Source organism: Pygocentrus nattereri, chromosome 23 (assembly GCF_015220715.1).
Source record: "Pygocentrus nattereri isolate fPygNat1 chromosome 23, fPygNat1.pri, whole genome shotgun sequence".
NCBI lineage: Eukaryota > Metazoa > Chordata > Actinopteri > Characiformes > Serrasalmidae > Pygocentrus > Pygocentrus nattereri.
Genome location: NC_051233.1, coordinates 16,152,016 through 16,207,981, shown reverse-complemented (window position 1 = coordinate 16,207,981; position 55,966 = coordinate 16,152,016). Strand labels below are relative to the sequence as shown.

General features: G+C 38.2%; 3 protein-coding genes and 1 long non-coding RNA gene across 4 annotated transcripts; 3 read left to right on the top strand and 1 right to left on the bottom strand.

Moving 5' to 3' along the window:
- Positions 1–758: 758 nt before the first annotated feature.
- On the bottom strand, positions 759–18,720 carry tmem150ab (transmembrane protein 150Ab). The gene is made up of 8 exons (XM_017724734.2): positions 18,391–18,720; positions 17,673–17,856; positions 17,289–17,336; positions 17,103–17,189; positions 16,807–16,874; positions 16,360–16,487; positions 10,652–10,829; positions 759–3,869 (listed from the first exon to the last, which is right to left on the bottom strand). Exons 2-8 carry the CDS (start codon positions 17,735–17,737, stop codon positions 3,559–3,561), a joined length of 885 nt encoding a protein of 294 aa, XP_017580223.1. The 5' UTR covers positions 17,738–17,856; positions 18,391–18,720; the 3' UTR covers positions 759–3,558.
- A 16-nt stretch (positions 18,721–18,736) lies between these two features.
- Positions 18,737–31,090, top strand: slc25a46 (solute carrier family 25 member 46). The gene is made up of 8 exons (XM_017724732.2): positions 18,737–19,157; positions 25,250–25,292; positions 25,377–25,434; positions 25,967–26,044; positions 27,384–27,484; positions 28,078–28,134; positions 29,171–29,228; positions 29,692–31,090. The coding sequence occupies exons 1-8, from the start codon at positions 18,905–18,907 to the stop codon at positions 30,283–30,285; spliced, it is 1,242 nt and encodes a 413-aa protein (XP_017580221.1). The 5' UTR covers positions 18,737–18,904; the 3' UTR covers positions 30,286–31,090.
- Positions 31,091–35,137: 4,047 nt separating this feature from the next.
- Positions 35,138–35,970, top strand: LOC119262211. Its single transcript, XR_005129483.1, has 3 exons — positions 35,138–35,267; positions 35,440–35,580; positions 35,681–35,970. It is a non-coding gene; the product is annotated as an uncharacterized LOC119262211 (long non-coding RNA).
- A 350-nt stretch (positions 35,971–36,320) lies between these two features.
- On the top strand, positions 36,321–54,925 carry wdr36 (WD repeat domain 36). Its single transcript, XM_037533183.1, has 23 exons — positions 36,321–36,586; positions 37,452–37,479; positions 37,933–38,033; positions 38,367–38,484; positions 40,338–40,470; positions 40,684–40,738; positions 40,831–40,963; positions 41,364–41,539; positions 41,800–41,920; positions 42,037–42,102; positions 42,261–42,344; positions 42,508–42,662; positions 42,761–42,875; positions 45,813–45,978; positions 46,944–47,052; positions 49,161–49,240; positions 49,685–49,792; positions 52,720–52,817; positions 52,924–53,066; positions 53,187–53,303; positions 53,421–53,502; positions 53,624–53,811; positions 54,596–54,925. Exons 1-23 carry the CDS (start codon positions 36,410–36,412, stop codon positions 54,743–54,745), a joined length of 2,703 nt encoding a protein of 900 aa, XP_037389080.1. The 5' UTR covers positions 36,321–36,409; the 3' UTR covers positions 54,746–54,925.
- Positions 54,926–55,966: the final 1,041 nt, after the last annotated feature.

The window sequence follows — 55,966 nt, the reverse complement described above, 5'->3', positions numbered from 1 at the left end:
CCTCCCAACAACTAATTAAATATGTGCCATCTGATCGTAGTTTGGGAGATGTACTGATCCCTAACTAGTGTCTGCAATTCATCAGCTGTGATAAATGGAGATTTTTTTATCATGCAAACTATCCTCCTCAATGTGCATAGGGTCTGTGCACTTGCTGGTAGATTCTAACCATCTCCAGTTGCTTTAAAATTCTTTATTATCGCCCTGATGGTGGAAATCTATTGTCAACTTTTTAACTATATTCTTGTAGCCATTTCCTAACTTGTGCAGATCAACAACCATTTGTTACACATCACTGCTATATTCTCTGGTTTTTCTTATAGAGATGGTTGACTATGGGAACACTACCTCGGTGAAACAGGAAGTCGCGGCTGACCATTTAAGTATTCCTAATCACTCAAGCTAACTTTAAAACATAAAAACATGAATGGAAATATACTTCAATTAGACTTAATTAAAAATTCTAGAGGTGGCAATAATTGTGGCATATTTATAACAACTTCCACTATTTGTGAAGGGGCACTATACATATTATACATTGCTAAGTCAGTAAAATACAATATTGGAGTATCTGACACACCCCGTCTCACTGTCAATCTTGTACATACTCTATTTCTTGCCCCAACCTAAAATCTTTTTACCGGTCTCCTCCCTTTCATCAGTATTTATCAGGAGAAATTAATTACAGATCACAGTCAGCTTATTTGTATCCAACACAGAAAGAGCAAACATTCTAAATAACTCCAAAAACTCAATTCTCATTCTTAATTGTCATTTATTCATTCATTTTTTTCTTTTGAATATTTCTAAACAAGTTGATGCATTTATAATACAACAAAGTTATTCTTTGGGCCATAATCAAATGAACTGTAATAAAAAAAATACTACTGCTTTAACAAAATTCAACCAAACAGTTCAAAAACTTCTCACAAAAAATTAGATACCCATTTACCAAAATGTGGACCCATGTGGGATTTTTACAATACTGTTCATTGTGACTACTCGTAGATCACTACACGAAATGTGGTCTTTGAGTATAAAACAAAGTTAAGTGCTTAGTTTAACATTTTATGCATGTGTGTTTATGGAGTGTTTTGGTGGGCTGGTAATTTTACAATTCTAAGTTTATCTTCTATCATAGAAATTCTCAGAGCTATGTGCAAACAGACTGACACAGCTAAAAACTGTGTTGTTTCAGTGTCAAACATGGGAAACAAAAAAGAAATAAACAAATAAACAACTGAACTTGAATACAAAACATATTGGTTGCTATTTTTTATTATACACAGCAACTTATTTGACATTATTTAAATTACATTAAATTATTGACTAACTGCTAAAAAGACTGTATGAAATCACAACTTATCGGAGCTTCACATTAGCAGATCCATTACTTTTGAAACTGTATTCAGGTTTCCAATTGTATTTCAGAATATTATTCTAAGCATGTGATGTGGCCTGTAATGAACTTTTCCTTCTGTCAGGAATACCTGCAATATTGTAAGGTTCACAAGGAAGCACTAGAGTATAAAACTTGAGTTTTATAAATAGTTTTAAACCCTACTCTGACATCTAAAGTATGCTTAGTGAGGTAAAATGGAAAACCTTAAAGCAAGTGCATTTATTTACAAGAAGGTTAGCTGGCAGTTCTAGCAGAGGTATAAGAATATGTAATACTGTTTGTAAGACATATTAAAGCACAAAATAAATTTATAAAATAAGAGAACATGTCTAAAGTTTATGGACTGGTTTTTGAAATATACCGTTTTTGCTAAAACAAACAAATAATTAAACAATACCTAAATTAGCTAAATTAGCAAAGAAAGAGTACACAATAATTCCACAATTGAACACAATAAAATACAATTACCTAATATCTCTTTAAATAAATCTTCTGTTTTAGAAAATTAGCTTCAATTCTCCTTGATGGCATATGGGCAAAAGCAATCTACACATAAAATCTACAAATAAATACCTGCCGAACTCTTAAATTCTCACAATCCATGTAGTTCAGTTACACAAAAGCATGGCAAAACATCTGGCTATATTTTCACAAAGCCATGATAGTTCACACATTCTAGAAATATTACTGTACTTCTGTCAGACAGAGGATACTAGAGCATAAAATAAAATAAAATCAAGCAATTAGTGTTATCACAATTATCACAGTGATTGCATTTGCTTTTGCTTTCTAAAGATGAAAGGTACAACATATAGCTTAATATAACTTTTCGTGAATGCTGGTCAAATGTTATGAAAGGCATCAAGGCAGAGACAATAGAAAACTCTTTCATTTTACAATAGCATGTCTTTTTCTGTCTCATATCCATACATACAGTATATATAATAAGCTGTTGATTTAAAATAAGAATAGCAGTACCTCTTGGTAAACGTACATCACTGAGTATCATATTGCCATGAAACTACTTACTGAAAAATAAACTTAGACAAAAGTAATCACAAATAATAATAAGTATATACACTGAACCTGATCATAAAAGCAATAGTGGAAAATCAGTGCAACCAAAAGAAGTGAGACCAGTGCTGTGCCAATAGCTTGTCCTCGCTTCACTGACCCGTGTTACAAGCATAAGTTATTTAGAAAGTAAGGATGAAAGGAAAGAACAGATTTAGTGAGCTTTACTCTCCCCTTAATTTTCTCAAAGAAAAATTCCAAAAAATCTTCATGATTAAATGGTTAAGATGTACACAAAGTTATTCAGATCTGATGTGAAATGATCCATTCTAAGGAAACTTAACGAGTCAGAATTTTTCACAGCATTGGTGAACCAGACATCTGAAGAGTCGAATGCCTCTAAAACCTACCTTACAAAAAGTTTTAACATGAAGTGGTTACAAATACACTTTGTTTATGAAACAACATTTATAACATTGTTTCACATACATATGACACATTGTTCTGTGGTACACTTGAGATTATAGACAAAAAAAAATATGCAAGGGGCTTGTAGGGCAAAAAAGTCACAAAATAAAACATATTTTTAAGATTTACCACTACTATACCATTCTCAATCTTAGATATAAAAACTCAGAAAACACGTGTAGCTTCACTGGTGTTGAGGCTATAAAATAGCCATAACTGTGTAATAGACATCACACTCCTGGTTTTACCAATGTAAAGAAATCTGTGTCAGAAAGATTCTCTACAATGTAATTCCAAATGACAGTGTTTACATCTTAGCCATTGAGTTCTGCAGTAATTGACAAACTGGAATTCCCCTTCCACTTTTTTTGGTGTTATTGCCAGGTCAATTAGATATTTAGAATCAATACTATACCATTTGTGGTGCGACTTATGAAAACTGTTTTATTACAGATATAAGGATTAAAGACTATCTGTGTGCTGGTTACTGCATTTTAGTTTGTTGAGTCTCAGGCAGAACCTTATATCTACAATTCATGGTAGCAATTCCTCCTCAGCAGTAACCAGTCTACAAAAAAGTACAGTAGATATTGCCATTCTAATGCTGTATTACATCAAAGCTGAGTGAAAAGTGAATCTGGGTTTTATCAGGACTGTAATATACTGGTCATTTGCTATATCATGGCAACACTCTCTGGGGTGCTGTTCAGGTGTGTAGAGGTGCTGCTACCTACAGGAGACTTCAGGCTGCGAGCACTGCAACCCATGGCCACACCCTTGCTGATGCCCCCGACAATGCCTCCAGAGCCTGGACGATTGTGTGGAATGTGTCTGACAAGGGCGGCCATCATGGTGTCGTTGTTGACAGTGCCAAACTCATAGGTGAAGGTGCCATAGTAAACCAGGATCAGGATGGTGAAAACCCACTCACAGATTGCAGCAGCATGTTGCAACACAAAGCTCTCATGAATAAAGAAAATACCACCTTGAAGAAAAAGACAGGTGATGTTAAGGAGCTCAATGTAAAAGCAATAATGAAAGACTAAATCGTTGTTTCATTTACTTTTATTATCATGTCTTCATTAACTTAAAAAGTGTTTTACATAGACTAGCAATTTATATTTAAAAACTAAAAATACGTTTGTTTTTACATTTGTAGTTCAGTTCCTTTTTTCCAGACAAAAGCAGAAACTAATATATTGTTAAATTTTTGTGGGCAGCAATGGCAGCATGTGCACAATGCAAGCCTCCTGCCAGGATTATATGTGACATTACTATTACTATTACTTGTACTTCTGCTTACATGCAAAACTGCATTAAACTGGCTGTTTTTGTACTCTGCACAGCCTCTAGTGTCTTACTGCTTTTATCAAATGTCAAAAACAAGGTGCAGTAATATATGAAAGAGCTTTGAAGCAGCATGCAGTGATTTGCTTGTATATACAATATTTTGCCCATTCCAAAAAAGTTGGGACACTGTGCAAAATGTAAACAGAATGCAATGTGTAAATAATTTTAAACAACATATATAATTTAAAAATGGCATCCACAAATACAAGTTCATTTAAGATGGAATGAGGTGAAGTGAAGAAGTGTCCTGTGGTCTGACAAATTTTAAAATTCTTTTTTGAAATCATGGACTTTGGGCTAAAGTGAAGAGGTAACACCCAGCTTATTATCACTGCACAGTTTAAAGCCAGCATCTGTGATGGTATGGGGGTGCATTAGTGCATTTAGCATGGGTGACTTCCAGATCTGTGAAAGCAAAATTAATGCTGAATGATATACACAGGTTTTGAACCAACATATGCTGCCTTCCAGATGAATTAAATAAGTAATTGTAAATTTAATTAAAGAATTAGAACGACCAAAATAAACATTTCAACACTATTCTTCCCACTTCCCACAACTGCTACATTCATATTAACGTACAGAATTTGTCAAGATCCATCCGCTTTGTTGGTTTCTGCCCCTGCTAAAAAAACCTAAAAAGCTAAAAGTGCTTTTTAGGTTCCAACCATCCATTGGCATAGGACCCTATTGTTTTTGCTTTAATTTTTTTATTATTATTTTTCTTCTGAAAAACTAAATGTGGAGAAGAGCCCGTAAGTCCTAGAGACACCAAAGTTTTTGGGTAGGTGTAGTTTAATTAATCCCTCTGAAAAATTCAAAATTAATTTAAGACTCCATAACTCGAGAATGCTTCAGCCAAAACATTGAAACATCACAGGCTTATTCAAGACAATATTCTGTGGATGTTATTCAGTTTTGGTGGGGGGGCATAATTCTCAAATTCAAGCTGAAACTCAGCAGATCTAGTACACAAAATATAGTATTTTACAAAAGTGAGTACAACCCTCACGTTTCTGCAAATATTTTATTATATCTTTTCATGGGACAACACTATAGAAACTTAGATATAACTGAAAGAAGTCAGTGTACAGTTTGTATAGCAGTATAGATTTACTGTCCTCTGAAAATAACTCAACACACAGCCATTAATGTCTAAATTGCTGGCAACACAAGTGAGTCCACCTCACAGTGAACATGTCCAAACCGTGCTCAAAGTGTCAATATTTTGTGTCTGCCTTAATCCTCTTGGGCATGGAATTCACCAGAGCTGCACAGGTTGATACTGGAATCCTCTTCCACTCCTCCATGATGACATCACAGCCTCGGTAGATGTTAGACACCTTGCACTACTCCTTCTTCCGATTGAGGATGCCCCACAGGTGCTCAATTGGGTTTAGGTCTGGAGAAATACTTGGCCAGTCCATCAATTTTACCTTCAGCAAGGCAGTTGTCATCTTCGAGGTGTGTTAGGGGTCATTATGTTTCGTGGTTGGTTAGTGTAGTGGGTAACACCTCTGCCTTCTACGCTGTAGACTGGGGTTCAATCCTCACCTGGGTACGCACCCTACACTACACCAATAAGAGTCCTTGGGCAAGACTCCTAACACTGCCTTCGCCTACCTCTGTAAAATGATCAAACTGTAAGTCACTCTGGATAAGAGTGTCTGCCAAATGCCATAAATGTAAATGTTATCATGTTGGAATAATGCCATGCGACACAGTTTCAGAAGGGAGATGATCATGCTCTGCTTCAGAATGTCACAGTACATGTTGGAATTCATGTTTCCCTTAATGAACCGCAGCTCCCCAGAGCTGGCAGCACTCATGCAGCTCCAGACCATGATGCTACCACCACCATGCTTGACTGTAGGCAAGAGCCACCACACATTTTGGACACCATCTGAGCCAAACAAGTTTATCTTGGTCTCGTCATACCACAGAACCTGGTTCCAGTAATCCATGTTCTTGGACTGCTTGTCTTCAGCAAACTGTTTGCAGGATTTCTTGTCTGTCAACTTCAGAAGAGGCTTCCTTCTGGGACGACGGCCATGCAGACAGAGTTGATGCATTGTGCAGCGTATGGTCTGAGCACTGACAGGTTGACCTCCCCCTTCATCAACCTCTGCAGCAATGCTGGTAGCACTCATGCGTCTTGTTTTTTAAGCCAACCTCTGGATATAACACTGAACACATGGACTCAACTTCTTTGGTCAACCCTGGCAAGACCTGTTCCGAGTGGAACCTGTCCTGAAAAACTGCTGTATGACCTTGGGCACCGTGCTATAGCTCAGTTTCAGGGTGTTAGCAATCTTCTTCTAGCCTAGGCCATCTTTGTAGAGAGCATGAATTCTATTTCTCACATCCTTAGAGAGTTCTTTGCTGTTATGCTGTTATGTATGCTGTTATAGTTAGATCTGCTGGAGTCACCAGCCACACTCTGGGGGAAATCATATTTATTACAATCATACCCCTGAGCAGAACTTATCTCTTTACTCTTCCTGAGATAATGAATGCCCTCCCATCCTGCTGAAGACTGACCATCAGGGCCTCCTCCTCACCATCACCAACCCGCTCTCCTGTTCATTTGTGCCAGCTGCAACACCATCAATGACATCACTGTGCCATCCAGATGTACCAGCATTGAGACAGAATGGGACTGTTTCAGCTCACTCCCACTTTTCATTAAGACTCAGTCAGAAACTGCCTCTGCCAGTGCGGTTTCTAAAGCTTTACCATCCAGTCTTCAAACAGAGATCCTCTTAGCTTTTATTTGGTATTTAGCTTATTAAATTGTAAGTACTGTTTGACTGGAGGAGGATGGGTCTCCCCTTGTGAGTCTTGGTTCCTCCCAAGGTTTCTTCCTCCAGACTGAGGGAGTTTTCCCTTGCCACCGTCACCTCTGGCTTACTCACTGGGGGATATGTTATAACTGTATGTTTTCAAACTTCTGTAAAGCTGCTTTTGTGACAACATTGTTGTAAAAAGTGCTATACAAATAAACTTGAATCGAATTCTTTGCCATGTGGTGCCATGTTGAATTTCCAGTGGCCAGTATGAGAGAATTGTACCCAGAACACCAAATTTAACATTCCTGCTCCCCATTCACCCCTGGACCCTTGTAACTCTAATGATTCACATGACACCAGGGAGTGACAATGACCCAATTGGGCACAATTTGGACATGTTCACTGTGAGGTGTACTCACTTGTGTTGCCAGCTATTTAGACATTAATGGCTGTGTGTTATTTTCAGAGGACAGTAAATCTATATTGCTATACAAGTTGTACACTGAGTAGGTTATATCCATGTTTCATTTCTATACTGTTGTCCCATGAAAAGACAAAATATTTACAGAAATGTGAGGGGTGTACTCACTTTTGTGAGATACTGTAAGTTATTCTTTAAGAAAAATTTGATACACTGAAATTTATGGCCGCCATCAGCCATCCGAATTCAGCAGGTTTTTCAGTTTTATCACTGACAAATAATCATGAAATGATTTTGACCCAAAATCTATATGAATCAAATGTAGAACAGTGTGACAAATAAATTTGTATTTACAAATGCATTTTAAAAATACATAGTTTTTTGGCAATCATTAACTGTTTGAAAACTATACTTTTCAAACCATTCTTTGGATTTTGATCCAAACTCTTCAAAACTGATCTAAAAATACTATCTGTCATTTCTAGGTAATCATCAAAAATGTTTTGACTTTTTCACCCATCATGATATTGCCCTATGAATTCATTACTGCGGCCATGGCAGTGCTAGCTTGATTTGCTATTTATCATCAGTCTTTCGTCCAATCCTTTCAAAACTTCTGCTATTTATTTAAATTGCAACGTTTGGTCCAGACAGACCTTGCATTAGAGGTGCATTAGCACTCAAAACTACAACGGTTATTACAAAGTCTACAAATAAGTGAGTGGTGCCATTTGATTCAGTTCACTGAACTGAATAGCTTTATTATATGTTATGTCAGAACTTTCACTCACTGTTGGGTATTTTTGCTTAAATTTGTTTGGCACACTGTTCCACCCAGGTTTCCTATTTGGCCTAAATGGGCTCATGCCTGCTTGGACCCACTTATTACTGACTGTGGCTTATATTGCTTGTTTTAGCGCCTCCAATGTCCTGCCCTGTAATCAGTTCTTACCTGTTCCTAGTTCCAGGCCTGCGTTGATAATGATTTGATGTTCTCAGTTGTTTTTGTCATCAGTGTTTGTACATATACCCCTTCATGTAGCCAGCATTGTTTATGTTCATGGCATTTTTTTTTCCTGCTTGTGTGTGCTTTGCATGTGTCTAGCTTGAGAGTTTCATTGTTTTCATAGACTGTTTATGTTTATTTTAGTTCTTACTGTTATCAGGTTTTCATGTTTCAGATTCCTGTACCCTTTCTCTACCTGCCTGTTATTTGGATGTTCCTGGTAAAGACTTTAATAGAACTAATTTGCATTTGTATCCTGTGTCTTTGTCTGCCTTGCCAGCTTCCACATTATGGAATTGTGCTGCATTTTTGAGTTGCTGCTACAATGTTGAAATAAGCTCTGTTAATTATAAGTGATTCTCTGGGTCACAGTAATTAAATTTTTTTATCTGCATTATTTTGGGTTGTGTTTTATAGCTCCTAGCTGCCAGCTGAGAAAGTATGCCAATAGTCACCTTGTTACACCAGCAATGTGATGTAGTTAAAGATGTAGTTAAACCTATATATGCTTGAGACACACTGCAGTCTTCTTGCTTCTCTATTACTTATCAGACTGAGTAATTTGTTAACTCAATGCAGCCCAGTGGCTTTGTATGAGCTTCAAAACTTTCATCCTTCATGGGCTGTTTCTTCATTGACCCTCTGGACTTCAGGAAGCTTAAGAGTGAGCCACCACCATCTCAGTCACTCTATCCGCATCTGAAGATTACTGGCCAGCCTGCTTTTGTGCTGCACTTGAGCTAGGTCAGTGTCCAGTGGCTACATTTCACTGAGAAACATAGGTCCCTCCACAGATTTTGCCATTATACACTCTCAGAAATAAAGGTAGTAAAGTTTCTCTTGTCACTGGGCTACACCTCAGTACCTTTAGTCAGGGAACATAATTGTACCATAATCTACTGAAATTATATTTTCTAAATTGTATTTACTCACACCCAAACTCGTCTCCAAGGCTTTTATTTATATACACATACATACTTTTCACCTGGAAAAACTTCAATGGGACCACCACTGATGTACCTTTGAGGAACATTTACAATGTTTGTACCTTAATAAAAAAAAAAGTACCTGCACAGCACCTTTATTTCTAACAGTGTACTCCCTAGTTGCTGCTCACCTATTCTCTTAAAACAGCACTTGCTTCACTTACTTCAGGTAAGCCACAGCACTGAGTTAAATTGGCTAGCCTGCCCTACTTCATGTTGCACATGGCTCACCGGTCCTCCTCTGCAGTGGTACCTTTAATAATTTAATTAATTTCAGCTAAGCTAAAGGCGCTATTAGCTCCATCGGCCAGCGGGCATACACCAGCCCCCTCGGGCTGCTTGAGCTAAGACAGTGCCCAGCAGCTATGTTTCACACTGCGAGTCCCAGCTCATGTTAAAACTCACCAATCCTCCTTAAAAAGTGCTTTGCTGCTTTAGCCAAGCTACTTATTCTACGGGCTACTTGGAAATGGCGGAGCTTCCACAGAGCTTGCCACTATACTGCGAGCCCTGACTCCCATGACTCACTGGCTCTACTCAAACAGTGTTTGCTTTGCAGTCAGTGCCCAATCTGCATAAAGGGGCTCGCAACTACATGCCACACTGTTTGCCCATCATGCTGGCCTACTCTTAAATGAACTGCGCCATTATACTGCTGACTCAGTATAGGAGAGATTAGCAGGGCTGGAGGCTGAAAATGATGCAATGCTCCGTGCTTCTGCCAAGAGCAAGCATGCAAAACGCTGCTTAGACAACAAGCCAAAGGTGCCGTGGAATAAAGGCAGATCCACAGCTGGGTCAGACATGAAAGAAGGGGTAGTACATCTGTAGTTTAACTGTGGTTATATGAACAATGGGTGATCTCGAGGGTTCTTGGTCACTCGTGACAAGAGTCTGTGAGAAAAGACCAGCCTCTGGAAGAAGACAGTTTGACTCAAGCATATATTGGCATATATACACATTTTTATTTCCATGCCTTGGCTGACTAAGTTATGCACACAAGCCTTGAGTATGAATGACACATTGGTCTCAACCCGTGCTCCTACATAAATTATTATTAAATAAAACTACCTGCCAAACTTAGTATGTCGAACCAGATTGAGTGGGCTGGAACACAGCCAACTGCTAAGTAGAGAAAGTAGAGAAGTTTCTCAACTACTGTTTTACACAAACATCTTGCAGCTTACAATTAACTGAGCGATTGTGTAAGGATACTGAGAATGAGGGACACCAGCGCTCCAGCTGACAGACCCACTCGCATGTGGGCCATCCAGTAGTCCAGTGCTGTCTCAGCAATGCGGTATGTCAGCACACACTGTAGGCACACAAACATCAGGCCTGCAGGAAATGCCACACCAGCCCCCACATAGTGCAGAGTCCTAGCATGGTCAACCTGAGGGACAGAGAGAGAAAGAAAATAAAACACATTGTAAACACTAATAGTCAACTAAAATTAGGGGTGCACGACATATTGGCAGCCAGTATATTATTTGCTGATCAATGGGAAAAACTTACTAATTACTGAAGGAAGGTGTAAGAACGTTCTGCGCATAGCAAAAGGTTTATAACATTCAACATGGCCGAGCAGAAACTGGTCTGCCGAGGAGACGAGGTTTATACACTGAGCTTTAAAAGATGGTGGTGGGACGAACGTCCAGCTTATGTGTCTCAGAGCATGACGTCTTCTTTATACATGTACATGTGAAGGACGTTTTTCTGAGCCTGACATCAGTTTAAAGCAATTAAAAACACAAGCGCGCCAACTGGAAACTCATCTCACGCCGACTGGGCCTCACGGGATGTTCGCTGTCATGCTAGTGTTTACTCTAAGCGCTACTCCACACATGCGCGTCATTTTGCATTGGATTACCTTTAGTGCGAACATAAACGAAGATTTATCAGATTGTTGAATAGAGTGAGCATATAAACACCTCAGTCTGAATCTGTAATCCGATTGTATTCAACCAGATTGGCAAAAATCTTGGCATGTAAACACAGCCACTGACGTGGTGGTGGTGTGTTAGTGGGTGTTGCACTGGTCTGAGTGGGTCATACACAGCAGTGCTTCTGGGGTTTTTAAAACACCTTAGTGTCACTGCTGGACTGAGAATAGTCCACCAACTAAAAATATCCAGCCAGCAGTGTCCTGTGACCACTGATGAAGGACTAGATGAAGATTAGCTCATACTGTACAGCAAGAGATGTCATCTCTCTTTTTACATCTACAGGGTGAACCGACAACGCAAGTGCGTCTAATAGAGTAGATAGTAAGTGGACAATGTTTAAAAATGAGCGTAGAAACAAGGAGGTGCTATGTCTGATTGGTGCATGTACAGATATTCACATTCAGATTCTAACTTCAGCAACACTTTAGCCTCAAAATTCTCATGACGTAAGTAACTATGGCTCTGGATGGGGTGAGAATCAGGCCTGAATAATCTCTCCACTTCTGCAGAAGTGCTGTGGCTCCACAGCAGAAGTAGATTTTTGGAGTTAACGCATAACTGCTAATTCACCTACCTTTAACACTGAAGACTGACGTACAGACTGTTGATCACACAACAACACAGAGCACAAAACAAATTGATAATTTGGAGATGAATGGACTTTACATGACTTTCTATTTATAAAATCACTGGTTTCCTGATGCGTTTAATCTGCAGCAACTCGCTAAAATGAAGTCAGCTTCTCTTTCTCTCGCTCCACCTTAAATGGCGCAACAGTACAATCTGGCGCCTCAGGCGCCATATAAGGTTGAACGGGACAACTTGAACGAGAAGCTAGAGGATGAGAAGCGACTTGAACCTTGTAAAAAGTTGAACATTGAGAGACAATTTACAAGAAAGTCTAAGTTTCCTGAGATGTGAGAAAAGCTGAGCTAAAGGTTAAAGCAGAGCAAAGTAAGTCTGTGTTTGCGTTTATATTTTTAGCCTGTACTACAGCATCAGCACATACAGAGATATTCTTACAGCCAAGACAGTAAAACGGACATAAAATGTGCCTCCCAAGGTGGTTTCATTATTGATGAAAGGATAAAACAGCTCTTATTAACACTTTGGTTGCCCCCCACAGCCCCCCCCCCCCGAGTTAAGCCCACTAGTATGGGGTGATCAGCCCGTGCGGCGAGCTGTGCCCGTTTGCTCTAACTGTCTGCGTCTCAGTCAGGATTGCATAGTCACCACCAGGCCAGTGAATGACCGCACTCTATGGTTCAGGTTTTGCTCAGATAGACTGAAGCCTGTAGTCAAAACGTTCGCTACAGCTACACAGAAAAATGTAGCCGCTACAGCTACTAGCTAGATTTCATAAAACTGTAGCGGCTACAGCTAGTAGCTACAAATATTTGTAGCCAACTACAAAAAGTAGTGCACTACTTTGCTACGCCCCCCCATCCCTGTCTATTTCACCTTGTTTTTAGGTTGTGCATGCAGTTAAGCATTTTCTCACTGGTGATCGTGGTGCAAGGACAGAAAATACATATTTTTTAATTTTCCAAGTGAAACATTAACACTTCCTCTACAGGAAACAAACTTAAATATGTTACTTAAATATAAACATGTTGAATATAGCAAATAAACAATAAGTCCAAATAAGTGATCATTGTGCTATTGCTTGTATACGATCGGGCTGTTCTGTCAAACGTTCACCGTTGATCCTGACAAAGCGCTCATTGAGGAAGCTGGATATGCATTCCTTTCTTCTAGATGTTGCGGCAGTGCCTTGGGAAACAATCAATTCTATGCATTCCTTAGATGATGCCTGGTCTTTTTTTAAGAGTAAATTTAGTCTGTTCATAGATAAACACGCTCCTATGAAAAGATTTAGGACTAAAAATCATTATAGTCCCTGGTTTTCCAATGACCTGGCAAAGTTAATCCATAAAAAGAACATCCTTTGGCAAAAAGCCCGTTCCTCTCAATCTCCTGCTGATTGGCTTGCCTTCAGGCAATGTCGGAATAAAGCAACACAAGCAATCAGGAATGCAAAAATTTCCCATTTTAAGGAGAAATTTTCTACTTGTGGCTCTGACGCAAGGAAGTTCTGGAAAACAGTAAAGTCTATGGAAAACAAACTTGTTTCCCCCCACTTGCCAATGTCCATGGTATTCAATAATGTTGTTGTTAGTGATAAGCCTCATATGGCTTCACTTCTTAACCATTATTTAATTAATTCAACCAAACCTTTTACTCTCCCCGACCCAGTCGCTGCTTTGTCAGTTGCTCAGCCTTCCTGCTCCAGCAATGCTGGTTTCTCTTTCAAACCCATTTCTATATTAGAGGTGCGGGATGAACTCACTAAATTCAACCCAAATAAATCGGCTGCCTTTGACGGACTCGATCCCATGTTTTTAAAAGCATCTGCTCACATCATTGCTGCTCCCATTACAAAAATATTTAACTTGTCTCTACAGCTCTCTGTTTTTCCCTCTGACTGGAAATCAGCCATGATTTTTCCCCTTTTTAAAGGTGGCTCTGTTTCAGACCCCGACTGTTATCGACCTATTTCTATTTTACCATGCTTAGCGAAAATCTTGGAGAGGTTGGTTTATAAACAGCTAACCCATTTTCCTGATTCAAATGATATCCTATCTGACGTTCAATCTGGTTTTCGTGCTGGTCATGGATGCTTGACTGCTATTACAAAGGTCCTTGATGACATTATTACAGCATTGGACAGCAAAAAGGCCTGTATAGCTGCTTTTATTGACCTGGCCAAAGCCTTTGATTCAGTTGATCATAGGATCCTTCTACGTCGACTTTCCAGCATTGGTCTGTCTACTACTTGCTGTGATTGGTTTGCCAGCTATTTATCTGAATGTGTCCAGCAGCTGAAAACAGAAAACAGTGTCAGAAGCATTAACCATCTCCAAAGGTGTGCCTCAGGGCTCCATCTTGGGACCAACTTTGTTTTCCATCTACATTAATGATGTAGCCAAAGTTGCTGGTAACTCTAAAATCCATCTATACGCTGATGACACCATACTTTATTCAGTTGTCCCATCACTTCATTCTGCAGCATCTACACTTCAATTGAGTCTCACCTCAGTAGAGCAGTCCTTTCATAACCTTCATCTCCGCCTTAATACTAATAAGACCAAATGCATTATCTTTAGTCGAAAAAAAGATGCTGCTAACCCCCCCAAGATCAGCTGTGCTAATGGCATTACTTTGGAATTTGTTCAATCTTACAAATATTTAGGCATCTGGTTGGACTTGTCTCTGTCTTTCTCCACAATAACCTCCAGAAGAAAGTCAAAGCTAGACTAGCTTTTCTTTTTCGTAATAAAGCCTCTTTTACTTATGCAGCCAAGCTTACTCTTGTTAAAATGACAATACTTCCAATTTTGGACTATGGTGACATCATCTATAAAATGGCATCATGCACTGTTCTTCGAAAACTAGACACACTTTATCATTCTGCCATCCGCTTTGCCACTAATGCACCTTTCAATACTCATTACTGTGATCTCTATAAACTGGTGGGCTTGCCCTCACTTTATACTCGGCGGCGCCATCATTGGTTTCACTTCATCTACAAGACGATCTTGGCCATAACACCACCATATCTGTCGTCTCTTCTTCACGTAGCCAATAATAAATATCGCACATGGTCAAGTGAATACATCAAGCTCACCATTCCCAAAACTTGCAGTACCTTTGGCTGCAATTCCTTTCGTTTTTCAGCAGCAAATGATTGGAATACTTTACAAACCACCCTTAAACTTGCAATTTTAACACCTCTTACCACTTTCAAGCATACAATTAAACATACAATAGTAAACTGTTGCTCTTGTTAATAATCATGGATAAAAATAATGCACATACTCATACATACTCATTTTTCTCTATCCTTACTCCTGCTTTTTTCATATTTTTTGGTTTGTTTTATGTAAATCTGTATTTTTTTGTTTGTTCTGTTATGTTTTACTTTTGGTATGTATACTTGTTTTTGTATGTATCTGTTTTTATGTGCCGTGGGCCTATTTTATTGGGGCCTTTCGGCCAGGTCATGTTTGTAAATGAGAACTGGTTCTCAAACATTTTACCTGGTAAAATAAAGGTTTAAAATAAACAATAAGTATGCATTACAACAGCACTGTGTAATATTTTTGTTAAAACTAAAAGTAGTAACAGCACTGAATATTGAGAAAAAAAAGAACACACTAAAATATGGTGCGCATGTGCCACCCCTGGAGTTTTTCAGACCACGTCATGTCTTTATGAATTAACGAATTTCCACCAGAGCGGTCTCAAAATCCCCAAATTCTACAATGTAGTGTGATCTATGTAGAGGATATTCACTTATTTTTACATATTTACATATTTCACTTAGAAAATCAACAAAGCACATATTTGACAGGGGCACCTAAACTTTTGCATACAACTGCATGCATGCGGACCTTGTCCGTCTGAGAGGTGTTTACATGGCTGGTTTGTCCAAGTTTTAAAAAAAAAAAAATCTTTTTATTAATGTAAAATAATCAACAAAAATTTTTTTTGTTTGAAATTGTTTGAAATTCAAGGGCATTTTACATACAAATCAAAGTATGGCAAAACATACCAAACATTTGAGCTAATCAGAATACAATAAGTTAAATGATGATGTCGGTTATAAAATTTTTAAATGCTTGTATGCCATTTTATTACATTTATATTGCTATTTTTTATTTTGAAGAAGTTTTACACTTTGTCCCAGTTATTTCTGATCTTGAGGTCTAAATAAGAGTAAGTATAGTGTGTACCCCTAAAGCAATTATTTCTATTAAAGAATGTACAGATTAATCCACTTAATATGTCCATGAACTTTATACTAAATACATTTTTTTTAACTATCATTGGTGCATCCCAAGTTAAAACAAAGTTTAGTCAGGGACAAATTCTCTATTCACAATAAAAAGTTCTTTTCACATTCCATGCACTCACCTGGAAGTTGCCCACCATAACGAGCCCCAGGGCATTTATGCAGCCAGACACCATAGCACTGGTGTTGACCCAGCACTGGTGGCTGTGCTCAATCACCTGAGCATAGCGCAATATACACACCATCACCACTTTAGAGAGAAAGAGAGAAATGATAAATCTGTGGAAAACATAATCTTGTGAAAACATCATCAAAGAAAAAGAAAAGAACATTTAAATTGAATTATACAAATAACTGAGAACAGCCAATACTCTCATCGGACATTATTACTTAGATACCAAGCCAGAGAGGTGTCTTATCAAGATTTGAACGGATTTGCATAAACTTGATTGAACTCAAACACGGGGCAGTATTACATTTTTCTATACAATGCCAAAAGAAAACAGCACAAATTTATTCCAAGTATTGTGATGCCCTTGTTGATTTCATGTTGTTTTATCTGCACTTACCCATAAAGGCCCCAACATTGCCAATGAGACTGAAAAGACAGCTTTCAGGTGGGTAGCAACCACACTTGCTGTAAAAAAACAAGAAATTGAAAAATTAGTGGTGGACTGTTTTGAAAGACACTGGTATTCAGACACTTCCATTATTTATACACAAACAAATTGCAACTTAAAACAATTTAAGAACTAGGCCATCCATAAAGAATCTAAAAAAATCTACTAAATCTGACAAAAATCTGAGACCTGACTAGAGATTTAGTGTTTCAAAGCACATAAACTGGGCTTTAAAAAAAACGAACCTGATGAGAGGAATGTCCTGCGGAGCACAACATGTCTTAGGGAAGGCCCTTTTAGCTGTCTCCTTGCTACATGTTACATTATACGTCCTGCAAAGCATGCATAAATTAGTGGCAGACCTCTGACCTACATTATTAACTTCTGTTCAACTTGAGCTAATTGAAGGCATATGAAAGTTGCTGACTTACCAATTTTCTACTGGACAGACATGGTGGTTCATCACTGCCATGGCATATCTGAATTAAAAGGTTTTATCTTCACATAGTCACATGGCAACATTTATGATTAAAGCTTTGCTGGTTTACACAAGACAAACTTTAACCAGTGACAAAACCTGCATAATTTAAGTAAACAACAACACAGAAAAACCTTTCCCTTACATAGAAAAAGACTATAGGGAAATATAAGACCTGTGAAGTGCCCCACAGAAAACTATTGTAATCTCTCTAATTTATTAGAACAGCCTTATAGGAATCCTGCAGAATTCCTGCAGTTATACCACAGATTGGGCTAGCAACTATGCATCCTGTCAATTTTCAGAGAGTAGATATATAATCTTTTTACGGACTTACACTATCCATATCCCTGTGATCGAGAAGGCAGACAGGCTGACTGGCAAGACGATCCAGGCGGTCATTAGGCAGCTTTTGTGAAGCCTGTGTCCAAATCATGAGGGTGCTGTGGGACCAGGGGTATGGTGATATGATGTTAGGTGGAACCAATTGACGCCATGCAGTGCAGTGGATTTGAGAGGACCTGGGGATAACACAGCTCCTTTAACTACATTTGTAAGCCTTCAGATGTTAAACAACCTAAAAAGACTGCTGAGAGAAACTGATGGTTTGCACCAATGAAGGACAATATTGCTTCCCAAAGTCCATCCTGAGAATCTCATGCTCTGTAACTATATATCTGTTTCCACTAATTCCCCACTCAAGGAGAGTGTGCTTATTAGTTAACAGGATGATTTAGATGTGCTAAATGATGCACAAATATATGCATAGTACGGTAGTAGTATTATTCAAATAATAAGGCTACAATTGCAAGATAATGAACAGGTAACAAAATACTGAGAGATATGGCACAAACTATGTTGTACCTTAATGCTGCGTTAGCTAGTGAGCCGAAAGCTAATCTGCTGGTCGTTGCAACTGTAAACAGCTTGCGTAAAGATTCATCCGTAAAACAAAGCTTTATATTACGTTTAAGCGAAAAGTATTTGTTAAAGGTATACATTTATCGCGTGTCTGTTATTACTGTGTAACGTAACATAAAATGAGACAACACTACCTTGCCGCAGGCCCTTTCACTCATCAGCGGCTGCTTCTGCCGCATGTTCCCAAGCAGTATCGATGAACGTGCAGTAACGCTTCATATTTCAGACATCAGAGGGCGCACGAGGGAATTATTAAGCAAATGCGGATCTTTATGACAAGAACCTACATTTATCTTAAGACAAGTGAACGAGCTCAAAATATTCTGAGTATGTGTCCCCAAGTGTATGTATATATTTTTTTAACTGCGCGTAACATAAAAATACATGTGGTGCGGTCCAACATGTCCCAGAAGGCCACGATGTGAACGGAAGCAGTGACGGGAGGTCAAAGTTTAGAGTTCGCTGGCCAAATCAGAGGCTGCGTTGTTTTGCTACAGGTCGGCGAGCTTTGCTTACAGTCTCAGGCGGTTGGAAGTTTTCGATTTCGATATGTTTTATTTTCAGTAATTTTACGCTGAACCCTATAGCTCTCAAAGAGAAGAAATATAGCTACAATCCCCCGCTCGGTGTCCCCTCTGTTTTCCCAGCATGAGTTCCCGACGACCAGACAGCTTTGACGGCTTAGGTTACAGGGGTAGGGAGGACCCGTCGTATGCTGGCGGCTACTCTGGAAGGTCGTTTAATAATTCTTCCAGTATTGATCTTCAGCACTGGGTCACCACACCTCCAGATATCCCTGGCAGCAGAAATCTGCATTTTGGCGATAGCACGCCACAGTTTGAAACGGCCCCGACTCAGGCTGGAACCGGAGACGACGTTCAATCAGCTGCTCCACCGCCTGGTAGGTTTGGATGAAGAACGCTTTATTGACAGCAATGCAGCACAGACAAAGCCTGAGCAGAGCAGCATGGTGTTTTGTAATACCCATATTGGGCATACTGTTATATGCGGTCCAAATTTGGCTTCTGCTTTACGCTCATTTGCTCGTAAGGTTGTTGTTAAGGTCAGACAATTCGGCTGCCGACCTATTGGGTGCGTTCTTGTACTGTCGGGGTTGGAACTTCTCTGCATGCAGGCTGACGGGAGGAAGTGATAGTGTTGTGCCAAATTCGGCTCCTCCGTCAAGAAAAGCACCCCTCTCGGGAGCGCGCGCAGCTTCTTTTAATCGAAAACTGAAGTAATCCGCTTTTATTGTGCTTATGTCGACTTGAAGAACGTGTAAAGGATCACGTTCATTTCAGTCAACAATCAAGTAAATTACTTTTTGTTTTACACAGTGTGCACACAGCCCAGGTGTAGATGCTGTAGTCTACGCTCACCTCGTATGTAACAAAACTTGCACGTTGCTATTCCTTGAGAACGATATATATGCGATCACATGCATTTAGGATCAGCCATTGGCCACCTATTAAGCCATTATGATCCTTTACATTGTGATATCAACTCACTGAAAAAGCCACAGCACATTACAAAACCATCAGGAACCAACAGAAACATTTATATAATGTGCACTGCACTGCCATCAAGCAGAAAGCTGTGAAGAGGGTGGTGTGGACTAAGGCTACAACAAACAACTAATTTGATAGTCAAATAATCTATGGATTACTAAAACGAATAATTGATTATTCAGATTATGAATCACTACATTTCCAAATAACTCTCATGTATTTATCAACTTTTACATTTAACTTAAGGTTTCTTTTATGCATTTGCTAACTAAAAATGAAGACAAAAAAATATGTGGGACTAAAAGCATTTCATGCTTGTGCCAATAAAAAAGAAAGTTATAGAAGTGTGCTATTTAAGGCAGTTCACCTACCAGAAAAAGCACTCTCTCTTAAATCTAGCTCCATTAAAGGCATTTAGAATCAGCTCTTGGTCACCTGTTAAACCATTATGATCCTTTGTGATATCATTGTTATATCAACCCATTAATAAAGGTATCACATATATGTAGTGCTAAAAATGTAGTATAGTTGTGCCAACAAAGTTACAGAATCTTACTACATGATTACTGCACCCATGAAATTTATGCAGGTAATACATATTGACATTATACTTGATAACAGCTTATGGTACTTCAGGGGGAATTGGGTTTTTCTGTCATCATATATGTAACTGGGTAATAAGTGACTATTTGCAACGTTTAATACGTTGCTCAATCCCCCACCTCCACCTCCGGCTACTGGCCTTACAGCCGAAGCCCTTGCCTCTTTTTTCACTGGAAAAGTGGCGGCCATAAGCAGCCAGTTCACTGATGCAACGTGTAGCGGTCCTACCACATGCTCTGCTCCTCTGTATCAATCGACCAAAGGTGCCATCTTCTCCTCGTTTACTCCTCTCACTGAGAGCGAGGCACTGACTCTTGTAACATGTAGCCGTCCTACTACATGTCCACTTGATCCGATTCCTACCAACCTACTACAAACCATTGCACCTGCTATCATCCCAGCTATCACACACACCATCAATGCCTCCATAACTACTGGTGTGTTTCCAACTGTCTTTAAACAAGCCCAAGTCACACCATTGCTTAAAAAGCCTTCCTGCAACCCTGCCCAGGTTGATAACTACAGGCCAGTCTCACTACTACCCTTTCTTTCCAAAACTATAGAAAGAGCAGTCTACAGTCAGGTCTCTGGTTTCCTCTCCCAGAATGACCTCCTGGACCCAAATCAATCAGGTTTTAAAAAAGGGCACTCCACTGAAACGGCTCTTTTTTCTGTGATTGAGGCACTAAAAACTGCCAGAGCTGCAGGACAGTCCTCAGTACTCATTCTGCTGGACCTCTCAGCTGCTTTTGACACAGTCAATCATGAATTTCTCCTATCTACTCTATCAAACATGGGTATCTCAGACAATGCGCTACTATGGTTCAGATCGTACCTCACTGGGCGCTCATTCAAGGTATCCTGGCATGGAGAGCTCTCCTCAGCCCACTCGCTATCCACTGGGGTTCCCCAGGGATCAGTACTGGGACCCCTTCTCTTTTCTATTTACACCACCTCTCTAGGCCGGGTTATCCGCTCACATGGCTTCTCGTACCATTGCTATGCTGACGACACCCAGCTCTATCTGTCATTCCCGCCTGATGACCTGTCAATCTCTGTGCGGATATTGCAGTGCCTCTCGGACATATCCGCATGGATGAAGGAACACCACCTTCAACTAAACCTGTCCAACTTGAACTTCTGGTTATACCAGCTAAACAATCCATTCAACAAAACTTCACCATAACCATCGACTCACTCTCACTCTCCCCGACAAAGGTTGCTAGGAACCTGGGGGTTATGGTAGATGACCAACTCTCTTTTACGCACCATGTTGCCTCGGTGGCTCGGTCCTGCCGCTTTGCGCTGTACAACATCAGACAGATACGGCCGTTTCTAACACAACGAGCCGCCCAACTCTTGGTACAAGCAGTGGTCATCTCACGCCTCAACTACTGCAATGCCATACTGACGGGCCTCCCAGCCTGTGTTGTAAAACCACTGAAGATGGTTCAGAACGCTGCAGCGCGTCTGGTCTTTAACCAACCAAAACGGGTGCATGTCACCCCACTGCTCATTGAGCTCCACTGGTTACCGGTTGCTGCTCGTATCAAATTTAAAACTCTTACGATTGCCTACAAGGTGTTAACAGAGCAGGCTCCTTCCTACCTGCACTCGCTCCTAAAGGCTTACAGCACCGCCCGGCCGTTGCGATCCTCCAATGAACCTCGCTTAGCTTTGCCAAATAGTCACACAAAGCAATCGAGGCTGTTCTCATACTTGATTCCCCAATGGTGGAACAAGCTACCTTCCACTGTCAGAGCAGGGGCGTCCCTCGCTATTTTTAAGAAACTCCTGAAGACTGAGCTCTTCAGGGAGCACTTACTCTGATCGCCTCTTTCAAATCTAACCACTACCAACGTCATCTCCTTCTTGCCCTCCTTCCCATCTCTACCCCGCTATTACCCTTTGGCCTCCTTTAAGGCCTGACTATGTTTGTTCTATGTACTTCATTATTTGTAAGTCGCTTTGGATAAAAGCGTCTGCTAAATGTAATGTAATGTAATTTGGGAAACTTCAAGGTCTTTGGCCTGACTGAGAGCAACCCTTGCTGCTGTCATTAAGATGCACATTAAAAAAGACACTGTCTTTGTTGATTGAATCTCACTAATGGCTCTGTGTTTAGGTTTGTTTCTGAACAAAACAAAGTCTACATTGTAGTAGTTTTGATTTCTAATAATGAATCAGCAATTGTATATGTGGATTGTCTAATTTGCATATACATATAACTGCTTTGACCAAGTTTGTGTTAGATGTTTGTGACACCTCCAGATGCTCTCATCCCCACCACTTTCTTTTTATTTTATTTTCTTTTCTTTAGTCAAGGCTTTGCACTTGAAGCTGTTTGTTTGTGTGAAGGTGATAACCTGTTGAGAGAATTTTTTCTTTATTTTTGTAAATTCTTTGTTTTCCTCTTTAGTTCATGTAAAAATGAAAAACATTTTTATTATTTTTCAAATTTAGAATTTATTCTACTTTTACAACCCATTTTCCAAAAAAGTTGGGATACTGTGCAAAATTAGAAATTTCATTGTTTTTTCTTTTTTTAATTAATGCCCAATTTAAATTTGATGCCAGCAACATGTTTCAAAAAAGTTGGAATGGGGCAACAAAAGACTGAATGTTTTTTGTCTTCATTCTTAGTTAGCAAATGCATAAAACAACCTCAAGCTAAATGAAAAAGCTGATAAGTACATGGGAGTTATTTGGAAATGTAGTGATTCATAATCTGAATAATTAATTATTTGTTTTAGTAATCGATAGATTATTTCACTATCAAATTAGTCGCTTGTTGCAGTCATAGTCAACACCACACTCTGCAGAGCTTTCCACTCGATGGCAGTGCAGTTTCCTGTTAAAATGCACTCTACTGTACATGTGTAAAATGTTCTGAGGATGGGTTCATGCCAAAACTCCTCTGCCACCTGAGGAAGAAGCGCTGTTGTGCCTTTTTTACCACCTATATGGTATGTTCTGTCCATGTTGATTGAGATGTGAACACAGAGGAACTTGAAGCTGCTGACCCTCTCTACAATGGCTCCCTTGAGTTAATCGTGGTGTGCACTTTCTCTTGCTTCCTGTAGTCCACAATGAACTCCTTGATCTTGTCGATTTTCAGAGAGAAGTTACTCTGCTGGGATCTGTGTGTCAGGAAGCTGACCTCCTATCTGTAGGCCTCCTCATCATCATTGGAGGTCAGGCCAAATTGTGGTGTCACCTGCAAATTTGATGATATTGGAGCCATGTCTGGCTGAACAGACGTGGGTGTACAGAGAGTACAAGAGAGGGCTACTGAGGAGCTCTGATTTTAAGGGTCAGTGAGGAGGAGGTGTCGGCCTGTCAGGAAGTTCAGGATCCAGCTGCACAGAGAACGTCGAGCCTTGAGGGCACAATGGTGTTGAATGCTGAGACATAGTCCATAAAAGGCATTGTCACATACATGTTCTTTTTGTCCAGATGGAAGAGGGCAGTGTGTAGAGTCAGGACTATTGCATCATCAGTGGATCTGTTCTGTATGTAAGCAAACTGCAGTGGGTCCAGTGTGGGAGGTAGTGAGGAGCAGATAAACCAGCTTTATTAGTTAACAGGATGATTTAGATGTGCTAAATGATGCAGAAATATATGCATAGTACAGGGCCCCCAGGACTGGGATTGGAAACCCCTGAGTTACAAGGACAGAACATAAACATCTGCTTAAAATGGCCCTTCATCGACGTATGACAGGTTGTTATTAAATTTGGGTCTGCCTTGTGCTTAAACATAAACACAAGACAAATGTCAAGAGACCACTTAAATAATGTGCTTCTACCTACTATCTTCTCAAAGCACTTGCTTATGATGGAGATCAGAACAACCAGGCACCATTTAGACTATGAAACTCGCATAATGGTGGCCAGTTTGAGGCACGTTGGGAACAAGTAAGAGGAAGAGAGAAAGAGAGATTAATAATATCTGTAAACATCTCTTGCCAGCTGATGTGCACAAGATTTGAGAGTAGCGTTGATGTTATTCACAGAACAAATTTCCCTCTTAAAGTCCATTATCGTGTTTAACCCCTCCCACAGACTTTTTGTGGTGGTGTTACACTGTGATCCCACTTTAGCCCTGTACTCAGGCTTGGCTGCTCTTAAACTACTCATACACTGTGTGATTTTAGAAATCTTATTCTTTGTGACTCTCAATTCGACTCAAATGGAGCAAAGTTGTCATATATGGACGCTGGTGCCGCAAATGTGGACTTTTTTAACTCCGTGTAGGAGCGGAGGTTGTGACTGTGTGGTTTTGGGAGCTTGTTTGGGCAGTTAATCAGGCATTGTTTCCCCTGTCATACTGCATGGCAAACTACACAGGTTGCACACAGGTACCAGACATCAAGCAAGCCCGTGAAACAATGGACTGAAACAGTTTTATAGATCAACTGATGCCAAGATTAGACTCAGCTTATACATGAAAAATGACAGCTGTGACAGATAAGACTATGTAAGGAAAAACAAAAATAGGCAGCCTAAAATGTATGTACACACAATACAGTATATAATATTGTATAACACGGCACTAGACACGTATCACTTTTTATGTAAATCTGAGCTTCTATAATTATGCTTATTAATTTTTGTTATTTACCAAAGCCTGGCTGAATGATTTGGAACAACCATGCATGCTTATATTAACAGTTAGAGTGGGAAACATCCTAATGGAATACTCTAAACAACTGAGTTTGTGTAAGCAAAGCTGTGTATGAAAGGTTGACACAGAATTTCCTAATAAATGTTCACATGTTTACCAGGCTACACTCATTTTGGTTAGATCTTGCATGCTTTTTTCTTGTCCTCTTTTAAGATAAAGCTGTAATAGATGTTTTATGATCTTCTTTAACTTCCAGACCAATTGAACAGATTTGCTGGCTTCGGGATAGGCCTTGCAAGGTAATTCATGCCTAATACCCATATCTTACTTATTAAATCAATAAAAAGGTTGAGCAGTAATTAAGAATTTTTGTTTTTGTTTAGTCTGTTTACAGAAAATGTCCTAGCCCACCCATGTATTGTATTTCGACGGCAATGCCAGGTAAGCCTGAAAAAAAGAAAAATGTGTATTGAATGATGCAAATCTCTTGGGAAATTCTTTCATACATAAAAAGATTGACACACATTTGTTTTATGTTTAATGCATTTTTTTAAACAAAATGTAATTGTGTTTACATTTAAAATGTACACTCATGGAGCATCTTAATTGTCGCAGATATGGAGACTAAGTATATTCAAACAATATAAGCTACTCTATATATGCCAATATTAAATCTCCAAGTTCTGCACATGCTTTTGGATCTAAAGGTATGCACTATTGGATTATGGATTATCAGAAATAATCAGGTTTTTGCTCTAAGCACAAAATCTGACAGTGGACAAATAATTTTCATTTTGGCCTGTCTGTGTTATAGTGTTATGACTGGTAACTGTTTTTTCATTTAAGAACTTAAAATACCAGTAATAAAATTGTTACAAGGTAAAAAAAATCATTATATCTTGATTAAAGAGTTTAAAAGAACCCAACAAATAAATTCAGAACTTGGTGATCACAGCTTTGCTTATTATTTCAGATTAATTACCATGCTAGGTGCTATCACCTGTCTCCTATGACTGCTCTCAGTGTGATGTACAACGTCACTAAAACTCAGGTATGTCACCTCCTAGCTTCATTGGTAATACTTTACTGTAGGTTGCTGTTCATAAGTCCACATGACACCTACATAAGCTTGTCATCTGACTGATCTGACTCTACATAAATGTTTATTAATGCCTATTCCAATGGGCGTCATCTGTCACAAAGACTACTTTAGCTAACTTGGATCAAAACAGGCAAATGTAACCTTTATTGCAAAATAACACCTATTTGAATAAGTGTACCATACACTATTTTAAAAAAGTACCGCAGGTGGTTCTTTGAGCAGTGTAATCGAAGAACCACTTTTGGTTCTCTTAAGAACATTGAGCCTCTTTTAGCAATGTCTTTTTAAGTTGTGTTTTTTTTTTGTTCTTGAGAAAGGTCCTAAGAGAGTCAGATTCATGACGTGTTTTTCAACCACAGAATTGTTTGCACTTTTTTTCTCTTGAATTTGCATAGATTCTGTTTTTACCCAAGAACAAATCCCAAATAAGATAACATTGGTGAATGTCAGAATCATCTTGAAAATTGTGTAAGTGGGTTTTAAGAAGAAATTCCTCTTAAGAACAGTTGGAGAATGAGCTCCATTGTTTCAAAAAGAAATTTATGAATGTGAAGTACCTTTTAAAGGCTTAAAGAATCTTGTAATATAAAGCTTATTTGATTATTTGAAGGTGCTTTATAGAATCTTTACATTATTTAGAGGTTCTTTAAACTTTCCTTTGGGAACTAAAAGTGTATTGCATTGTGCAAAGAAGCTTTTCTGGCACCTTTGTATTTTAAGAGTGTATCTATGAATGTAGATCTAAGACTGTAATAAACCTTCTTGCATCCTTTCATGCTTGCCCTGAAATTCCCAGAACATAGCGACCTCAGCTCGTAACAAAATTGTATAAAAATACACCGTTGACTTTTTGTCTCTCAAAAATCTGACTGTAAAAAAACTAATGTGTCACTTTTCCACAGACGTTTTTGCCCCTTCTCTCTAGGATAATGTGCAAAATACACTCCTGTTGCGATTTCACTCACAATACTAAACTAAAGATTTTTAACTAAACTAAAGATTTTTTGTTGAGCTAAATGATCACTGAAACATTCAGATTTGTCTGAAACAATCTAGGTGTCATGGTATTTTACCCAGGTTTGTACTGGCACATCTGGTGCAGGTAAATTGTCAGGTCAACTTTACTGTAACTTCCACTCGGGCAAATGTTCACATTCCTATTTAATTAGTAGTGAATACCTGAATATCTAGTAGTAAAATGGACTTGAGTCAGTTATGTAAGCATCTCTCTCGCTCTTGCTCTCACACACTCTCTCTCTCTCTCTCTCTCTCTCTCGCTCTCTCACAGGGTCCAAAGGCCCTTTGGAAAGGAATGGGCAGCACTTTTGTGGTCCAAGGAGTGACTCTTGGAACTGAGGGCATCATTAGTGAATGTACCCCATTGCCAAGGCAAGAGTGAATTCTATTACTGTTTGCTTTGGTTCAGCGAGCCAGTCCCTGTTCAAAAGCAGTCACCTTTGGAATCCCCCTTAGTTTGAGGCTAGGGTGGTGGCTATCTGATAGTGAGTCAAATGGAATTATGTGAGTCAACATCTCATCTGGGAGCTAGCCTCTAAATTTCACAGCTTCTTCACTAGAAAAATGGATGCTGATTTATGACCATTTATGAATGAACTGAATATGGAACCAATTCATATAATATGAATAAACTGACTGACTTGGAAGCCCATGAAACAAATGCCTCAACGTTTAGAATAAATTCATATTCATCATATTAGATAGTTAGAATTCATATTGAATTATGCTGCAGATGGTCTTTGACATGAGTGTTTGACCCAGATCCTATATTCTTGTGCCATCTCATGGCTTTAAACCTCCTCTCCCTATTAACAAGTCATTGACTGAGAAGTTTTAACACAAACAGCTTGGTGTTTTAATATGCAGATCAAGAGAAATCTGCCTGCAGTACTTATTTAGCCTTTAACAGTGCTTTCCACTGTGGAGAAAGATTGCATACAACTGTGTTTTATGATTATTTGCAGGGAATTGTCACATAAATGGAATCCAAAGCAAATTGTGGGTCACCTTGTACTAAAAGGGTAAGTTGAGACAAGTTCCTCATACTCCTCAGATACATTATATTCTGATGGTATGGTCTTTCAAGTGAAACAGTTTGAAAGAGAATGTTTGAAAGATTCTGACGCTGTATATTATGGCTATTTTGAGGAACTGGTTTGTATTTACAAAGCGAACATTTCATAATAAAAGGAGCAAAACCTCCACATTTTATGGTTTTGTCTTAATCATGAACCTTCAAAATAGTTAGTGGATATAGATTTTAATTACTTTGTCAACTAGTGGCTCATTGAATTCAACCTTCTCATTTATCCATATGGATTTGTATTTTGGGAATATTTAGAAATAATAATGCTTGTGTAAATTTATAATGGAATCTACTCTTTAATCCTTTTAATCTTCCTCAATCCTTAGTTGTTGAGAGATTGCTTTATAACCACTGATGCTAAAGCTTTATCACTTTAGAAAAATATGAGAAAAAGAGAACAGCACTTAACAAACTGAAGTCCCTACCTGTCATTCAGTGCTTATACTTTTTGAGTTGATCCCTTTTATCTCCTACTTGCGAACAGTAATTTAATGTTGTTTTGGTTAGTCTCTCCACCTCTTCTATTTACTGTTTGTATAGCCAGTTATACGCTTATATCTATACACTTATAAAGATTTGGTTTAGTATCAAAACTCAAGTCAGGTGTTCAGATGATATAACAAGTATGATATTACAAACCGCACAATGCAAAAAACATACAATAATATAAAAATGTATGTATTTGTATTTGTGAAGATAACATGAAATTCTGTCCTTTTTCTTTGATTACAAAAACAAATCTGTTATTTTTTTGTATGCTTCTGTTTTACTATGAATTCAACCTTATGTTTTGGCTGTGATATTCTAAAGAAAACTTGCTTGGTCACAGTTGTTTTGTGATTTAGTCAGGTGTTGATTTTGTAGACAGGGAATTTCTAGCACTTGACATTTTAATAGTCTATCATCCTCTTATCTCATTCTGTTTAACGTTTTGAGCAAGAGTCTTCAGATTTCATTTTTCTCTTTCCCAGTTTAACGTATGTGGTTGCAATGCCGTTTTACTCAGCAAGCCTCATTGAAACTGTCCAGGTCAGTCTTTGATATTTTTATCTAGATACACAAAATTACAGTAATTTAGATGCTGGAAATTACAGGAAGGTACATGCATAGAATTACACTGATTTACATTTGCTAATTGAGTTGCATTGCACACAAACATAAGGCTTTCTTATCCAGTTTTTAGCTTAATATACTGAAGCATTTTTTTTTTCATTTCCACTGAAGCATTTCACTTTCTTATTCTTTCTGTTGCATTTTTCAAGAATAAAGGCTGATGTTTTTTAAATGCTGGAGGTTTACAGGGTAACTTTTAACAGTGGCCTCTTTAGCTAAAATTAACAACAATTTTACACACACACACACACACACACACACACACACATATATATATATATATATATATAAATAATACTTATTTTTTTGACTTCTTTATTTGTTTTTTTTTTTTAGACAATAAAAAGTCTTTACTTGCTCTTCTCCATGCCCTCCCTAGAGCGAGATCATTCGGGACAACCCTGGCATCCTGGACTGTGTGAAAGAGGGTGTGGGCCGTCTGATGGGCCTGGGTGTGCCCCACAGCAAGCGCCTCCTGCCTCTGTGGAGGCTGGTATTTCCTACCGTTCTCCATGGTGTGTTACATTACATTATAAGCTCCAGTGTACAGAAGCTGGTGCTGTATTTCCTGCACCGCCGCAACAGGAGTGACACCTCTCCCAAGAGCATGGGCCCTGACTCTGGTTCAGAAACTGTCCAGAACATGCTGGATGCCTACTTCCCTGAGCTGATCGCTAGCTTCGCCGCTAGCCTCTGTGCTGACGTGTTTCTCTTTCCTTTAGAAACAGTGTTACATAGGCTGCATGTTCAAGGAACCCGCACCATCATTGATAACACTGACCTAGGCTTTGAGGTGCTTCCAATTAACACACAGTATGAAGGTATGAGGGACTGTATAAATGTTATATGCCGGGAAGAGGGCACAATGGGCTTCTACAAGGGCTTTGGCACAGTGGCGATACAGTACTTGCTACACGCAGCAGTGCTTCAGATCACAAAGATGATCTATTCGACGCTGTTGAAAAATGCCTGATAGAAGTTTGATTGACAGGGTCCTTATTTTTATTTTATTTTTTTTTTTTTGTGCTTGGGCCAGCTAATGAGCTCATTCCAAGGAAATCTGACCTAATCAATATCCTTTGTTATTGTTTCTTGAAGCACTTATAGTCTTGACTTGCATGATACATTGATGCATCATCAGTAGTAATGAAAGATCGAAGATTAGCGCATTTAGAGTGTCTTGGTGACCGTCTCATTTGCTAAGCTAGCCCCATACCAATATAGTCTTGCACTGTATAATGTGCTGTCTTCTTTTGTTAACTGAGTCTCTGCTCTTACCAGACACAGTCTCGAACTGTAGTATCGTTACAGCATTTTCTTGTTTGACAACACACATGGAATAAGACTTAGATATTCATTGTACATAACAAATATATGCAAATTGTAAAATGTCAGTTATTATTTGAACCTTGTTGAGTATTTGTATATTTGCAGTAATGTCAATTTATGAAAATGTTTCCAGCCGCTGTTTTCACTGCAAACAAAAATTTTACAAAAAAATATGAATAAAATATAAAGCACCATATAGCAATAGCTGTTCTAGTGCACAGTTGTTAGTGTGTCAGACACTTGTCAGCAGCATCTCTTTTGTAAGCACGTTTTAGCTGCTCTGTGTTAAATTCTAAGATTGAGTACAGAGATTTAAATAAATGTATGTAATAATTGTTGTGTGACATTGTTTTTGACAGTGATGTGTTATCTGTGAGAATAGTAGGGTATAAGAATACACTGAAAGTGATTTCATGAAGCTGCATGAATAAACTCAGCTTTACATAGTGCTCAACCAGCTTTGTATCTACTTCATGCAGGACTTCATTCCATCATCCAAAGTGCTAAAGAGCTTCTTTTGGGGACAGCGGAGTTCACTGCTTTTAGTCTGATGTAATGAGTAGTTCATAAATTTATCCAGCTCTGTGTGCTTTCATGCAAAGTGTTGTATTTCCAATCTTTTATACATTTCCACATGAGAATATGCAGTTGTGAGAAGTTTGTGAACTTGTTAGAATAATCTGGAATCTTCCTAGAAATAGCTCCTAAAATACAATCTGATTTTAAGAAGTTACAATAATAAATATAGACAGTCTTACTTAACAAGCAAACATCTTAGTTGAACCAGTTCAATATATTGGCAAAAGTATGTGGACACCTGAATATCACATTCCAAAATCTGGGCATAAATATACAGTCTGTCTCCCCTTTGCTGCTTGACAGCCTCCACTCTGCTAGGAAGATTTTGGAACATCTTGGATTTGCTTTCATTCAAGCCATGAGCATAATCATTATGCCATGAGCATAATGATGTTGGGCATTGTTATTGGGAGATAAGGCCCAGTCTGCCTTTCATTACATACCAAAGGTGTAATAATGGGGTTTTGTGCATGCTAGTGAAGTTCTTCAAGACCAAATTTTGCAAACCATTTCTTTATGGACATAACTTTGTGCATAGGGCCATTGTCATACTGAAAAAAGAAAGGGCCTTCCCCAAGCTGTTGCCACAAGGTTGGAAGCACACAATTCGCTAGAATATCTTTGTTTGCTGTAGCATTATGATTTTGCTTCACTGGAACTAAGAGGCCCAGCCCAAATATGAAGGAACAGTCACAGATAGTTATTTTTCCACACAAAGTTACAAATAGGACTGTGCATTCAGGCAAATAGCATTCTCCTGGCATCTGCCAAATCTTTAGATCCATCAGACTGCCAGGTGGGGAACATTAATTACTCCGCGAAAACTCCAGGAGTTAAATTGTTACATCCATTTGTTAGGAAATAAGTGCTGGAAGGCCTTTTGTGATTAAAAAAAATGCTAATTGTAAAGGTAAAATCAGTTTAGAAATACAGACTGTTCCTTTGAAATGTCAAAAGTTGTAAGTGAAAATTTAAACTCAAGTAATGTACAGATACAGATGCTCTATACCTTAGCACAGTACAGTACTGTGCTATTTTTTTTCCATCTCTGTAATCAGTGTCTGATGGGAAAAGTAGTATTTAGTAATTAATAGAACCTTTTTAGAATCAACCAAATGTTTCATCTAGCTGCTGATCAGTCTTGCGCAAAACATAAAACAATTTTCCTATATTTGGATCTATTGTTCTATTGTTGTTTTACTTATGTGTCTCACAGTTATGCTGCATGACCTATCCTGTTTTGAGTCTTAGATTACAGGCAGATGATGTAGCATTATGCTTTCTCATATCTCTACTAACTGCACAGTGTAACTGAAGTATTCATCATAGATTACTTGCAAGCACTTGTCAAAATCAGATAAACATTGAGACAAACAGAATTAAGCACTATGGAACTGGAGCTTAGGCCAGTGGGGTGTTTTCGCATTAATGAGGTTATAAGACAATAAACAACATCAAAATGATGTCCCAAAATAATGGCTCATTTTGTTATATTGTCAAGATATATAATAGTAGAACTCTAATAAAACATTCTTTACCCAAGTTTTTGCATGTATGAACAATTCTATTTCGTCATTAAATTGTATAAGAAAACATGCCCACTTTGAATGTAATGTACTATACTAATCAATAATTTTATTAGGTATTCTAGCAGCACACTGAATAGGCCTAGTTGATTTTAAGCATTAGTTGATCCAGCTTTGATTATTGTAATAAAGAATGTTAGTTTTTAAGATGTTAAATCCATTTCCATTTTCTTTGTAACACTAACAGAGCATTATGAACATATCTTCATGGCTCATCTTATTTGCCACCTCTACTCTCAGTTGCCCCTGTCTCTAACAGAGGTGTTCAGGTAGCACATACAGTTTGTATGTTCTACATAGGAAAGCATTGCTAATAGAATAGGAGGTTCTGAAGTAGCTGCACATTAGTTGAAGGTCATCATGTCCAGTGCCTTTGTTGACTTCCCAATTATCATTACCTTTTTTAACACAATGTAGAGAGGAGCATTTTCAAATTATGTAAAAAATAAAAAAATGACAAAAACAGAGATTTAAAGTTTTGTCCTAAATGCTACAATATACTGTAGCTCTCAAATAACATTCAAATATAACATTCAAACATAACAAATATGATGTTATGGATGTGAAAAACAGGTTACAAATGCAAAGATTTGTTCACAAGATATTTAGCTTTTGTAATTGACAATGGCAAAGTGAAATTATGGGCACTGTTGCTCTTTTAAACCTGTAGCTTTTTATGTGTAACTATGGTTTAACTATGGTTAGTGATTCTGAATAATTTACACCTCTTTTGGTTGAATTAATTTTCTGCCTGCATCTGAATTTCCACACTATATCTAGTTTGTTTGTTGTGTTACCTGTGAATTATGAATATGGCTGCTTCATAATTGTGATTTGTTACTGTAACACAATGTTCTAGTAACTTTTTACAGGTTGGCTGTAGTCCTTTTTTAAAAACTTAATATTTCACTCATCAGGTTGACATCTGTTATAACATAAACATAAAGAGTATCTGTTTCTGATATATTTGATATATTGAGTCGACATTTGATTTTGCTTTGCACATTGAAAATTTTCTGATGTGTTTATGTGTATCCAAAATGTAAACAGGTAAAAGGTAAAAAGTAAAGATGAAAGATAAAATTAATAGATGATGCTTTCTGAATGCTTTTCAAAGAAAATTTTCATGAGAGATTAGCATAGTTTCAGTCTCTTTGATGTGGGCAGCCTGTGGTGAGCAAGTCTTTTGATGATGTCTGACTCGCTACCTCTAGTTTACTAATATAACTTGTAATCCATCTGTCCAACCAGATTAGTTCTATGAATGTGTTTTAAAATAGTTATGGAAATAGTAATACATTAAGTCAATTGCACAGAACACTTGGGATTTTCTCATTTTGACTCACATATTGCGAGTCTGTTATGTGTAATCACCAGTGTGGTGCCCCAAAAAAGAAAGGAAGAAAGAAAGAAAGATACATCAAGGCGATAAAGCGTACTACTCAATATGAACTGGGTTTGGTATAAAAGGACTTCCAGCAGTGACCTTCACAAATGGCTCAAGATGAATACACGAAAGCTTACTGGTAAGTGACAACTCCTGTTTTGAAGCAAGGGTTATTGTAAGATTACATTTGAATCTTTTTTTATTTTGTCAACAGGTCTATTATTCCTGGCTTTTGTATTCCTCACCATCATGTCAGGTGTGGCCCATCTGAAGAAATTCAGTGTACCCCTTCAATGTCTTCTGGATGTTCAGACTGATTCCTATAACATAATCTTTCAATATGTGCAAGTGAGTTTCTTTACAGAGCTGCTCCAGGCAGTTGCTTGGCATTGCCCAAACAATTTCATAAGTAGTACTTAACAGCTTTCTTCTTGCTTGTCACTTTGGTTTTGTTGATGTGTTATCAGTCAAATAATGTACTCTTATAATCATAGAATGCTTTTCTCAATTATGCTGTTTTCCACATTTTAAAATAATAGTGAACTTGAAATAGCCCTATGGGAAAACATAGAGAAAACACAATTATCAAATTTTAGATTTTTCAGACCCCTTGCATTGATGCGGCCTTGATCATTCTCTCAATTCCATGAGGATACTTCAGTTCTATAGAATGCTTTTCCAATAGGACTGGAGAAGATGCACAAATTCTGGGGGCCATTTGTCGCTGAAAAACACTTGTTGGGAGCATTAAAGTTTTATATTTCAATTTTACAATTTTGTTTTGAAAACAGTTTCCTTCATCGGCATCAATTCCTCTATTCACATTTGCCTTCGGGAACAAATTTCTTTCCATTTGTATTTAGACATAATTATTAACATCAAAATGTCTGAAATTGTGAAAAATACTTATTTTGTTAGGTGTGTCCAGACTTTTAACTTGTAGTCTGTATTTGTGTATCTGGAGTAGTAAATGGCGTAAATGTAAAAATGTGAATTTTTAACATGTTGTTCACAAATTTTGATTTTTACCCACAGAGACTTAATCTTAAATGCAATGACATCTCACCCAGAGAGGTAGGCCTGAAAGCTCATTTGTACCACAGGCAAATATTTCAAATATGTTTTTTATTGTATTTTCTTTTAATGCTACTTTTATAATGTTAGAAGCTATATACACATGATTACTTGATACATATGTCTGACGAATGTTCACATTTGCATTGTCTTTACTTTTTTAAATTCTCAGTACAACACAAGGGCTATGTGCATTCTACGTCACTCTCAACTTGGAAAAACAAGTTCTGAGCGTATAAGTTCTGAGAGCACAAGTTCTGAGACTTCCAATTCTACACTGAACACAATACAGGGTCTATTAAGAGACAGTGTGGTAAGAACCAGCGCTCAATAATGGATTTTAAAAGTATCCATCTTTTGACTGTTTGGAAAAAAAGTTAATATTAAACAGTCATATTTGTTTGTAATTGCAGGAGCGGAATTGCGGAACACTTGGAGCACCAGCACCTAGAAGATCGAGTAAAAAAAGATCTGAAAAAAATTTCTTGAAATGTTGGTGTCATTTTATCTCTCACACTATCGAATAAAATAACATTAGAGCTGCCACTGACATGCTCAGCATGAGGCTTGTGGTTCAAAGTTCTGGCCCTCATGACTTCATTCATTTACCTGCACAAATCCATGTTGTCTTTCCTCTAAGATTTTTTATTTGAACATTGCACATTGTTTTCCCAAAACTGGAAATGGGAAGCTCAGTTTTAATGTATTTGTAATCTCTATTTATCTTCTCTATGCACAGTACAAAATAGTTATAGTATGTTATTTTGTATTTTTTTTTTTTTTAACAATGAATGTAAACTTTGCTTTTTGTTTCTCTTTTCTGTTTCATGTTTGATGTCACCTTTTTGAATTTATTTATATAGAACAAATAGAAAACAATTAAAAACTTTCAAATATACACAGTATGTCATTGCCTGTATTTCTTCAAAAGCCTTAAAATAAAAGCACTTTTTAAAATACATGTAGCCAGCAATTGATGTGTAGTCTGTGGTACTGACTAGGAACTGATTAAGAACGGGGCAGAAATACTAGACGGAATGTTTTAGTGTTACAACGGAGGTTGTGGTAACGAGGAGCATAACTAGCTGCATTACATTTCAGGAATGTGGTTTGATAATTTTTTCATGTAGATACAAAAGAGTATGACTTCAGTTAAAGAAACAATGTTTGTTGGAGAGAAAAGGGGAAGCTCGATATTCTGTGGATTTAGGGCGCTTGGACTTTACTCCAATCACCTACCACACGTGGTCCGTTTTCATAAGAAACACCAGGAGTTCTATGTGGTGACAGCAGTGGGTCGGTGCTTCCATACGTACAACGTAAGTTACTGAAATTACAGTGGCTGATTTCATAGTATTCTTCGGCGGTGATATGCTCTTTGTTTCTTGGGGATTACAAATCTTATTGTCTTGTTAGTTTAAATGAAATTGTCAGTCTGCCTACCCACTCGGCTGTCTGCATGCGGTATTCAGCATATAACCTAAAGAACATAGTTCCACAGATCGAGCTGATTGAGCTGTATTCAAATGAAAGAGTTTTCCCAGTCTACTTCAAAACAAAGCAACGTTACTGTAGTAACTTCGTTTATAAGATGGTTTTATTTAATGTCTACATTGTATACGTTGTACGTTCTGCAAATTTCTCCCATATATATCTTCATTATATATTATGTGTGTGTGTGTGTGTGTGTGTGTGTGTACACATACATGCATGCATGCATACATACATACTTATGTATTTATTTTGTAAAGACAATTTATAAAACACAGAAATTGGAACAAAACCCACCTGGAATACAATAGCTGAGAAATGTGACCACAGAGGAATAAAATGGAGACATTTGGGTACAGTAGCCCAGTGCAGCATAAATGAATCATGATCTGACCTCTCTGACAGATTATGTAATATTTATCACTTACACAGCTAAGCATGGTTTACCCCCACCATTAATGGCGGCACAAGTTAATTAGAAATAAATGGCCTGAATAACAAGGATATTAAGTGCTAAACACTAAATTTTAGGCAAAGAAGGAAAAAGAATATATATACAGACTATGTAGGAAAAAGAAAATCAACGCTTATTTGATGCTTTTTTTTTTGTTTTGTTTTCTGGTGCACCTAGTTTTTTTTTGTTAGCTTTGTTTTTCATGGAATGCATCTGACCTTTTTTGTCTGTTTCTGCAGGTAAAGAAACTGGGAATTGTTGCTGTCAGTAAGTGATGGAAATGTGTTTTTTGCATTTTGGACTGTAGATCACAATGTCTGTGCTTAATTTGTCACCAATGTATTTAAATATAAGCATCAACTGTAATCACAAGAATGAAAAACTTAAAAAAAATGTTTTTTTGAGAATATCGTAGGTGTTGTCAGTAGCTAAAAACAGACCAGCTGCATGTTTCATTGAAAATAGAAGTGTGATTAGTTCTTTTCAATAGAATGTAGTATAGTGAAGTATTATGTAGTAGTATAGTGTAGTAGTATGTGAAACAATATTAGAAATAAGTGACCTAAGAGTATTATTGTGCTCATAGTTTTGAACGGTATTTTCCTGTTTCAGTTTATCAAACCTCGGAAGAATGAAATATAGTGATGTATTGTGACAGTGTCTTTAAGGATTTTGATGTTGTATTTTTTGCCGTATTGTTTGATTCCCCCCCCCCCCCAGGTAATGCTCTTCCTGCGGACATTTCGTACCTTGCTGCTGACCGAATGCTTGTCTATGCTGCACATGGAAAAGTTATCTCAGCTTTTGCAAAGAACAGAAAGGTAAAGTGCAGACTGAGCATAGTTATGAGACTTGTTGAATGTGTTGTTAAGCTAGGTTTATTGGCTAATCATCTTACTATATCAGTTTAACAGTGTATTGTAAGATTGTAAGAGCAGTTAGTAAATTTGTTCACTAACTAAATTATGTTGTATAGTACAGTGCCTTGGCAGCATCAAACAGTATGTGATTATATATCCTTATATCTTCCCAGAGAGTATTGAGTAAGACAGACAAGGTTAAAACTGACGGCTGCTCAAAAGACATAGCTTAGACATAGACAAAGCTCTCAAACAGAGCGGTATGCTAAAATAGCAATACATCTTGCTGTTCAGGTTGTCCACACTTATGAAGGCCACCAAGCTGATGTCCATTTGTTACTGCCATTTGGAGACCATCTCATATCAGTAGACAAGGAAAATGCTGTCATCATCTGGGATGTCGATTCAGAAGGTTAACATCTCTTTTCACTGTTTTAATTGTAAAAAATTCCTGAATTGGAAATATATATATATATATATACAGTGCCCTCCATAATTATTGGCACCCCTGGTTAAGATGTGTTCTTTAGCTCCTAATAAATTGAGGGTTTTTTAAAATAATATAGGACCACGATGGAAAAAAGAGCAAAATCCAACCTTTATCTCAAGTGCATTTATTCAGTAGGAAAAAAATCCCACATTAAGAAATAATTGTTTAACATCAAATAATGTGTGCCACAATTATTAGCACCCCTGATGTTAATACTTTGTACAACCCCCCTTTGCCAACAAAACAGCACCTAATCTTCTCCTATAATGTTTCACAAGATGGGAGAACACAGAAAGAGGTATCTTCGACCATTCCTCTTTGCACAATCTCTCTAAATCATCCAGCGACCTGGGTCCTCTCACCTGCACTCTCCTCTTCAGCTCACCCCACAGGTTTTCAATGGGGTTAAGGTCTGGGGACTGAGATGGCCATGGGAGGAGCTTGATTCTGTGTGTGGTCAACCATTTCTGTGTAGATCTTGCCATATGTTTAGGGTCATTATCTTGCTGAAAGACCCAGTGACGACCCATCTTCAGCTTTCGGGCAGAAGCCACCAGATTTTGTTTTAAAATGTCCTGGTATTTCAAAGCATTCATGATGCCATGCACCCTAACAAGGTTCCCTGGGCCTTTGGAAGAAAAGCAGGCCCACAGCATCACTGATCCTCCCCCGTATTTCACAGTGGGCATGAGGTGCTTTTCTGCATACTCAGCTCTTGTGTTACGCCAGACCCACTTACAGCATTTGTTGCCAAAAAGCTCTATCTTTGTTTCATCTGACCAAAGCACACGGTCCCAGTTGAAGTCCCAGTACTGCTTAGCAAACTCCAAACGTTTACGTTTATGATTGTGAGTGAGAAAAGGTTTTTTCCGTGCATGCCTCCCAAACAGCTTGTTGGCGTGTAGATAGCGTCTGATGGTTGTTTTGGAGACTTCGTGACCCCAAGATGCTACCATTTGTTGCAGTTCCGTAACAGTGAGCTTTGGAGAACTTTTTATTTCTCTTATCATCCTCCTCACTGTGCGTGGTGGCAAAATAAACTTGCGTCCTCGTCCAGACTTGTTTACCACTGTTCCAGTTGTTTTAAACTTCTTAATAATTCCTCTGACAGTAGATACGGACAGGTGTAGGTGAGTGGCTATTTTCTTGTAGCCATTGCCTGACCTGTGAAGGTCAACACACATCTGCCTTACTTGAATGCTATGTTCCTTTGTCTTTCCCATGTTGAAGAGAAATGGCCTCTGTGTCACGTCATAATTATACCCCAGGGAAACAGGAAGTTGTGAATTGCTAATTAAATGTTCCTACATACTTTGATTAACTTCGTAAACTACTGTAGAAGTGACAGAAATTCTTTATTTACATTTATTTCCTAAGAATTGTTAGGGGTGCCAATAATTGTGGAACAGGTGATTTTATGAAGAAAAATTATTTCTTAGTCAGGGATTTTATTTTCCCCCTAAAACTCTACTTGAGTTAAAGGTTACATTTTTCTACAATTTTCAGTGTGACAGTATGTTGTCACAATAAAAACTGAATTTATTTTAAGGCTTTTGACACATCTTAACCAGGGGTGCCAATAATTATGGAGGGCACAGTATGTGTGTATGTGTGTATATATATATATATATATATATATATATATATATATATATATATATATATATATATATATATATATATATAATATTGTTAAAATGGAAGTTGTAATTCACATATTCATTGTTTTACAGCTTAATGTAATGTTTTTTGTTATTCTCATCTGTGTTGTCCAGATATGTACTTGCAGATTTTATTTGATAAAGCATCATTTGATGTTAGTGCTGTTATGCATCCAAGCACGTACCTGAATAAAATCCTGTTTGGAAGCAGTCAAGGAAGTCTTCAGTTATGGAATATCAAGGCAAAGTATGTTGTTCTTTGAAAGGTTATTAACAAACTGAATGCATTATTATTATTATTATTATTATTATTAATGTATTTAATTAATTAAACATTTTAATTTATTTATATTATTAGAAAACCTATTCTGATTATTGATGCTGTTCCTTAGAGTTTATGTTTGGCACCCAATTTCTGTGACCTTGCTATATTTTTCACCAAGCAACTTTTTCCCTTCAGCAAACTTCTCTTCATTTTTCCTGGATGGGAATCAGCGGTGACAATTCTTCAGCAGGTCAGTTGTGTTGCTCCACTCTAAACATGCTTTACTTTTGGCTTCTTTATTTAACTATTGGTTAGAGCTTATCTCTTCTCTTAATAAACTAGACTCCAGCTGTGGATGTGGTTGGTGTAGGTTTGGCTTCTGGACAGATCATTATACACAACATCAAATTTAATGAAACTCTAATGAAGTTTCAACAAGACTGGGGTCCAATCACTGCCTTATCCTTCCGGACAGGTAATTTTCACAAATCAATTATTTGAGTAGTTCAGTCAGTCCTTATTAAATTTGTTTCTTTCTCTTGTATAAAGAGTTTGATGTAGTATGTGTACCCTGTTAAACACCATACCGTGCATAAATATGAACAATTGTTGTAACAGCCCATTTTGAATTCTTCATGATTGAGATGTCACAACTATGAATGCAATTACATATGACTGCTCATTAAGCTTATGATCGTGTAACCTGGTCAAACAAAACGGACAACATGTCTGCAAAAATTGTCAGTCTATTTTTTTAATGAGATCAGTGGTCATTAGCTTACAAATGACATTTTCTACACAAAGGCAGTAATGTGCAATAGAAAAAGAGTATATGTTTCCATTTAGTTCACATATTTTTGTTTGTGCTTATGTAGATGGTCATCCAGTAATGGCTGCTGGTAGTCCTGTTGGGCATATTGGACTGTGGGATTTGGAGGAGAAGAGGCTGGTTGGTCAAATGAGAGACACGCACACCACAGCCATTGCTGGCCTCACTTTCCTTCACAGTGAGCCACTCCTGATCACCAACGGGGCTGACAATGCCATTAGGGTTTGTCTTTATCATCTTTTTCTTTTACCTTAAAAAGTAAAGTTAAATTCCATGTGCTATATGCCTGTTCCAGACTGGTGCAACTGATTTTTTTTAAAAATTTTTCCCAGAAAATATTAGTAAGACAGTTATTGCATCTTTATCACTCACATTTAAGAATAATTGAAAAAAAGTAGGATGTCTTATGATGAGTGAAAAACACTGGAGTTTTTAGCTGTGTGCTCCTTAATATTAATAATATGCTGTGCTGTATGGTGTAGGTGTGGATTTTTGATGTGGCGGGAGGAGAAGGACGTCTGCTGAGATTTCGCATGGGGCACAGTGCACCACCCACCAAGATTCAACACTATGACCAGAGTGGCCAGCACATTCTAAGTGCTGGTATTCCTCTTTGCTTCTACTACTGAGCTACTTATTGTGCTCACTGTTCATACTTTGAGACTCAATGTGAGGATAATGCACTTAAGTAACAAGATATGTATATATTACCTTATCAGGACAAGATGGTACCCTGCAGTCATTTTCTACTGTTCATGAGCGCTTCAATAAGAGTTTGGGACATGGTAACTTTTCTTACTAATCATCACAGTTCTGCCTCAAATTGAGCACGCCAGATAAGCAAGCACTGTGATTTCCAATTTTTAGTATTAACATCTCAAAATAATGTAATTAACAACATCCATTCATACTTGGAGTAGTGATATACTGATTCATTGTTCAGGCTCTCTAAACAAGGCAAAAGCCAAAAAGAAGAGTGTGATGTGCGACACTGCGAAACTGCCACCCATCACCACTTTTGCATTAGGTATGACTCTTTGAAGTGATACTTTGATTTAATGTATTTTGTATTTATGTTTTTTGTGTATATTGAATATTTCAGTCAAGTATTTTTTTTGAGTTTGCAATACTTTTTGTACAGTATGTATTATTATGTGTGTGTGTGTGTGTGTGTGTGTAACCCCACACAGAGAGTGCTCGTCAGAGCGACTGGGATAGCATTGTGGCCTGTCATCAAGGTTTTCTTGTCACCACCACATGGAACTATCAGAAAGGCTCCATGGGAGCTTACAAACTGGAACCAGAGCGTTTTAACAAGAACCGTGCCCTGACCGTTCATGCCACGGTAATGTTGTACAAATCCTGCATGCACAGTACATCTCTTAGAGTTTCTTGTTTTCGTTAGCTACAAGTTACACATTTTGTGTCTTTTTGCCTCTGCAGGCTGTAGACATCAGTTCCTGTGGGAACTTTGCAGTGATTGCCCTGTCTTCAGGACACATAGATGTGTACAATATGCAGTCAGGCCTACATAGAGGACAGTATGGAAAAGATAGAGGTGAGCACTTGTAAACAATGTGTGTGTGTGTGTGTGTGTGTGTGTCTGTGTGTGGACAAAAGTATTGGGACACCCCTCCTAATTATTCAGATGTTTAAGCCACACCCATTGCTAACGGGTGGAAAAAATTAGGCACATAGCCTGCAAACTTGATAGACAAACTTTAACATTAGATTGGCTTATACTCATGAACTCTGTGACTTTAAACATGGCACGGTCATTGAATGCCACCTCTACCACAATCAGTTTCAGTGTCTGACCTCGCATATGCTCTAGATGGGTACTTCTGGATGAATGGGTAAAACTGCCTAAAGATACACTCCAAAATCTTGTAGAAAGCCTTCCCAGAAATTTGGAAGCAGTTATATCTGCGGAGGGGGATTAATGTGTATGGATTTAAAATGGGATGTCATAAAAGCTCCTGTAGATGTCTCAACATTTTTGCCCATATAGTGTGTGTGTGTGTGTGTGTGTGTGTGTGTGTGTGTGTATGTATGTAAATAAATAAATGTATGTATGTATGTATGTATGTATATACAGTATGCATGTGAATCCTTCAGCATTATGTAAATTTTAAAAATAAGTTGAGATCTTCATTTAAGTCCTAACATTGGAAAAAGGAAAACCTAATAAAACGAACACAGGCAATTATATTGTTTTCTTTCATTTATTGAAAAGTGATATAATATTATATATTTTAGTTGACAAAGGTATGTGAATCTCTACAGTTATCAATTTCATGTAAGTTATATCTAGGGTCAGGATCAGTCCTTCGAATGGATGATAATCTGCTGTAAGTGTGGCTTACTAACAAGAAGTAAAAAAAAAAAATTGGGGTAAAATTTAAGGATCTGCAGGCCAGTCTTACACTGGATAATGTCATTTCTTAAGAGTCCACGATCAGACAAACCAGTGACGGAGAGTAGTGCATATGGAATGATAGCATGGGCAAAGCCAGTGCTGTCCAGAAGGAACACTGTTGCCCGTTTAAAGTTTCCTAAAAATCATGAGAAGGAAAAAGAAAACTACTGAAATAACAATGTTGATGATGAGGCAAAAATATATTTTATGACTTAAATGAGAAATGTGTTCAGCAAAACCCAAACACTGCATTTCAGCATTAGAATTAAAATAAGGTGGTGGCAGTATCGTAGTTTTGCTGCTGTTGGACCAGGGTTAGGGTTAGGATAACTTACCATCTTTTTATAACTTTTGAGTTCTGGAAATTCCACGGGAGAATGCTAGGGCATTAGTCGCTTAACTGGACGTTAAAAGAAGGTGAATCCTGCAGAATGACTGTGACCCTAAAACATCAGTAAGTCTACAAAGATGAGTTGAAACAGAAGTTTTACAGTTTGGAATGGCTGTGTCAAACTCCAGACCTTGATCCAACAGAAATGTTGTGGCAGAACTTAAGGTATGAAGTTGAAACAGTTCTCTAAAGAAGAATGGGTGAAAATTCCTCCAATTCAGTGTACTTGGCTGATCAACAGTTATAGGAACTATTTGGTTGAAGTCATTGCTGCTCAAGGAGGTCACACCAGTTACTGATAGCTGACTTTTATGTACTTTTGCCAACAAAGATGTTGGATCGCTTTGTTAAATAAATGAATGAAAAACTATACATTATTTGTGTGATTGGTTTTATTTGGTTTGGTTTGGTTGTTATCACTTAACTGAAGGTCTAGTTGTGTTTTAGATGCCATTTATGTAGAAATTTACATAATGCTAAAGGGTTCACAAACTTTCAAGCAGAACTGTGAAATCTTGTGTTTTCATACTGTGCGTGTATATGTGAGTAAAAGTTACATAATAATTCTATAAATAAATGCTTCAAAGAAAGTTTGTTCCTTTAATTGCTCATGGTGTCATTAGAGAAGTCATTGTCATGGTTGGATTTTCATGTAGCAAATAGAAGGCATATAGATGGTCAGTAATTTCACATAGTATGTAAATCATTTTAACAGATTGCGTCATACTTTGATTTTTGTATGGTGTATTGTTGTACAAACCTGATTCCAAAGTTGAGACCTTATTTGTAATGCAAATGAAACCTAAAGCAGTTGATAGTAAATTCTGTTTGACCTGAGTTAAATTGGAAACAATACAGAAACATGATATTTGATGTTTTTCCATATAAACTTCATTGTTTATGGTAAGTGTATGCCTATTCCAAAATTGATCCTTGCAACACATTCCAGAAATGTTGGGATAGGAGCATATTTACCATTTCTTTAACACAGGTGTTACATTACCTTTTCAGCATTTATTAAATGTTTGGGGACTAAAGACACTAGTTTATCCAGTTATAGGAGCAGTATGCTTTTACCGTTCTTCAGTTGAACATGTCTCAAATTGCACAAATTATATTTTGCACTTCATAATACTCCACACGTGATTACATCATGTCTTCTAAATTTCACAGTAGTGTATTGTGGACATAAATTTCAAGAATTCCATGTCATTCCAGAGAGACTGTGGCCAATTGTGCTCTCTTGGACTCCTAGCTATGGGTGGTTGTAGCATCACCAGGGATTGAACTCGCGACTTTCTGATGATAGGGCCAACACTTGGACACATAGGCCACTCGGGAGCCTCAAATGGGCCAAAATTTAACCCTGCAAAAAGCTGATTACTTCATACTATGGATGTCTAAAAGCTGTAATCGTCATTTAATGGCACTGCAACTAATGTTATTAAGTTGTGGTTCCTGAATATTTTTTTCACCCTTTTAATTGTTTGTTTATGCTTATGAATAGATACTTTTTTTGTTCAGATTTACAAGTTAAAAGACTATTTGTGTAAATTTTGCTGTAAAGTTTCCTTTTGCTCTATATATTCCTCCACTGCTAATGGGCACTTAGTAACTCTTGGATGCTCCAGAAGTTAAAGTTCCTCTACAGAAACCCTACTTATGTAGTGTTGTGTATTTTACAGCGCACTCCGGGCCAGTGAGAGGTGTTGCTGTTGATGCCCTCAACGAGCTCACAGTCAGCACTGGAGCTGATAGGCTGCTGAAGATCTGGAAGTTCAAATCCAAAGAGCTTTTACACACAGTCAGCCTGCCTGCATCCCCTGCTTCCACACTCTTGCACAGAGACAGGTCAGAGCTCTCAGATAACATGTGCCCATTACATTAAATGACCAAAGTCTGTAGTTATAGGAAATAAGAGGAATGTCTGCTTTATCTAGAAGAAGAATTAATGGTGTTTTAAGCAAGTTGAAAATGTTTATCAATCCCAAAAAAAGATAGAAAATAATAGTTTACAGTCAAATGTCATGGTGCAAATTGCACATTTGTTGTTTTTTGTAAGTGAAAATACATTGAAAATACAACAACAAAAAAAAAGTAAATGGGGTAAAATTTAAGGATCTGCAGGCCTATCTATCCACCATCAAAGAAACCAGTGACCAAGAGTAGTACATATGGAATGATAGCATGGGCAACGCCAATATTGTCCAGGAGTTGCCTGTTTAAAGTTTCCTAAAGATTACCTGATCTTTAGGAAACTTCAGTGTGCTGGTGTCTGTGACATCACAGAAACAATTAATTCAAAACAGGTTTTTTTTTTTTTCTTTTTCCTCAACTCTGTTGCCATGTATGGAACATATGGACTGGGTACTGACAGTACAACATTTTGAAGTTTAACAATGTTTACATTACAAAAGAACTTTGATATACAAAGATAAATTCCAAGATATGAGCCATTCAAAAGAGTAGTATCCAATATTTTTAAAAATTATTTTGTCAGAAATAATAAAAAAACATTATCCTACAGCATGATAACTCTGTGAGGCTCAGCTTGTACGGCACAGATTTGTCAAAATTTGCTGTTTAAGTAACCAGTTTAAATAAATCAGTAGAAAATGAACTCTCATATATTTATGCTGAATAACCATACCCATCTTTAGGAAGTATATCAGGAAGTAAAATACATTAGCATCCACAAGAATCCACACACATTTTTTAAATTATATGTAGTCAAGTGCTCATGTCAGTGTAATCAGGGGCTTAATATTGTGTAACTCTTAATTGGAAAGTTTTCTGCCTTGCTGACTGCTCCGTAGTGGAATGCTTGCCATTGCTCTCGATGACTTCACTGTCAGTATCTTGGACATGGAAACAAAGAGGATTGTACGGCGTTTCTCTGGACAGCGTGGACAGGTTAACGATATGGTGAGCATGAACATTTTGTTCTCCATGGCAAGATCTTGCCATTTCAAGAGCTATCCCAGCTCAAAATACAATTTGTTTGAATTGCCAGTGGTTTTCAAAGCTTTTACTTATACTATTCACAGTTGAGGAAAAGAAGGCAGCACTTTTCCATGAACCACAGTCTTCATCTGGTCCATAATGTACTGTTATTTGTTAATAATGTAAATTCTCAATGCAATTATTGTATTTGTTTTGATGCAAAAAAGAACATGATGAAACTTGCTAAGAATTAGTATATTCTGTCATAAACTACTTTTCATTTCAATTTGATGAAACCAATAATAATTCCCGAAGTACACTGCTCAAAAAAATAAAGGGAACACTCAAATAACACATCCTAGATCTGAATGAATGAAATATTCTCATTGAATACTTTGTTCTGTACAAAGTTGAATGTGCTGACAACAAAATCACACAAAAATCATCAATGGAAATCAAATTTATTAACCAATAGAGGCCTGGATTTGGAGTCACACACAAAATTAAAGTGGAAAAACACACTACAGGCTGATCCAGCTTTGATGTAATGTCCTTAAAACAAGTCAAAATGAGGCTCAGTATTGTGTGTGGCCTCCATGTGCCTGTATGACCTCCCTACAATGCCTGGGCATGCTCCTGATGAGGTGGCGGATGGCCTCTGAGGGATCTCCTCCCAGACCTGGACTAAAGCATCCGCCAACTCCTGGACAGTCTGTGGTGCAACGTGGCATTGGTGGATGGAGCGAGACATGATGTCCCAGATGTCCTCAATTGGATTCAGGTCTGGGGAACGGGTGCGCCAGTCCATAGCTTCAATGCCTTCATCTTGCAGGAACTGCTGTCACACTCCAGCCACATGAGGTCTAGCATTGTCCTGAATTAGGTGGAACCCAGGGCCAACCGCACCAGCATATGATCTCACAAGGGGTCTGAGGATCTCATCTCGGTACCTAATGGCAGTCAGGCTACCTCTGGCGAGCACATGGAGGGCTGTGCGGCCCTCCAAAGAAATGCCACCCCACACCATTACTGACCCACTGCCAGACCGCTCATGCTGAAGGATGTGGCAGGCAGCAGATGACGCTCTCCACGGCGTCTCCAGACTCTGTCATGTCTGTCACATGTACTTAGTGTGAACCTGCTTTCATCTGTGAAGAGCACAGGGTGCCAGTGGCGAATTTGCCAATCCTGATGTTCTCTGGCAAATGGCAAGCATCCTGCACAGTGTTGGGCTGTGAGCACAACCCCCATCCGTGGATGTCGGGCCCTCATACCATCCTCATGGAGTCGGTTTCTAACCGTTTGTGCAGACACGTGCACATTTGTGGCCTGCTGGAGGTCATTTTGCAGGGCTCTGGCAGTGCTCCTCCTGTTCCTCCTTGCACAAAGGCGGAGGTAGCAGTCCTGCTGCTGGGTTGTTGCCCTCCTACGGCCTCCTCCACGTCTCCTTGTGTTCTGGCCTGTCTCCTGGTAGCACCTCCAGGACACTACTCTGACAGACACAGCAAACCTTCTTGCCACAGCTCGCATTGATGTGCCATCCTGGATGAGCTGCACTACCTGAGCCACTTGTGGCTTTTCACTGAGTGTGAAAGCACCACCAACATTCAAAAGTGACCAAAACATCAGCCAGAAAGCATAGGTATTGTTTGTGGTCTGTGGTCCCCACCTGCAGAACCACTCCTTTATTGAGTGTGTCTTGCTAATTGCCAATAATTTCCACCTGTCGTCTGTTCCATTTGCACAACAGCATGTGAAATTGATTGTCAATCAGTGTTGCTTCCTAATAAGTTTGATTTACTTGAAGTTATATTGTGTTGTTTAAGTGTTCTCTTTATTTTTTTTTGAGCAGTGTAGTAAGCGATCTGAATCACATTCTGTATGCTCACTCAGAGCACAATTGCAGAGCATTCCACATTAAAGCAAGCATTGTGTTTCTTGTAGCAATCAAAAACACTCTAGCGCACACTACTCTGTGGGCAGATTTGAATGAGTTAAAGGGGACTTTACTAAAGCCTCTGAGTGTATCACCAACAGGAAGTTAGATAAGATTGGGTGAAAATATGTTCTTCTTTTTTTATTTTGTATAGACTTTCAGCCCGGATGGACGATGGTTGATAATAGCCTCCATGGACTGCACCATTAGAACATGGGACCTTCCCTCTGGCAGGTAAGACTATCATGGATGCTTTCTCATGCTTTGGTCATTTCCTTGAGCTGAGCGATGACCTGTGGTTAGCTTGTATGTGACCTTATGGCGGCTCATTAGCACAGCACTTCACCAGCCTCTGTAGAAGGGGAAGACCAGACTTTCTTTGCACTTGTTTCGCTTTCTGAATTATTTACTGCTTGATTTTGTGTGATGACCTTTTGTCGAGTCATCCCAGGTTGCTTTTGACAAAAAGCAACCTATGAAACTGTTGCAAGAGATAAAGCTTTATCTTGTCTAGGTTCACTGTGACACCTAATATGATGGTTTATCTTTGTCTGTGGAGTGTTTTATGGCTACTAAATCCCCTCTGTAGCCTTGTGGAAAGCACGCTTTCCCCTGTTTGCTCTCACTCTCTTTTTCTCAGTCTTGCTCTCACTCTCACTGTCTGTGTCGCCGGCACAGTTTGGTCGACTGTTTCCTGGTAGATTCAGCAGCCATCAGCATCAGTTTCTCTCCCACGGGGAACTTCCTTGCCTCCTCCCATGTTGACTGTCTGGGTATTTACTTATGGTAAGAGATCTTAGTAGTTGGTAATTTCATCATCAGTCAGTGTTCTTTTGTATATTTATACAAATTATAGATAGGAATCAGGAAAGAAGGAGACAAGTGACTCCTATGCAAATAGATTTCTTTTAAAGTTTTCCATAGTTTCTGTATTGATTATACACTGTGTGCACAATTATTAGGCAAGTGAGTATTTTGACCATATTATAATTTTTAGGCATATTTTCTAACTCCAAGCTGGATAAACTTGAATGCTTAATGGATTTAAGCATAGCAGGTGATGTGTATCTGTATAATGAGGGAGGGTGTGGCCTAAGGAGGTCAACATCCTATGTCAAGGTGTGCATAATTATTAGGCAGCTTTTTTCTTTAGGCAAAATGGGCCAAAAAAGAGATTGAACTGACTCTGACAAGTTAGAAATTACCAAAAGTCTCTCACAGGGATGCAGAACTCTTGAAATTGCTAAGATATTGGGCCGTGATCACAGAACCATCAAACGTTTTGTTGCAAATAGTCAACAGGGTCACAAGAAACATGCTGAGAAAAAAAGATGCAAAATAACTGCCAAGGATTTGAGAAGTATCAAGCGTGAAGCTACCAGGAACCCATTATCTTCCAGTTCTGTCATATTCCAGAACTGCAACCTAGCTGTAGAATCAAGAAGTACAAGATGTTTAGCGCTCAGAGACATGGCCAAGGTAAGGAAGGCTGAAACCCGACCACCACTGAACAAGACACACAAGCTGAAGTGTCTAGACTGGTCCAAGAAATATCTGAAGAGAGATTTTCCAAAGGTTTTATGGACTGATTAAATGAGTGACTCTTGACAGACCAAATGGATGGGCTCGTGGCTGGATCAGTAACAGGACATACCTCCACTTCGAGTCAGACGCCAGCAAGGTGGAGGTGGGGTACTGGTATTGGCTGGTATTATTAAAGATGAGCTGGTTGGACCTTTTCGTGTTGAAGATGGGCTCAAAGTCAACTCCCAAGCCTACTGCCAGTTTTTAGAAGACACTTTCTTTAAGCAATGGTACAGGAAGAATCTGCATCTTTCAAAAAGACAATGATTTTTATGCAGGACAATGCTCCATCACATGCATCCAAGTACTCTTCTGCATGGCTAGCCAGTAAAGGCATTAAAGATGAAAAACTTATAACATGGACCCCTTCCTCACCTGACCTGAACCCAACTGAAAACTTGTGGGCAATTCTTAAACGGGAGATTTACAGTGAAGGAAAACAGTACACCTCTCTGAACAGGGTCTGGGAGGCTGTGGTTGCTGCTGCACAAAAAGTTGATCGTCAACAGATCAAGAAACTGACAGACTCCATGAATGGAAGGCTTATCACTGTTATTGAAAAGAAGGGTGGCTATATTGGTCACTAATTTTTTTTTTTTTTTAATTTCTCAGAAATGTTCATTGGAAAGCTTTGTGTTGTTTGTTTATAATTCTCACTTGAACAGATGAAAATAAAGTGAGATGGGAAAATTTAGCTGCGGAATAATTCTGCACCATTATAGTTGCCCAATAAATGTGCACATATAGATATTCTAAGAAAGCCAAAACTTCACTTTATTTTTCTTAAACATTCACGTTTGAGGTTTATTAACATTTTGCATTAACCGAGAGCACTGTAGTTGGTCATTAATAAAAATAAGACTTGCCCAATAATTGTGCACACAGTGTATTGGCTCAGCAGTTTCTTACATGGTCCATACTAAGTAGGGGTGGTCAGTATTGCAAAAATTTAATGTTAGGATTCTTCAAGACATTTTCATGATACACAACACATATCATTGAATTCATTTTTTTGACGAAGAGGTAGAAATATCCTAAAAAACACACAGTAGCGCAACATTTTAAAAAATTTGTTTGAAAGACTATCATTTATATTTAGTTTTTGGCATACTGCCCAGCACTAAAACTCACCAGGCCTAATTTTGCTCTCTTTGTAATGAAACTTGCAGTCAGTCGACTTTTTTTGAAGTACTGACAACCTCAAGTAAGCATATTGGGATGTAATGTTCTGTAATTTATTAATATAAAAATAAGCACTCTTATTTCTCATCCCTTTTACTCTTGTAAATTCTGTGGTTTGTTATGTCAAATAAGTATACTTGGCGGAATGTGAATGTCAGAAAAATGTTTTTGGTTACTTGAAAACATAAATGTTGTAATGAATTGAATAAATTACTAAGCAATTATTACGCAATACAGTCTTCCATGCTCTCTGGCTTCCAAGCTGAGTTGTCCTGGATTTTGGCTGTAAATGGCAAGATCTGACTTTGAAAGAGGGTTCACTATTGGACAGGAGCTTTAATCATAAGACTGCTCCATCTGGCGAGTATTTCAGTAGGAACAATGACATTTTGCATTCTGATCTATGGAACGGAATACATCAGTAAATAGGGTTGAAAATCATGGTTAAAAGCACATCATGACCATGATACTTGTGCACTAGTGCAGGATATAAGGAAAAATGGAAGTGAACGCACTATAAACCTTCATCAACTATTACATAGGGAGCTTGAAAATTGTGTGTTTATCTTAACTTTTTAACAGTTATGAGAGGCTGCCACTTGTCATTCTATTAAATTTTGGAAATTGCGGATGAATTAATACGGATTCAGGAAGCCTCCAAATCTGAGGCCAAAACTGACTTATGGGGCCTTGATCCCAGTGATGATATTGCAAATATTGTGAACTGGCACATGAATGAGAAGAATATGGATAGTTCAACCTTGTTACTTTACAGTGGTATTTGCATAATCATGTCTTTTAGTAATTTGTGTAATCATGTCTTTTAGTGCTTTTGAAACATTCTACTAACTAGGATTCACAGAGATACTTTGTGGTTGTGAAAATGAGTGTATGTCGAGCTGTGTTGTTAAGTATGACTGAGCATCATTCTGAACTCCATGTTCCAGGTCCAACAACACACTGTGTAGTTTGGTGTCGTTGCGCCCTCTACCTGCAGACTATGAACCTTTTGTGGCGATCCTGCCTGGCTCTTGCTTAAGCAAAGGCATGTAATTCCTACAGCAATTCTTACATTAACTTTCATATACAACAGCAAAGTTAGTGTTGTAATCATACATGCTGGGATCTGTTTTAATGGCATGTCTGAGCAGATGACGAAGAGGAGGATACAGATGCTGATAACTTGAAAATGGCAGAGTATGTGTCTCCTGCACAGCTTGACGAACAGCTAGTCACTTTGTCTCTGCTGCCTGACTCTCGGTGGAAAAACCTTCTTCACCTGGACATCATCAGGGTATGTGTGTGGGAGGAGTGGATTTCTTCCTATGTGTAAAGCAACATTTGTATACTTTTTTGCTTCATTACTTTGCCTTGATTCTCTCACAATTACTTACACACAACTGTCTTTTAACAGACAAAGAACAAGCCAAAAGAACCCCCTAAAGTGCCTAAAGCAGCTCCCTTTTTCATCCCCACCATTCCAGGGCTCGTACCTCAGTTCGCCCTCCCTGACACATCATCAGAAGAGCAAGTAAACGACTTTCATGTTCTAATTAATTTGAAGAACTGTTGGTCAGTCTGTACCTGCTTTGTGGGTTGGTCATCACTTACCACCATTAGCCTAAATTCACTTTCCCCCTCCCCACAGTCAAAAGTGGTTAACCTGGGAGCACTAGCACAGAAGTCAAGTTTCTACCTCCAGCTTGAAGAAGCGCTAGATACTAATCTCTGTAAGGCCCAAAAATTACACTACTGCATGCACACTTTTGACCATCGTTGCAAAAGAATATGATGCCTTAAACACAAAAAATTGTAAATTGTCTATTCACCTGATGAAATTCTGTGTTTTAGATGAGGGTCCAGTGCAGCTCTTGAAGGAGTTGGGCCCTTCTGCTATTGATACAGAGCTGCGAGGCCTGGCACCAGGTATGGGAGGAGATATTTGTGTCATGCAGAGCTTCCTCAAGATGATTGGCAGCATGTTGCTTTCGAGGCAAGACTTTGACCTGGCTCAGGCCTACCTTGCACTCTTCCTCAAGGTCAGTCCTACCAGATTTTCATGACAAGTGGCCTTGTAATAAATAAGATTGATCACAATTTGTTAGTGGTTATGTAAAGAGGCCTGCCACCAAGTTTTGTTTGGGTACTGTTTTGCCTTACAACACTCTGCATATACCATTTAAAAATAGCTTTTAGGTCAAAAGCCAGTCTAAAATGTCTACAACGTTTTAAGTGTCAGGCAAAATATTTACCGTTTAATGTAATAACTTTTTGATGAAGATATTAGAGACAAATGCTTCAGGCATCTAGTTTCATATTTCATATACAAACTCCTAATAACTTTTAAGATAACTGTTTATATTTTAACTAATTTATTTATATTTTAACAACTGCATTATGCAGGATTTTTAAAAATCTGTGTTTCCTATGTAATTATATAGGTACAGTTGATTTGTATTGGCTTTTTGCCAAACAAAGCCAACAAAAGAAAATGTGTAGGCTATATGGCATCTGCCAACCACGTTCTTGTTATATGTGACTACTGTTTGTGAAAAGAAGGAAATTATAAAAAAAAAAATAAAATAGTAAGTGATGCATAATAGTAGGTGGCAGCAGATAAGCTGCAATTTTATTGTTATTACAGATTGATAAATGCGTGTACCTTAAATATTAGGCCTGTATTTTGATTTGGCAAAATAGGTTTTTGAAAGCCACATAAGAACAGATTTCTCTTCCAAAATATTATGCTAAAACACTATAGCTATGTGTGCATTCAGGTGTTCTTATCTTGCGGTTGTTGACTCCTGTTTTATTTCACTTTAGTTGCACCTGCGGTTAATTGCTGAGCAGACTCTTCTCATGGAGGAGGCGGGGAACGTTTTGGAGCTATTGGAGGAGACATGGACTTCCATGCAGACCATCCTCAACCACAGCATGTGCCTCCTGTCCTACATCAAGAGTGCTTTGCTGTAGAAAACACTTAGGCACTCACTGTTTTTTTTTTTTTTTTCTTTTTTGTAATATGCGAAGTTACAGAACTTACATATGCAATGTTTTACATTTTTCTTCCTAGAACCTATAATGGATTTAAAAAAAATAATACAGCGAAAAGCTTTGGTGGTTTATAGTTATATTAAAGAAAGACATAATTCACCAGTGTCATATCAATTTATGAACATTTTGTTTTTCTGTTAAATATTGAAAGATGGTATAAATGGTTTAACTTCAAGGAGCTGTCCAGCCTCAGTAACACATCAGAATGAGCAAAAGTGAAATCTGTACTGTCACTTCCCCAAACATCTGTTCTGCACGGAGTGAATTTTAACAACTAAATGGTAATTTTTATTTTTTTGTTTAATTAGAAAGATATTGTCACTGTAACTGACTCAGATGTTAGAAAGTAGATGGATAACCTCAGGACTGGCAGTGTTTATAATTGAGGAAATATGAAGGTTGTATTTGATGCTGAGCAGGTTTGGAACAGATGGGCCTCCCTGTGTGGGAGAGCTCCGGAGCAGTCATGCTCTGCTTGAGTCTTAAAGAATGACCAGTCATGCAGGCCAGGATGGATTAGGACTCCAAATGGGGGATTGTTCTTTAAACCTGCATTTGTTGGTGTTTAATCAAAGTGTTATGGGGAAGCAATGATGCTGTTTTTACTTTTGGATTTTTAAAAACCAACAATCAAAAAAAAGAATTGACAAAATGAACTAAAAATGCGTCACCTGCTTTTCCAGGGTTTCTTTTTAAATTGGCTGTAGTCTACTTGGAAGGCATTACATTCAATGTTGGAATATTACTGTGATTATTTGGTGCCATGCATCCATAAGAACATTTGTGCAGTCAGATACTTATGTTGGATGATTAGTTCTGGATCACAAACATTCCACTCCATTGTAGGTATTCCATGGTGCTCCATCACTCCAGAGAACGCAATTCCACTGTGCCCTAGAGCTCATGTGTCAAACACAAGGCCAATCCAATACAATCTGGCTGCAAGAGTATTTTAATTTTCTGTTTATATTAGCCTGTTTCACAGTGCACTGTACTACAGTTCCCAGCATGCACTACAATGTAATGTGCACTCAATCTCAAAACACACTAACTGCATTTTAGCTGCAGGTCAACCAACATAAACATGTAATATAAGCTCAGAAGCTGAGCCCAAGTCTTAATGAACTTGGAGCAAAGAAA

Coding starts and splice junctions, on each gene's coding strand:
- tmem150ab (XM_017724734.2), bottom strand. CDS start 17,737: ATGACCGCCTGGATCGTCTTGCCAGTCAGCCTGTCTGCCTTCTCGATC. Junction 16,875..17,102: donor CAGGACATTCCTCTCATCAG/GTTCGTTTTTTT, acceptor GTTTTTTTACAG/CAAGTGTGGTTGCTACCCAC. Junction 3,870..10,651: donor GCTGGTGTCCCTCATTCTCA/GTATCCTTACAC, acceptor TTTTTCTTCAAG/GTGGTATTTTCTTTATTCAT.
- slc25a46 (XM_017724732.2), top strand. CDS start 18,905: ATGAGTTCCCGACGACCAGACAGCTTTGACGGCTTAGGTTACAGGGGT. Junction 26,045..27,383: donor ACAACGTCACTAAAACTCAG/GTATGTCACCTC, acceptor GCTCTCTCACAG/GGTCCAAAGGCCCTTTGGAA. Junction 27,485..28,077: donor GAATGTACCCCATTGCCAAG/GCAAGAGTGAAT, acceptor GATTATTTGCAG/GGAATTGTCACATAAATGGA.
- wdr36 (XM_037533183.1), top strand. CDS start 36,410: ATGACTTCAGTTAAAGAAACAATGTTTGTTGGAGAGAAAAGGGGAAGC. Junction 37,480..37,932: donor ACTGGGAATTGTTGCTGTCA/GTAAGTGATGGA, acceptor CCCCCCCCCCAG/GTAATGCTCTTCCTGCGGAC. Junction 47,053..49,160: donor GTGGACAGGTTAACGATATG/GTGAGCATGAAC, acceptor TATTTTGTATAG/ACTTTCAGCCCGGATGGACG.